At 39.3% G+C, this 72,089-nt stretch overlaps 3 protein-coding genes and 2 pseudogenes across 3 annotated transcripts; 1 reads left to right on the plus strand and 4 right to left on the minus strand.

Annotated features, from left to right (window-relative positions):
* Positions 1–6,996: 6,996 nt before the first annotated feature.
* On the minus strand, positions 6,997–7,935 carry LOC132675562 (olfactory receptor 5B3-like). Its single transcript, XM_060627879.3, has one exon. It carries the CDS (start codon positions 7,933–7,935, stop codon positions 6,997–6,999), a length of 939 nt encoding a protein of 312 aa, XP_060483862.3.
* A 5,260-nt stretch (positions 7,936–13,195) lies between these two features.
* On the plus strand, positions 13,196–13,997 carry LOC132674979 (olfactory receptor 5B3-like; annotated as a pseudogene).
* Positions 13,998–20,567: 6,570 nt separating this feature from the next.
* Positions 20,568–21,518, minus strand: LOC132674978 (olfactory receptor 5B3-like). The gene has a single exon (XM_060627452.1). It carries the CDS (start codon positions 21,516–21,518, stop codon positions 20,568–20,570), a length of 951 nt encoding a protein of 316 aa, XP_060483435.1.
* A 16,132-nt stretch (positions 21,519–37,650) lies between these two features.
* On the minus strand, positions 37,651–38,598 carry LOC132661788 (olfactory receptor 5B2-like). Its single transcript, XM_060606728.2, has one exon. It carries the CDS (start codon positions 38,593–38,595, stop codon positions 37,651–37,653), a length of 945 nt encoding a protein of 314 aa, XP_060462711.2. The 5' UTR covers positions 38,596–38,598.
* Positions 38,599–42,074: 3,476 nt separating this feature from the next.
* Positions 42,075–43,422, minus strand: LOC132661787 (olfactory receptor 5B2-like; annotated as a pseudogene).
* Between the last annotated feature and the right edge of the window lie 28,667 nt (positions 43,423–72,089).

Below are 72,089 nucleotides of genomic sequence, written 5' to 3' on the forward strand. Positions count from 1 at the left end.
ATATGCCTTTTATCTCTTTTTTGTTGTCTGATTGCTGAGGCTAGGACTTCCAGTACTATGTTGAACAACAGGGGTGAGAGTGGACATCCTTGTCATTCTCCTGACCTTAGGGGGAAAGCTTTCAGTTTTTCCCCAACAGGATGATATTAGCTGTGGACCTTTCATATACGGCCTTTATGATGTTGAGGTATGTACCTTTGTCCCTACTTTGTTGAGAGTTTTTATCAAGAATGGATGCTGTATTTTGTCAAATGCTTTTTCTGCATCTATTGAGAGGATCATGTGGTTCTTATCCTTTCTTTTATTAATATGGCGTATCACATTGATTGATTTGCAAATATTGAACCAGACCTGCATCCCAGGCATAAATCCCACTTGATTGTGGAGAATAATTCTTTTAATATACTGTTGAAATTGATTTGCTAGTATCTGGTTGAGAATTTTTGCATCCGTGTTCATCAGAGATATTGGCCTGTAATTCTCCTTTGGTCTTGGAATCAAGGTAATGTTGGCTTTGTAGAATGAGTTTGGAAGCTTTCCTTTCATTTCTATTTTTTGGAACAATTTGAGGAGAATAGGTATTAGCACTTCTTTAAATGTCTAGTTGAATTCCCCTGGGAAGCCATCTAACCCAGGTCTCTAGTTTGTTGGGAGATTTTAGATTACTGATTCAATTTCTTTGCTGGTTATGGGCCTATTCAAAACTTCTATTTCTTACTGTTTCAGTTTTGGTAGTGCATGAATTTCTAGGAATTTGTCCATTTCTTTCAGATTTCCCAGTTTGTCAGCATATAATTTTTCATAGTACTCTCTTATAATTGTTTATATTTCTGTGGTGTTGGTTGTGATATGTTCTCTTTCATTCATAATTTTATCTATTTGGGTCCTCTCCCTTGTCTTTTTGATAAGTCTGACAAAAGGGTTTATCGGTTTTGTTTATTCTTTCAGAGAAGCAGCACTTAGTTTCATCGATCTGTTCTACTGGGTTTTTTGTTTGTTTGTTTCTATATCATTTATTTCTGCTCTAATTCTGATCTAATCTTTATTATTTCCCTTCCCTTATTATTATTTGCTGTTCCTTTTCTAGCTCCTTTAGGTTAGGTTGTACATTTGAGACCTTTCTTACTTCTGGAGATAGGACTGAATTGCAATACACTTTCCTCTTAGGATTGCCTTTGCCGCATCCCAAAGGGTTTGGACTGCCTTTTTTTCTTTCATTTTTCTTTGCTTCCATATATATATTTTTAAGTTTATTTATTTATTTTGGAGAGAAAGATAGACACCTTACAGGAATGGCACAGAGAGAGAGAGAGAGAGAGAGAGAGAGAGAGAGAGAGAGGAGACTGATGTAGGGTAGAACTCCCAAACTGTGAGATCACGACATGAGCTGAAATCAAAAGCTGGACACTTAACTGACTGAGCCACCCAGGCACCCTGACTAGTATTTCTTTGTCTGGGTGTACCAGTTTAATAACCATTCATCCAATGAAGGACATCTTCATCACTTCAAGACTTACCCATTATGAATAAAGCAGCTATAAATATCTATGTGCAGATTTTGAGTAGATGGAAGTTTTCAGCTCTTTTGACTAAAGAACAAAGAGAAATTGCAAGATAATATGGTAAAAGTATGTTTACTGTTTTTTAAAATATTTATTTTTTATTTTTGAGAGACAGAGAGCAAGAGAGTGTGGGAGGTGCGGGGGGCGGGGGGGGGGGAGGGAGGGGACAGAGGATCCAAAGCGGACTCTGTGCTGACAACAGAGAGCCCGATGCAGGGCTCGAATTCACAAATTGTGATATAATGACCTGAGCCGAAGTCGGACACTTAACCGACTGAGCTACCCAGGTGCCTCATATGTTTAGTTTTGTAAGAAACTGACAAACAGTCTTCCAAAGTAGCTGTACCATTTTGCTTTCCCACCAGCAGTGAATAAGAGTTCCTGTTGCTCTATATCCTCTCCAGCATTTGGTATTGTCAAGGTTCCAGATTCGGGCCATTCTGATAGGTGTGCGGTGGTATTTCACTGATTTTTTTTTAATGAGGTATAATTCACATACAACTTTAGCTTTAGGCATAGAACCTAATGATTCGATATCTGCATACATTGTAAAATGAGCATCACTAAAAATCTAGTGAACCTCCATCATTAAACATAGTTACAGATTTTTTTCTTGTTTTAAGTTATATTCCCTCATGACATATGCTGTGGATCATCTTTCCATATGCTTATTTGTCTTCTGTATGTCTTGTTTGGTAAGGTGTTTGTTACGGTCTTTGTCTTTTAATCAGCTTGTGTTTTTTTTGTTTTTTTGTTTTTTTTTTACTTATTGTTAAGTTTTAAAAGTTCTTTGTGTGGGTAACAATCTTTTATCAGATGTGGTTTTTGCCAATATTTCCGCCAGTCTGTGGTTTGCCTTGTCATTCTCTTGAAGATATCTTTCATAAGCAGAAGTTTTTAATTTTTATGAAGTCCAGGTACTCAATTGTTTTCGTTCATGGATCGTGCCTTTGATGTCATCTCTAAAAAGTCATTGCCAAACCCAAGGTCATCTAGGCTTTCTTCTGTTGCCTTTCAGGAGTTTTATAATTTTGTATTTTATATTCAGGTCTATGATCCATTTTGAGTTAATTTTTGTGTAGGAGGTAAGATTTGTGTGTAGATTCACGTTTTTCCATGAGGATGTCCGGTTATTGTAGCATCATTTGTTGAAAACGTTATCTTTGCTCTTCATTGGATTGCCTTTGCTCCTTTATTACAAATTAGTTGAATATATTTATGTAAGTCTATTTCTGGGCTCTCTATTTTGTTCCACTGATCTATTGGTCTATTCTTTTGCCTATACCTCACTGTCTTTTTTTTTTTTTTTTTATTTATCATGATAAGTGTACTCTTAATCCCCATCACCTGTTTCACCCACTCTCCCCCCAACCTCATCTCTGGTAACCATCAGTTTGTTCTCTGTACTTAAGTGTCTGTTTCTTGGTTTGTTTCTCTATCTTTTTTCCCTTTGCTCATTTGTTTTGTTTCTTAAATTGCACATAAGAGTAAAAGCATATATTTGTTTTTCTCTGACTGACTTATTTCACTTAGCATAATACTTTTTAACTCCATACATGTTGTTGCAAGTGGGAAGTTTTCATTCTTTTCTATGGCTGAAAATATATATATATATATACCAGTTTGTTGTTAACCACTCATCAGTCAATGAACATTTGGGTTGTTTCCATAATTTGGCTATTGTAAATAAAGCTGTAATACCTCATCATCTTGATTATTAAAATTTTATAGTAAGTCTTGAGGTTCAGTAGTGTCAATTTCTAATTTTGTTCTTTCCCTTTAATATTGTGTTAGCTCTTCTGGGTCTCTTACCTTTCTCTATAAACATCAGAATCAACTTGTTGATATTCACAAAATAACTTACTGGGATTTTGTTTGAGACTGCAATGAATCTATAGATAATATTGGGAGAAATGACATCTTGACAACGTTGCGTCTTCTTATCCTTGAAAATGGAATATCTCTCCATTTACTTAGTTATTCTTTGGATTTACTCAACAACATCAGAGTTTTGTAGTTTTCTTCATTAGATTATGCATATATTTTCTGAGATTTATAACTAAGTATATCCTTTTTGGGGTGCTAATAGAAAAGGTTTTGTATTTTTTATTTCAACTTCCACTTGTTCCTTGTCAGTATATAGGAAAGTGATAGAATTTTGGGTATTAACCTGGCAGCATACAACCCTGCTATAATCAATTAGTACCAAGAGGGTTTTTTATTTGTCTATTATTTCAGATTTTTCTGCATAGACAATCATATCACCTGTGAACAAAGACAATATTTATTTCTTCCTTCCCAAAGCCTCCATATTGTGTGATTCCATCCATATAACATAGGGTTGGAAAACAAAAAAGCTCAGTGATTTCCAAGGGTTGGAGGAGTAAGAGTGGCTGTCTATAAAAGGAATGGAAATGGAAATTTTAGGATGATAATATATTCTTTAGGGTACTGAGCTGATGAACACATGACTCTGTACTTGTTAAAACCCATAGAACTGTACATAGCAAAGGTAAAATTTAATATATGTAAATCAGGAGAATCAGCCAGGAGCACAGGAGAATCCCAGAAGTGAATATAGACTGTGAAAAAAAAATCTAAATGTACTACAAATGTATGAGTTAACCTCACTGAAGGGAGACAAGGAAAGAAATGCATTAACTTAAGTAATGCTGGAAATCAGTGTGTTGATCAGAAACTGCAAAGCTAAAAATAAAGGAAACTATTTTAAAATGTTGTACTTTACTTACTATTGTATATGTGCATTTAGTAAAGTATATGTTTCTCATGCGGGGGATGGGCTAACAATTATGGAACTGCTCTACTTGTTAATTTGTCACACAAATAAATGGATAAATGAGATTGTTGAGACCCAAGTTTCTCACTATTATAAATGGAAATTATAGATAATACAGGGGAAATGTTAGATAAACAGATTAGAATCAGAGGCATCAGTATGCACTAATGTTCAGTTTAATATAGATACGAATGATAGGTAGGGGAAATAGTATAATTATAAATGGATACAGACTAATATGCTGCCTACTTCTGTCAACAAAAAGACCTAGAAGAAGTGGAACTCCAGTATCAGCAAGCACACTTAGCATCCAAGTCTTGGCTTTTAAATACCATTCTCTAGTAAAATAATTAAGGAGTCTTAATAGAAATCGTCAATTCTGTGTTAGGGGCAGAGAAAATACAAGATGAGCCCAGAGCATCATGTAATACCATAAAGTTAGGACGTGCTCAAAACACAAAAGAATGAACCAATGTCAAAGGGACACAGGAGTTAACTGAAAGAGTCTTGGATGGTGAAAGTGGAACAATTTGAACAAAAATAAGTAACCTTGTATTGGTTGTTATGTAACATATAAAGCCAATAAATGAGAACACATTCAGATAAATAAATGATTGGGCAAGTAAATAATTGAGGGAAAAGAAGCAAATATTGTTTTTTTTTAATTTTTAAAAAATGTTTATTTAGTTTTGAGACAGAGAGAGACAGAGCATGATTGGGGGAGGGCCAGAGAGAGAGGGAAACACAGAATCCGAAACAGGCTCCGGGCTCTGAGCTGTCAGCACAGAGCCTGACGAGGTGCTCAAACTCACAGACCATGAGATCATGACCTGAGCTGAAGTCGGACGCCCAACCGACTGAGCCACCCAGGGACCCCGCAAATATTGTTAACAGAAGAACTTCAAATAAGTTATTTAAATATTGCCCTCTCCAGTATGTGGAGCTTACTGCTCCAACACCTGGAGTGTGAGCTGAACTTTGTGACTTATTTCTTTAAAATAGACCTTAGAAAAAGGGAGGAAAAGTAACTCCACAAAGGAGAAACCTTGCAACCTTCATGGATGACATATGATCAAGGTTAATGTTATCAGGGATAAATCATCTTGATAGCATGCACCCTTGATACGATGTGATGAGAAGAACATTTCACCTTAGTGGTAGTACTCTATGAAAACTATAATCCCAATCTCATCATGAGAAAACATCAGAAAATCACTACTGAAGGACATTTTATGATATACCTGATGAGTACTCTTCAAAGCTGTCAAGACCATCGAAAACAGGGACAGAGAGTTTGTCATAGACCAGAAGAGACTAACGAGGTATGACAGCTAAATATAAGAAGAGGAAAAGGATGCTACTAATGAAATCTGAATTAAAGTCTGAAATTTCAAAAATAATATGGTGTCACGCTTGGTTTCCTAGTTTTACAAATTTGCCAGGTAATATGAGATTACATTGTAGGGGAAACCAGCCAAGAGCTGTATTAGTTGCCTATGGTTGCTATAACAAATGACCGCAAACTTGGAGGCTTAAGTAATATGTATTCATTCTTTCACAGTCTAGAATCCAGAAATCCAAAACCAGTTTTCCTGGACAAAAGTCAGTGTATTAGAAGAGCCATGCTCCCTCCATAGGCTCTAAGACAAAATCTATTTCTTGCGTCTCCCATTTTCTGGGGACCACTGTCATCCACGGTTTGTGGTCACATTACTTCAATCTGTTTTCAAGGTCACATTGTCTACTCCTCTTTTACCTGTGGTCACATCTCTCTGACTCCCTATGTATACATGGCATTTCCTCTATGGTCCACACAGAAAATCTGGGATAAAATCCTTCAGTTAACCACATATGCACAGTCCTTTTAGAGCATATAAGGTAACTTTTGGAAGGTTCTAGGAATTAGGTTGTGAATGTCTTTGCAGGCCATTATCCGGACTGTCACAGAGTTATACTGAACATTCTACACTGTTTTGAAAATTTTCTGTAACTCTGAAATAGTTCTAAAATTAAATAATTATTCAAAATAATAATTAGAAATGTTTTCAATAGGAGAAGCCTCACCATAAACATAGAAGTGAATGTTTGTGTTATACTACACTGCCCTCACATAGTAGCATGAGAATATTAGTATATTCAAGCACAGTCTTACAAATACCAAAATAATAAAGCTTCCTAGGAGTCTTAGAGCATAATTCAAATAAAGAGGTGAAAAATATTGGACATAAATTTCTATTCTAATACATAAATTAAAATTTTAAATCATTATTATTAAAACCTAGCAACATTCCATTTAATTCTGGGAAATTTCCTACTCCAATGTGTGTGTATCCTCATGGGCACATGCATGCACTTCTGTTCACGGTCTCATTTGTGCCCCTATTTTATGTGTTTCTGCATTAATGTGGTAGGGAAAAAATGCATGTAGAGTAAGTGAATAAACCCATATCTTTACTAAGTTTTTGACAAGGAGGCCCCAAGTCATCTTAACCATTCTTGTTCAGTATTGTATTTCGTATATATATTTTCTTTTTTCAGGACAAGAGGTATTGAATAAGTAAGGATACAATTTCAGACTCTTAATTTCACTGTGGTCTTAACAAAACTAGATTCATTTACATTGTACAATGTTAAAAATCACAATCTTAAAGATAATTTTGCCTCTGAAATGACCTTCCTGAGTGCACTCTTAACCTCTTTGTTCCTCAGGCTATAGACCACAGGGTTCAGCATGGGGATGACCATGGTGTAGAACACAGATGCCATTTTGTCTGTGTCCATGGAATGGCTGGAACTGGGCTGTAAGTACATAAAAATGAGTGTCCCATAGAAGATGGAGACTGCAGAGAGGTGAGAAGCACAGGTAGATAAAGCCTTCTGATATCCTGTAGATGAGTGCATCTTTAGGATGGTGATAAATATGAATATGTAGGAAATCAAGATGACCATGAGAGCAAAAAAGCTGTTGAAGCTCACTACATAAACAAGAACCAGCTCACTGACACGTCTATCAGAGCAAGAAAGAACCATGACTGCAGGAACATCACAGAAAAAATGATGAATCACATTGGACATACAAAAGGAGAGACTGAACGTGTCTCCAGTGTGGATAGAGGCATTCAGGAAACCACAGGTGTAGGAACCTATGGCCAGACATGCACACGCACCTGTCGTCATGGTGGTGGTGTAATGGAGGGGTCTGCACACTGCTGCATAGCGGTCATAGGCCATTGAAGCCAACAGGTAACTCTCCACAGTGGCAAAGGCTGCAAAAAAGAACATCTGAGCAGCACATGCATTGTAGGAGATGACCTTGTCTCTTATAAGTAATCCAGCCATGACCTTGGGAGTGACAGCTGTAGAGTAACAAAGGTCCACCAGAGACAGGTTACTGAGGAAAAAGTACATGGGAGTGTGGAGACGAGAGTCCAACAGAATCAACGCTATTATCCCCAGGTTTCCAACCAGAGTGATGAGGTAGATGAGGGTGAACACGATAAAGAGGGGAACCTGCAGTTCTGGATCACTGGTTAGTCCCAGCAAGATGAACTGCGTCACTTCTGTCCTGTTATCCATCAGTGTTGAGAACCACAAACGCTATGGCAATGAGAAGGAAGAAATGGGTGATAAACCAAGAGACTTATATTGAAAAGTGTATACATACAGTATGTGTTATTTCATTAGAGCAGTAGCTTGTATATCAAGTTTCTCCAGATAAAAAAAAATTAGCTTGACAACAAAAGTCAGCGCATTAATGATGTGTAGATTTGCAAACTGTTGAATCTGAAGTATGGAGCATCTCTTCAATTCTGAAGTTTTAGAAATCTGTAAACTGAGACGTAGAGAATTAAATAACTTGATCAAGATGGCTCATCCAGAAGGAATGTCTGGCCGTTCACTTCCCCCAAGCCTAGTGAAAGCAGGTACTTGCCCATGACTCACCCACCAGGAACTGCTGCAGACCCTGTAGAGGTACAGACGGTCCCCAACCTACGATGATTCGATTTAATGATTCTTCCACTTTACGATGGTGCAACAGTGACACACGTGCGATAGAAACCATACTTCAGATGGTTATTTTTCCAGGTTAGCGATACCTGGTACAATCTTCTCTCCTGGCGCAGAGTAGGGGCAGTGAGCCAAGCTCCAGGTCGGCCAGGCAATCATGAGGGTCAACAACTGATGCATTTCCAACCATCCTGTACCGACACAGGCATTCCGTGTTTCACTTTCAGTACCGTATTCAATAAATTACAAGAGATATTCAATGCTTCATTATTAAATAGGCTTTGTGTGAGATCATTTTTGCCCATTGGTGCACTAATGTAAGTGCCAGGAACATGTTTAAGGTAGAAAAGGCTAAGCTATAATGCTCAGTGGGTCATATGTAGTAAATGAATTTTCTCTCTTTTTTTTAAAGGACTAAGTGTTGTGTGATCCCGTCTTTTTAGTTTTATCTATTTAAGTCATCTCCACACCCAACATGGGAACTCACAATCCCGAGATCAGGAATCTCATGGTCTTACAACCGAGCCTTCCAGGAGCCCCAGTGAATTTTCATCTTATGATATTTTCAATGTGCACTGGGTTTATTGGCATATCAGCAATTGGGACATAACGCCATTGTAAGTACAAGAGTTCTGTGTATTCGTTACATCTTCTCAAGAACATTATGAGTTTTATTTGTTATTCCTTGCATTTGACTTATGATACACAGAGGGGTGTCTGGCTGGCTCAGTCAGTAGAGCCTGTGACTCTTTCTCTCAGGGCAGTAAGTTTGAGCCCCTGGGTGTAGAGACTATTTTTTTAAAAATCTTAAAACAAGTGGAAAGAAAGTAAATTATGATGCACAGAGGTTGAGTAACTTTTTATATTTAAAATGAGTATTAATTGACAAGCCGTGCTTTGGACCCCAGCCAACTTTTGAACCCACACTATTCTTGAGGTGATAGTCTAAATCATGTTTAAATCAAGTTGAATTGAACTCAGTGCAATTGCTCATTGTCTCCATTCGTCCAAATGCATTGTTTGAGGTTCCCCAGTGAAGTATCAAGAGACACATGCATAGTGCATGAGGTGGTCTACCTGCAGCCCGAAGGGCCAGGACAGCCAGCAGAGGCAACCTGAGGGGAAGGCACAGAATCGCATGGACCTTGGGCTCTAGGATGAGGTGCATATCAGCCCTTGTAACACTTACTGACTCACGAATCCCAACTTACCTGAGCCTCCTATTTCCACCTGCAAACAAACAAGACAATAATGAGAACACATTATAAGAATTAGGAGCATTAATCCTTAGAATTAAATGAGGTAATGCCTAAAAATACAGTAAAATCAGGCGTGCATGATGTAAGAAGTCTCTTCAATTTGCCTTTTCTCACACATGAGGGCCTCGAAGATTTTCTGCGATCTCCAGGGTTTCTGTCTGTCTTTCCTTCATCCATGTGATTGGCTGCCCCAACAGTTCCATGCGAACCTTCTCGTGCCTCATCTCTTCCTTGAGATCCATACAGTACCTTGGATGAGAGTCCCTGTGGCTGTCACTCCGTCTCTCATGCCTGCCATCTCATAGCAGAATCAGAGATCAAGGGTTAGTGGTTCCTTGTTTGTGGTCTCTCTTCAACCTGCAGCTCTGTTTTGGTGGCAAGTACCACGTTGTAAAATATTTCATTTGAATCTTTTCTTCCATAAGAACAGTACTGTAAATCTGTTCACTTGACTTTGAAGCCTTGAAAGGGCGTCTCTCCTCTGCTAACTATTAACATCTTCCTTCTAAACTTTGGCAATTTCCCTGTACAAGCCTGTGTCATGTGGACATTGTTTGCCAACCTTAACACACGTACTTACTTGGAGCCTGTACTACATTCTATAAGCAATAATAAAGGCTTTATATGTCAAATGTGTGTGCATACAGGAGCTAGTATTATTATGCCTCCTTCACCATTGTGGAGCGTGAGGATTTGAGAAGTTACGCGATGCTCTAAAATACACAGCTAGCATGGGAAAGAGTCAAGATTCAAGAGTTAAATCCACTTTCTGTGTAATCAAAAGGCTCTGCTTTTAGCCATTCGCTGTCAACATCTGTGGTTGTACTGCTGACGATAAGCTTGAAATTATAGGGAAAAGTTATAGGGAAATTATAGGGGATCTTGTTAATTCATATGAGGGATTTTGTAGTTTAAAGGGTATTTCACTCTTGCTCTTGCTTGTTTGTGTCCAATGAGAGGCCAGCATTGAGTGACCAGGATGAAATCACCACTCGATCAGAGAATCATCTGTGGCTCTTTCGTTCATATCTTTAGCAAAGCAGAACGATGTTCCTTAAGTATCAATAAACTCCCTTCTGAAGGAAATTTTGACATGTATACTCCAGTCTCACCTCCGTAGTTTGGAAAAACATTGAAAAGATCGATTTCTGTTCTCGAATAACTCAAAATAAGCAGAGCTGCCCTACTGCTTTGCATGGATTACACTTCTCATTAAAAATGTTTACGGAATATGGATGCTTACCGTGAGCAGGAAGAGCCAATGTTGCGTAGTGGGTCTGAATCAGAATCTCAGCCGTAGAATAATGCATAAATCCTACTACAGGAGCTCTCTCAGGACATGGTCATAAGGCTCCAAGGTCTCCGAGGCAGGGAAAAATGGAGGAAGGAACATTAACGTGGTTAATTTCTGAACCTACCATGCATTCCTTCTGTGTCCTTAGAAAAATCACGGACTTTCTCCTTATTTGTAAAATAAAGATGATATGATTCCCTCTGACATAATTCAGACTTATGTCTGTAAATAACAAGCAGGGAGGGTCTGTAAAGCATCTGAGTAAGAAATTATCATTTTTAAAGTCAATCGATGTGATTTTTCTCTTGGGGTGTTTCCCCTGAATGTGGTTGCAGGCTGACAGAGAATTCCACGATAAGACTTCTGTGCACTAGCAAGTTTAACATTCACATGAATAAATGATCACCAAATGGGTTCAGCATGCAGACTGGTGCCTCTACAATGATGTCATATGGAGTCATCTTGGGATTTCATTGGCTAATGCATGGGGACATGGAAAGAATTATAGAGACACAGGGACTTCTGGGAATTTCCCCTGGGAGAACATTTCTGGCACCTCATCCCACTTTCCCAGGACAGAAGTAATTAAACTGCCTGTGGGGGCCATGCTGGTAATTTTCACTGAACACACATATTTTTGTATTACTTGTTAGTCCTTATTATTTTTGTCAGTTTATAATTATGTATTATTTTTCATGCAATAATATCCATAATCCCAGTGGGTAGTTGTAAGATTCTGTCAAATTTACGACAAGTGAGCACTAGCACCTAAAGAAATTCATGGGAACTGCTTTTGGTAAACCCATTCTCCTACCCACTGTCCCAGGCAACCTATAAACTGTTTTGTCTAAATAAATTTGCCTTGGCAAGCGTATCCTAACTGTAATTCTAAACTATGTACTCTTTGAGTCTATAATCTTTCACTTAGCATTTGAGACCCATCTCTGTTGCTACCTGTGACAAAGGGCAATATTTTTTACTGTAGAGTAGTATTTAACTGTATGGTCATTACCGATTGTTTATCCCTCTCTTCAACTGAGGTACATCTGTGTTGGTTCTAGTGTTTGGTGATTATGAATAAAGATGATCTATGAGTAGGCATTTTTCCAAAGAAGACCCATAGATGGCCAACAGACACAAGAAAAGATGTTCAACATCACTTTTCATCTGGGAAACGCAAGTCAAAACCACAATGAGCTACCACCTCACACCTGTCAGAATGGCTAAAAGTGACGACACAGAAAACAACAGGTGTTAGAGAGGATGCAGAGAAAGGGAAACCCTCTTACACTGTTGGTGGGAGGCAAACTGGCGCAGCCGCTCTGCAAAACAGTAGGGAGTTTCCTCGAAAAGTTAAAAAATAGAACTACCTTATGATTCAGCAATTGTACTACTAGTCATTTACCCAAAGATTACACAAATACGGACTCGAAGGGCCACAGGCACACCAATGTTTACAGCAGCCTTATCAACAATAGCCAAATTATGAAAAGAGCCCAAATGTCCATCGACTGGTGAATGGATAAAGAAGATGTGGCACATATATACAATAGGACATTACTCAGCCGCGTCAAAAAGAATGAAATCTTGCCATTTTCAATGATGTGGATGGAGCTAGAACGTATTAGGCTAAGCAAAATAAGTCAGAGAAAGACAAATACCATATGATTTCATTTATATGTGGAACTTAAGAAACAAAATATATGAACATAGGGGAAAAAAAGAGAGACGCAAACCATAAAACAGATTCTTAACGATAGAGAACAACCGGGGGCTGCCGGAGGGAGGTGGGTGAGGGATGGGCTGAATGGGTGATGGGTATTAAGGAGGGCACGTGTTGGGATGAGCCCTGGATGTTCTATACAAGTGACGAATCACTAAATTCTACTCCTGAAACTAATATCACACTGTAGGTGAACTAACTGGAATTTAAATAACTACTCAAAACAAAAACAAACAAGAGACATGATCTAAACCTTTACCTAACGTTTTTTCTTTCAATGAAGAAACACTCGTTTTATTTTTTATTGAAGCGTAGGTGGTACCCAATGATACACTGGTTTCAGACCTACAATATTGTGATTTGACTGTGATTTGACATTATGCTCTGCCACAACTCTAGCTCCCATCCATCACCACGCCACCCTTGTAACACTGTTTACAATACCACTGACTGTATTCCCTACGTTGTAGCTTCCTTCTCCTGGTTTATTCATTTCCTAAGTGGAAGTCTGTATCTCCCATTTCCCCTTTGCTCACTTTGCCCTTCCCCCCCATGTGTCCCCGCAGGCAACCACCGGTGTGTTCTCTGGATTTATGGGCCTGTTTCAGCTTTTTGTTTGTATGTAACCTCTCTCTGGTGGACCCCGTTTGCTTCCTAACTGTTACTACCAAGGCTGGGTTTCTCACAGAGGATAAAGTCAACTCCTCTGGTGACTGTGTTGCTCATGTGTTCTTCTGTGTGGCTTTTGCCAGTGTAGACTGTTTCTTGCTAGCGGTCTTGGCTTACCATCGGCCTGCAGCGGTACGTAAGCCCTTACATTATACCACCGCTGTGACCACCAGCTTGTGTGCTCAAATGGCAGTAGGCTGCTATGCCTGGGGTCACCCACCCTGGATTCACCTTCTGCCTCTTCTGCCATTCCAATGTGGTCCATCACTTTTTCTGTGATATCTCCCCAATCTAGGCTCCTTCCTGTTGTGAGGACTACATAAATGAGATCGTGCTTTTTATCTTAGTAGATTTCTAAGTTTGTTTTGCCCTGATAGTAATCTTGACCTCCTATCTGTTCATATTCATTGCCCTCCTGAGGATGCGCTCAGCCGACGGACAGAAGAAAGCCTTCTCCACCTGTGCCTCACACCTCACTGCAGTCACCCTCTTCTATGGAACTGTCACATTCGTGTACTTACAACCCAGTTCTAGTGATTCTACAGACAATGACCAAATGGCACCTGTGTTCTATGTAATTAGAGTCCTCATGTTGAGCCCTACTGTCTACAGTCTAAGGAATAAAGAGGTGAATAATGCTTTCAGGAAATCCACTAAGAAGATGAAGATTCCGTTCAGCCCATAGATTAATTAGAGAGATTATAAAACTGAATAGATAACCAGTTCTCTATTGTTGTGTAGCAAAATATCACAATGCCTAGTGACTTAAAACAACAGTTCATTATTTCTCATAATTCTGTGGTTGGCAGGGCAGTTCCTTTGCTGCTTCCACACAGGCTCACTCACGTCTTCTGCACAGTCAGCTGGGCTGAAAGGTTCAAGATGGCCTTACGTTTCTAACTGTTGATTCTGGTTATGCCCTACCTCTTCTCCACAGAAGGATGGACCTTTCTTTCATCCTCCAGAGGATGGACCAGCTTTCTTACATAATATTCTCATTGTAAAAATAAAACAGAATGGTTCTCAAAACACAGACTCCTAACACACGTTTCCTCTATCATATACTAATTAGTGGTATCAAAAGGTTGGCCCCAATGCAAGCATGAAGAAAGACTCCACCTCTTGAAGAAAACAGCTGCAAAGGATTTGTGCCCAGAGTTAACCTACCACAATTAGAAATTAGGCTAAAGTACTGTAACAAAGAAAGCCAAACTACAGTGGCTTAAATACAAGAGCAACTTATTCTCAACTAGTGGATGTGAATCCAGCAGGATATATATGAATTATCTGGACATGACGTGTCTTGTTCATTCTGGTCTAGGTTCAGTCCACATAGTCTCTATCTACCATCTCCCAGAATATTGAAAGTCTTTCCTCATCATAACTATTCTATCTGCAGGAAAAGAGGAAGAGATGGATTGAAGGAAAAACAATTTCTTTTCAAGAAAGTGATATAGTAGCTGTATGCAATACTTCTGAGTACATTCCATTGACAAGAATTCAGTCATAAGGCCACAAAAATGACCTGGAAAGCTAACTTCAAAATTTAATCTTTAGCTGAAAGTTAATGTACTTAGCTGAAATTCCCATACTTTTGAAGAAGAAAAGAAAGTTTTTTGAGGAAAACCAGCATCCCACCACACAACTTGTACCTGAATCTGAATGGCTAGCCTTGTCTCCAAAATTGGGTCTCTGGCTTGTGTTTGCCCTTAGTGTAAGGTCTTTTCCTAGACCTCACATTGCTTTATTAAGAGCCCTTTTCTTGACCACACCATCTAAGATAGCTTTTTATCTCTTATCGACTCTTACTTTTTTCATAATTTAAAATAAGTCTATGAAATTAATATTTTATTTGTTTGATGGCTTTTTTTGTTTCTTCCAAATCATATAAGGTATTTTATATTGATCTAAGCTGGTCGGGTTGTTTTTATTATGTTTAAAATAATGAGATGACATGATATGATGGTGTACTGGATGTGGAGTGGGAGGAAAATGGTAACCTAGCTACCTAAGCACTAGAAGGACTACTATGTGAGGTGTGACAGGCATGAAAGCAAGAAGTTTGGGTGAGAAGAGGGCATGAATTTCACTTGGGGCATACAAGACTTGAGATGCCTTTCAGATACCACAGGGAAGGTTTAGGACTGGAATCGTATAAATTTAGAGTTTTCAGCATGAGAATGAGAACATAGGTAAGAGAATGTAGGTAGAGAGAAGCTAAATGTTTTCAAGGACTGGCATCTGGAACTTTCTTAATAAAATATCACCAAGATGAGGAGCCAGTGAAGGTGTCCTGGGAACCTAGTGGTGAGAAAAGCATCAAGAGGGAACGGCTGTGTCAAAGCTGTTGGTAGGTCAAGCAATATCAACACTTAGAACTGGCAATATGTCATAGTGATATGAAGTTGGTGGATGACTTTGAGTGGTTTTGGTGGGATGGTGGGGTTACAAATCTCATAAATGTTTACTCAACAATCTATTCCATGATTATTCTTTGCTTTACATAGTTTCTAAGTATTTTCCCAACCTGAATGATGGAGGAAATGCATGTTGTCTTTTCCCAGAGCATCTAGAAAGACAGGGTCTTGAGACTTTAAACTTTGAGAAGAGAGAAGATGGGTGGAACCTAACAACATGGTGGGAACAGAGGGTTTTAGGAGAGAGCTGGCTGGGCAGAGATGTTTGACAGTAGATGATGCTTCATGAACCTGAGGATAAGTTATATCAAATTCTTACTTTGCATCAATTCATCATTCTGGGCTTCACTTCCTGTCCATTTTGTCTGAGTACCAGGTTACTGTGTATTTTGTTCTCTGGAAGAATTAAGGAGAGTGGGTGGTTTATGTCACCCTGGGAAAAACAGTGTAGAGACAGGGAGAGAGGAGGCACAAGAAGTGGTGTGGTGCTTGAAGTGAGGAACAAGTGAGACAAAGGCAAGGACTTGGAACAGGAACTGAGAGACTAAAAGAGAAGTTATGTGCACACAGTCTCTACTCACAGATGCTTCAAAAACCATTTAGGAAGGTCCTCAGCCTCCTGTTATTTCATTTACCAGTTATAGGAAAGAAGGCTGGAGGGTTTGGGGTCATTTGAGTTCCAATGGAGAGTGAACTGGGCTCTTTGGAGAAAGGACTGATGACTGGGTTGGGACCAGAATAGCACAACAGGAGCCCAGAGTGCCTTACAGTTCCAGAAAGTAAGGAGGAGTTCAGAAAACAGAAAGATTGAGCATCTCACAAGGAACCAAGAGTAAAACTGGAAGTGCCCTCAATGACCAAAGATGGAGCGATCTGAACAATAAAATAAATAATAAAGTACAAATTGTACCCCAAAGCACAAAGCACGTATATGTAACTCCACATAGATGTAAATAATAAACAAACAAAAAAATTTTTTTCCTGTAGAAAAATTCTAAATTACATGTTGAGACTTCCCCTAAGAGGTGGACAATCCACATTGATTGTGGCCTGAACTTAGTGACATGATTCTAAAGTATAGAATTTGCTGGTGGAAAACGATAGCATTATACTGAAGAACCTGGAAAACATATCTTGTTTTGGTGATTAAGGTTACTATCCCCAGTGACAAGTCACGGTAATATGTGTCCCCTGATAAGGTGTGATGACAATGGCAATTCTTATTTTTCTGAAAACCTATAATCCTGACCACACACACGAAAAAATCAGACAAACACCGATTGGAAAACCTTCTAAAAAACAAAAATTGGAAGACCTTCTACTTCTGAGCTGTTAAGGTCGTGAAAATCCAAGAAGGACTGAGACACTGTCACCAATCAAAGGAGATTAAGGAAATGGGACAATATATTCAGTGCTGCATTCTGAATCTGTAAGAGCAAAATGACATGAGTTGAAAAATAATAATCTCAATGAATTTTTTAAGTTTAGATAACAGAACTGTATCAATGTTGGTTTCTTAGTTTTGACTAATGTATTATGATAAAATAAGATGTTAACAACAGGGGAAACTGGGTGAGAGGTATAAAGGACATGTATTATATAATACCCCAGCTAATATTTTGAAAATCTAAAATCGTTTTCAAATTTCAGATATATTTAAAGTAATTATTAAGAAATGGTTCCGATGGGGCACCTGGGTGGCTCAGTCGGTTGAGCGTCCGACTTCGGCTCAGGTCATGATCTCGCGATTTGTGAGTTGGGGCCCCGCGTGGGGCTCTGTGCTGACAGCTCAGAGCCTGCAGCCTGCTTGAAATTCTTTGTCTCCCTCTCTCTCTGCCCCTCCCCTGCTCATACTCTGTCTCTGTCTCTCAAAATTAAATAAATGTTTAAAAAAAAATTTTTTAAAGAAATGGTTCCAGAAGAGAAACTATTTTCATAGACTTCAGAGCAGATACTTGTGTTGCCCCGCACAGACCCCACTAATGTCAACATATCCCTCTTAGGACATTTATGCACCGTTTTGCAAATCTTGAGAAGTTGGATGCTTTTAAAATTATAGAGATGGGAAAGGAAGATGGGTAAAAATTCCTTTGGAAGGCTTTGTTATAAAATTCAGCTCACTTCTAATTCAAATAAAATATGCACTGACCATAGATTATATTAGCATATTGAGGTAGGTTATGTTAATTGTAAAATATTGTCATGCTTACATTTTCTATGGATGTTTAGAATCATTGGGGTTGATTGAATAATCATTATTTATGAAGAAATTTTGCAAATTGAACAGTTAGGAAACTTTGCAGACTCATATTATTATGTGTTATTATAATTTATTAAAAACAATTTATTTCATGCATTTTCATTTAATGAGAAATTCCTAATAAAAAAGAATTAAAATAGTTTTATATGATCTACTTGATAATGTGGTTTTCAAAAGGTTATTTGTGCAAAAGAGTGAAATGCAAATAGTGAGTGAGAGAATATAGAAAAAAAAAAAGCAAGCACATATCCTAAAATGCCCTCAAATTCTTTTTTAAAGAATTACATAATGTATTACCAAGCTTAAATTAACAATTCAGTAAACAACAGATGCTGGCAAGGGTGTGGAGAAATGGGAACCCTCTTGCACTGCTGGTGGGAATGCAAACTGGTGCAGCCCTCTGGAAAACAGTGTGGAGGTTCCTCAAAAAATTAAAAATAGAACTACCCTATGACCCAGCAATTGTACAACTAAGAAATTATCCAAAAGACATAGGAGTGCTGATTCATAGAGGCACTTGTACCCCAATGTTTATAGCAGCACTTTCAACAATAGCCAAATTATGGAAAGAGCCTAAACGTCCATCAACTGATGAATGGATAAAGAAGATGTGGGACGTATATACAATGGAATACTACTTGGCAATGAGAAAGAATGAAATCTGGCCATTTGTAGCAACGTGGATGGAACTGGAAGGTATTATGCTAAGTGAAATAAGTCAGAGAAAGACAGATAACATATGTTTTCACTCATATGTGGAACTTGAGAAACTTAACAGAAGACCATGGGGGAAGGGAAAGGGAAAAAAATAGTTACAAACAGAGAGGGAGTGAGGCAAACTATGAGACTCTTAAATACAGAGAATAAACTGAGGGTTGATGGCGTGGGAGGAGGAAAGGGGAAAAAGGATGATGGACACTGAGGGCGCTTGGAATGAGCACTGGGTGTTGTATGTAAGTGATATATCATGGGAATCTACCCTCCAAAACCAAGAGCACACTGTATACACTGTATTTTAGCCAACTTGACAATAAATTATATTTAAAAAAGAATTACATAATGAATTATTATCTATAATTATCAGTGGCTCAAATATATTGACTTCTGGGCTCAAAGCTTAATTAATTTATTCATTAATTTAACAAATGTTTATTGAGAAATTATTATGAACAATTTAAGTATTGGGGATAACGTTGTTAATAAAGAAGATTCGCTGTCTTGTGTGGTGTATGTCCTAGCTGGACCAGTAAACAAGTAAACAAGCTAACAAACAAATAAATAGAAATTGTTGTATGGAAACCAATTTGACAATAAATTTCATATATTTCAAAAAAAAAAGAAATTGTTGAGTACTGATCAGGACTATGAAGAATAGAGCAAGTTGAGAACAGTGTCCATAGGAGGTGGGAGGGCTGTGATATGCTAATATTTAAACAAAGACCTGAGGGAAGTGAGGAAGCTTTTTGAACATCAGCAAGTATAGCAAGTACAAAGGCCCTGAGGCAGGAGGGAGGTTGGATTGTCCAGGAACAGCAGGGAACTCAGTGTGAGGGGAGAGGAGGCAGGGTATAGGAGAGGGGCAAGACATGACGTAGCTCATCTGAAACTAAAGTATCCCTGCCTGAGTGTCATTAGCCATCTCGTAGTATTTTCAGCAGGAAGATAGATAACATTATCCTTACTCAGTGCCTTTATTGTTTTACAAAACATAAGAAGAGATAAACAGAAAAATTGGAAAAATCTCTTGTAATATACAGACCGACTTTCCTTTTTCTGGCCTTTTTGCTTTTGAAAATTGCCCTGTGACAAATCTGTTTCTAACAAACACTAAAGACAGAAGTATTGATTCCTTTAAAATATTGTATGCATGTAGCTCTGAATAAAATGTGCCACAAACGTATATATTTTTATTTAAAAATTTATGTCACGTCTTACTTCATTTGGGACCTTTGTTTTGCCACCTTCAGTCATTTTTCTTCTTATTCAAGTATAATTAACATACAGTGTTATATTAGTTTCAAGTGTACAATGTAATGATTTGACAATTTTATACATTTCTCAGTGCTCCTCAAGGTAAGTGTACTCTTAATCCCCATTTTGGACTCTTGAAAAAATTTCAACTACAGAAATAAATAACGTCAGACATAAATTCATATTCTAATATTTAAATTGACTATTTTAACTTTTCTATTAAAAACTAGCCACACTACATTTAACTCCTTTAACTAATTCCCCACTCCTGTGTGCATCTGCACATATGGGATTCTTCCATATGCTTCTATTCATGGATTTTTGTGTGCCATGGTTTACATATAGAGATGCATTGTTATATGGTAAGGAAAATAATGAACATATAATTAATAAGTTTTACTACAAGCAGGGCCCCCAAATTTTAAGTTTCCCATTGGCCATCCTCATTTGGATATCATGTATTTGGACATATACTTCTTTTTCCAGATGATAGACTTTTGAACAAGAGATCGTATTGCCTCAGTAATTTAGGTGGAGTGGGGGGCATTAAAATGTGACTAACTGCATGTTGGAAATCTGAGAGGATTTACACAGATCATTGTGCATGCTATGACTTTAGTAGAAAGCCTAGAGACAGTTTTGCCTTCTCACCCACCTTCTTGAAAGCGGTTTTAACCTCCTTGTTTCTTAAGCTATAGACCAGGGGGTTCAGCATGGGAATAACCATAGTGTAGAACATGGATGCGATTTTGTCTGAGTCCATGGAATGGCTGGAGGTGGGCTGGGCGTACATAAAGATGGCTGTCCCATAGAAGATGGAGACTGTAGTGAGGTGGGAAGTGCACGTGGATAAAGCCTTCTGATAACCCTGAGTTGAGTGCATCTTCAGGATGGTGATAAATATGAGCAGGTAGGAAATCAAGATAACAAAGACAGCAAAAAAGATGTTGAAGCTTACTACCACAATAAGAATCAGTTCACTGACATGTCTATCAGAGCAAGATAGAGCCATGACAGCTGGAACATCACAGAAAAAGTGATGGATCAGATTGGACTTGCAAAATGAGAGACTGAACGTGTCCCGAATGTGGATGGAGGCATTCAAGAAACCATAGATGTAGGAACCTATCGCCAGACATGCACACACCCTTGTCGTCATGGTGGTGGTGTAATGGAGGGGTTTGCACACTGCTGCATAGCGGTCATAGGCCATTGAAGCCAACAGGTAACTCTCCACAGTGGCAAAGGCTGCAAAAAAGAACATCTGGGCAGCACATGCATTGTAGGAGATGACTTTGTCTCCCATAAGGAGCCCAGCCATAACTTTGGGAGTGACAGCTGTAGAGTAACCGAAGTCCACCAGAGACAGGTTACTGAGGAAAAAGTACATGGGAGTGTGGAGATGAGAGTCTAAGAGAATCAAAACAATCATCCCCATGTTTCCAAACAGCGTGATGAGGTAAATGAGGGTGAACATGATAAATAGAAGGATCTGTAGCTTTGGATCATTGGTTAGTCCCAGCAGGATGAATTCAGCCCCTTCTGTGTTGTTCTTCATAATGTTGTTTGGGAACCACAATATGCCCTGTAGTGATGAAAATAAAGGAAGAGAGTCATAAACAAAAAAGCAAGTGAAGTGAAATTGAAACAGATACATAGAAAGATAGATACACAGAAAGATAGATGATGGATGATAGATAGATAATCTAGATAGATATCTCAATGGTAGATTGGTAGGTAGATAGATGATAGATGTGCATTATTTCTTTACAGCAGTAATTCTTCATATTATTCAGATCTCAAGTGTGAGCTTGACAATGAAATGTAATGCATGAATTCTCTATACAGTCACACATTGCTAAAACTGAAGGAGCTTCATGGATCGAGTCTCACTTTCTAAATTTTGTAAATTTGTAAACTGAGATGTGAAGAGTAATGTCTTGATCAAGATGGCAAGTCTGAAATCAAATATATGTCATTTCAGTTCCATGGATCATTGAATGTTTATACCTGTATGTTGCTCTAGACAGAAACTACTCTAGACACTTTGTGTGTATTCATTCATTTTTTTCAACAACCCTATGGGATTGGCTAGTTCTTTATTACCCCCATTTAACTTGTGAAGCACAGAGATTAAATCATGTATTTAAGTTTACAAAATTATTACTGCCAAAGCCAAGTTTTGCACCCAAGATTGGTTCTTCAGTCCACTGGTCTTAATTTAAGTAAAATTGAACTTAACTCAATTTACACATACTCATTGACTTCATTATTCCAAACTCAGTGTTCGAGGCTTTCTACTTAAGTAACCGAGATACAAGCATAATGGATGTAGTGGGGTAACTTGAGCAGTAGGGCATGTATAGCCAGAAGAGGCAATTCTGAGGGCAAGGCACAATGTCAGGTGTAGAGCTGAGGCTCTAGGAAGTGGTGCCTATCAATCCTATCATTTACCACCCAAGAAACATTGATTCCAACGTCAGTACCAGGACCTGATTTCTTCCATACACACAGTGCAGATTGTAACGAGATCTACTCCAAGATATTGTTGAGTGATACAAATGAGATAATGCATTATAAACAAGGGGTAAAATGTTGGATGTTTAGCATGGCCTGACCAATGTTACTGTAGTATTATTTCTAGGACGGAATGATAACCTTTTTGTTTGGGAAAGGTGGGTGGTGATTTGAGGGATTCAGGTGTGGATGAGTTCTGAGGCCTTGTAGCCTCTCCTTGGTTTCCTTTTTCTCACACACTTGGTCCGCTGATTATTTTGTTCCTTCCAGTGTTCCTCAGTCTGTCCTCTGCCAGCTCAAGTTCTGTTCTAGTCATTCCAAATGAGCCATTCTTTTGCTTAATTTCTTTCTTAAAATCCATATTTTAGCAAGAGTCAAAAGAGTGTCTTTTCTTAAACTCACTCTTTCTTCCATTACTATCATCTCATAGTTGAATCACCAAGATCAAGGGTTGAAAGGTCCCAGTTTTTGACTGCCTTGAGCCTGCAGGTCTGTTTTGGTGGGGCGCTCCACGTTTTTAATTTATGTGATATGTTCTTATGTAGGAACAGTGTCTTAAATCTTTTAACTTTGAATTTGAAGCCTTTAGAAAGACATCTGTCCTCAACTAATCACTCTCTACCATGCTCTCCTGATTCTGTCACATCCTCACTCACCAAACCTAGACCCTGAGGTCATTGTGTCTGTCAAGCTTTGACAATCATAACATCTCAGAATAGGACATGTTCTACAAACAGTAAGAGCTATATGCATATACATTTCTATTCGTGCATGTGGACATATATTTATGCATGTGTTTGTATATATGTGTAAAAATGTATCATTTCATTTAAATTCACTGAGATGTTGTGAGGTCAGTGTAATTGTTATTCCCCCTTTATCTTTTGAGAGGTTATGTAAAGCTCTACAATTACATAGCTTGAATGAGGAAGATTCAAGATTCAAATGACCCTGTGACCAAGTCAAAAGCCTGTGCTTTTAGTGACCTTATCATTGGCCTCTGTAGATGTGCTAGCAATATTAATAAGGACCAGATAATGCTGGAGAGATTACAGCGGAGTACTAATCTTGTTAATTGAATTATAACACTTTGTAGTTTATAGAGAGGTTATTTCACTGTCTTCTGTTTTTTTTAACCTCCATTGACAGGACAGAGATAGTAAATAAGATGAATTTAAAAGTTACTGAATCAGGGCATCACTTAACTTTTTTGTTTGGCTGATCTTTTTAAAGAAAAGAGTTGATGTTATTCCATAGATATCACTAAACTCCCCATTGATGGAAATTTTGATACTAAAATCCCAGCCTCAGCTCACTGCTTTAGGAATAATGTTCAAATCATCTATTTCGGTGCTCAAATAACTCATAGTAGGTAGAGCACCCCATGGATTTTGCATGAATTATACTTCTTACTAAAAAAAAATATACACACAACATAGAAGCTTACTTCGCTGGCGGAAAAGAAGGGACAGGCAATCCTGAATAGTGAGTCTGAAATCAGACTTTTTGCTATGAAATAATGCATATATACTACTGGAGATGTTCTCTATCAGGTACTAGTGAAAATTCCAAGACTTCTAAGACAGGTAAAATTGGAGGAAAAATCCCAACATGGAGTCACAAACATGATCCAAGTCCTAAACCCACCCTTAGTTCTGACTACGCTTTTGGAGCAGCCGCTTGTTCTCTCCCTATTTGTAAAATAAAGGATAAAATCACCTCTCCTACATAATTCACAGAATTGTGTGGTGATGAGCAAAGGAGGGAAGCTCTAGAAAACACCTTGCTGAGGGGTTCTCACCTGGAACTCAATATCATTTCCATGAGGAGATGTTTTCCCTGGCCATGATCGCAGGCTGGAAACAAATTCTCAGGTCCAAGGTCAGGGAGGAAGGTCTGCATGTACCAGCAAGGATAGCAGTCAGCTGCATAAATGATGGCCAGAGGGGCGTGGCACATGGCCTGGTCCCTCTGAAATGATGTCATGTTGAGTCCTACTGGGATTTCAGGGGCTATCTCATGGAATCAGGAGGGAGTGAGATAGACACGGAGTTCTCCGTGCATGTCCCCCAGGAGGGCGTCTGTAGCTCTCATCCGCCTTCTTAGGGAGAAGCAATTGAACAGCCTGTGGGGACCTAATTGGATCTGATCAGGGTGCACACCTGGTTTTGTGTCACATGTTCTTATATTTCACCCCTTCTCCCACCTGCTGCCCCTGGAAACCACGTAACGGCTCGTCCATGTAATTTTGCCTTTGCAATAATGTCCTGTAAGTTGAGTCCTAGTGTGTGTAGCCTTTGTGTCTGGATTCCTTCACGTAAGATGTATCTGAGATTCATCCATATTGTTGCGTATATTAATTTCCTAAGACTGCTCTTAAAAAGTACCACAAAGGAGGCGCCTGGGTGGCTCAGTCGGTTGAGCGTCCGACTTCAGCTCAGGTCACGATCTCGCGGTCCGTGAGTTCGAGCCCCGCGTCGGGCTCTGGGCTGATGGCTCAGAGCCTGGAGCCTGTTTCAGATTCTGTGTCTCCCTCTCTCTCTGCCCCTCCCCTGTTCATGCTCTGTCTTTCTGTCTCAAAAATAAATAAACGTTAAAAAAAAATTAAAAAAAAAAGTACCACAAAGAAGGTGGCATTAACAACAGAAATGTATCGTCTCACATTTCTGGATACTAGAAATCTGAGGTCAATGTGTCAATGGGGTTGGTTCTGTTGGTTACTTGTGAAATCTGTAAGGAAGAATTTGTCTCATATCTGTCCCCGAGCATCAGGGTGATGTCCTGGCGTTCGTTTTCATTCCTTGGTCTGATGACCATTCTGACCACTGTCTTCCTCTTCACTTGGTGTTCCCCCTTTGTGCCTGCATCTGTCTAAATATTCCATTTTTTAAAGGGGCACGAGTCCTATTAGATTTGGGGCCTACTCTACCCCAGTGGGACCTCATCTTAAGTAAGTAAATCTGCAACAATCCTATTTCTATACAAGATCACATTTTGGAGTACTGAAGGTTAGGAATTCAACAGATGAGACACTGAACTGGACTTCGGACTTCTCAGAAGGGTATTTTGTTACTTAAATTGTTAAACCTGTGTTTCTATCAGGGGATGTAGATTTGGACTTTCTATTCCTTCTTCCTACTAATCTTACTCTGCTCATTTATTTTTTGTATTTTATTCATAAATACAGTAAATCCTTGGTTTGTGAGCATAATTCCTTCCAGAAACATGCTTGTAATCCAAAGCACTTGTCTGTCAAAGCAAATTTCCCCATAAGAAATAATGGAAACTCAGATGATTAGTTCTACAACCCCAAAATATTCACATAAAACTGATTGCAATACCATAATATAATACAAAATAATTTTTAAAAATACAAAATATAAGCATAAATAAAGAAATTAACCTGTGCTTACCTTTGAAAACCTTCGTGGCTGAGGGAGACATGAAAGAGGAGGATTATTGTATAGGATGACTTTCACAATCATTAACTGATGTTGACTACAGTACAGTATTAATAAACTCTTGTCATATACTGTATTTAATATAACTGGCAATAAGACAGCAGAGGAAAGGGTCTATACCTTCAAGCAGCCTGACCAAAACGAAGCAAAGCATTCCTAAGCTTAGTCTTGTATGGAAAATCAAAGAACTGTCTATAGGTGCTTTGAAGTGACAAAAATTACACCAGTTTGGGGCACCTTCCAAAGTTCTGAAAAATAAATAATTTTTGCCAAACACCACAGCATGGGACCCAGCATCCAAGCATGAGAGACGATCACCCACAATCTCACAGCGGCGGGCGAGAGAGAGAGAGAGAGAGAGAAGAATCATTGGCTCAGTTGTGTGTGATGTTCGGCATCATGTACTACTCATATTGCAAGACGTTGTTCATTTACCAAGTTAAAATTTATTAGAAAGGTTTGTTCGTCTTGCAGAACACTTGGAGAACAAGTTACTTGCAATCCAAGGTTTTACTGTAGTATACTTTTTTACACCGAACAATAGTTGACACACAATGTTACACTAGTTTCAGGCATGCAACCAAGTGACTAGAAAAGTCTGTATGTTATGTGCTCACCACCAGTGTAGCTACCATCTGACCCCATACAATGCTATCACAACACCTTTGACTATATTCCCTATGCTGTAACTTTATTCCTTATGCTGTACCTTTTATACATTCCATAACTGGAAGCCTGTATCTCCCACTCCCCCTCACCCCTTTTTCCCATCCCTGCCTACCCCTTCCCTCTGGAAACCGTCTATTTGTTTCTTGTATTTATGGGTCTGCTTCTTTTTTTGTTTGTTTGTTCATTTGTTTCTTTAGATTTCACATATAAGTGCAATTGTATGGTATTTGTCTTTCTTTGACTAACTTATTTCACTGAGTGTAATACCCTCTAGGTCAATCCATGTTGTCACAATGGCGAGATCCCATCTTTTTTTATGGATGAATAATATATATATATATATATATATATATATATATATATATATATATCACTTCTTCTTTATCCATTACTCTATCAGTGGACACCTGGATTGCTTCCAGATCTTGGCTATTATAAGCAATGCCACAACAAACATTTTTTTGAGGAAGTGCTATAGTTCTTGGAAGTGGGTGCACTAATTTGCATTCCCACAAATGGTATATGAGGGTCCTTTGTCTCCACATTCTTGCCAATACTTCTTATTTCCAGTCTTTTTTTTTAAATCAAAAATATTATTTATTGAGTTATAATGGACATATAATATATTAGTTTCAGGTGTATAACATAGTGACTTGACATTTGTATATATTGCAAACTGATTACCACAGTAAGGCTAGATATTGTCTGTCACCATACAACGCTAATACAATATTATTGACTATATCCCCCATGCTGTACATTATATTCTTATGACGTATTTATTTTATAACTGGAAATTTGTTTTTCTTGATCCCCTTCACCCTTTCCCCACTGATGCCCTTAAGTCTTCTTTCTCTCTGTCAACCCCAATCTATTCTCTGTATGAGTCTGGGTTTTTTGTTGTTGTTTTACTTGTTTTGTTTTTAAAATTCCACATATAGGAGGATCCTGGGAAGATGGCGGCGTAGGAGGACGCCGGGCTCACCACATCCTGCTGATCACGTAGATCCCACCCACACCTGCCTAAATAACTCAGAAAACCGCTAGAAGACTAGCAGAATGGAGTCTCCGGAGCCAAGCACAGACGAGAGGCTCACGGAAGAGGGTAGGAAGGGCGGAGAGGCAGTGGGTGCTGCACAGACTGGCGGGAGGGAGCCGGGGCGGAGGGGCGGCTCGCCGGCCAAGCAGAGCCCCTGAATCTGGCTTGCAAGAGTGGAGGGGCCAGACAGAATGTGTTCCAACAGCAAGCAGGACTTAGCATCTGGGAGGTCATAAGCTAACCTCTCTGCTCAGAGAGCGGGAGGGCTGGAGGACAATGGGAGGGAGAGCTGTTGAGCCCCAGACGACAGAGCTCAGCTTAGTGGGAAACAAAGGCACTCACCAGCACCATCTCCCTCACCCATCCCCCAGCCAAAGTCCCAAAGGGAACCAGTTCCTGCCAGGGAACTTGCTTGCACCCGCAAACACCCAACGCTGTGCTTCTGCGGACCCATCCCTCCGGTGGGTCTGACTCAATCCCCGTGCTGCAGGGCCCCTCCCCAAGTGGATCACTGAAGGATAAGCGAGCTGAGCCTGCCCCTCCCACCCCCGTGCACCTTGCCGATCCACCCCAGCTAATATGCCAGATCCCCAGCACCACAAGCGTGGCAGTGTGCAAGTAGCCCAGATGGGCCACACCACCCCACAGTGAATCCCGCCCCTAGGAGAGGGGAAGAGAAGGCACACACCAGTCTGACTGTGGCCCCAGCGGTGGGCTGGGGGCAGACATCAGGTCTGACTGCGGGCCCCGCCCACCAACGCAAGTTATTCAAGAGCACAGGGGAAGTGCCCCGCAGTCCTGCACCACTCCAGGGGCTATCCAAAATGATGAAATGGAAGAATTCCTCTCAAAAAAATGTCCAGGAAATAACGACAGCTAACAAACTGATCAAAAACGATTTAAACAATATAACAGAAAGTGAATTTAGAATAATAGTCATAAAATTAATCGCTGGGCTTGAAAACAGTATAAAGGACAGCGAGAATCTATTGCTACAGACATCAAGGGACTAAGGAACAGCCAGGAGGAGCTAAAAAATGCTATCAATGAGGTGCAAAATAAAATGGAGACAACCGCGGCTTGGATTGAAGAGGCAGAGGAGAGAATAGGTGAACTAGAAGATAAAATTAAGGAAAAAGAAGAAGCTGAGAAAAAGAGAGATAAAAAAATCCAGGAGTATGAGGGGAAAATTAGAGAACTAAGTGATGCACTAAAGAGAAATAATATACACATAATTGGTATTCCAGAGGAGGAAGAGAGAGGGAAAGGTGCTGAAGGGGTACTTGAAGAAATAATAGCTGAGAACTTCCCTGATCTGTGGAAGGAAAAAAGCATTGAAATCCAAGAGGCACAGAGAACTCCCTTCAGATGTAACTTGAATCCATCTTCTGCACGACATATCATAGTGAAACTGGCAAAATACAAGGATAAAGAGAAAATTCTGAAAGCAGCTAGAGATAAACGTGCTCTAACATATAAAGGGAGACCTATAAGACTCGTGACCGATCTCTCTACTGAAACTTGGCAGGCCAGAAAGGAATGGCAGGAGATCTTCAATGTGATGAACAGAAAAAATATGCAGCCGAGAATCCTTTATCCAGCAAGTCTGTCATGTAGAATAGAAGGAGAGATAAAGGTCTTCCCAAACAAACAAAAACTGAAGGAATTTGTCACCACGAAACCAGCCCTACAAGAGATCCTAAGGGGGATCCTGTGAGACAAAGTACCAGAGACATCGTTACAAGCATGAAACCTACAGACATCACAATGACTCTAAACCCATATCTTTCTATAATAACACTGAATGTAAATGGATTAAATGCGCCAACCAAAAGACATAGGGTATCAAAATGGATAAAAAAACAAGACCCATCTATTTGCTGTCTACAAGAGACTCATTTTAGACCTGAGGACACCTTCAGATTGAGAGTGAGGGGATGGAGAACTATTTATCATGCCACTGGAAGTCAAAAGAAAGCTGGAGTAGCCATACTTATATCAGACAAACTAGACTTTAAATTAAAGGCTGTAACAAGAGATGAAGAAGGGCATTATATAATAATTACAGGGTCTATCCATCAGGAAGAGCTAACAATTATAAATTCTATGTGCCGAATATGGGAGCCCCCAAATATATAAAACAATTACTCACAAATATAAGCAACCTTATTGATAAGAATGTGGTCATTGCAGGGGACTTTAACACTCCACTTACAGAAATGGATAGATCATCTAGACACACGGTCAATAAAGAAACAAGGGCCCTGAATGATACATTGGATCAGATGGACTTGACAGATATATTTAGAACTCTGCATCCCAAAGCAACAGAATATACTTTCTTCTCGAGTGCACATGGAACATTCTCCAAGATAGATCACATACTGGGTCACAAAACAGCCCTTCATAAGTATACAAGAATTGAAATCATACCATGCATACTTTCAGACCACAATGCTATGAAGCTTGAAATCAACCACAAGAAAAAGTCTGGAAAACCTCCAAAAGCATGGAGGTTAAAGAACACCCTACTAAAGAGTGAATGGGTCAACTAGGCAATTAGAGAAGAAATTAAAAAATATATGGAAACAAATGAAAATGAAAATACAACAGTCCAAAAGCTTTGGGATGCAGCGAAGGCAGTCCTGAGAGGAAAATACATTGCAATCCAGGCCTATCTCAAGAAACAAGAAAAATCCCAAATACAAAATCTAACAGCACACCTAAAGGAAACAGAAGCAGAACAGCAAAGACAGCCTAAACCCAGCAGAAGAAGAGAAATAATAAAGATCAGAGCAGAAATAAACAATATAGAATCTAAAAAAACTGTAGAGCAGATCAACGAAACCAAGAGTTGGTTTTTTGAAAAAATAAACAAAATTGACAAACCTCTAGCCAGGCTTCTCAAAAAGAAAAGGGAGATGACCCAAATAGATAAAATCATGAGTGAAAATGGAATTATTACAATCAATCGCTCAGACATACAAGCAATTATCAGGGAATACTATGAAAAATTATATGCCAACAAACTGGACAACCTGGAAGAAATGGACAAATTCCTAAACACCCACACTCTTCCAAAACTCAATCAGGAGGAAACAGAAAGCTTGAACAGACCCATAACCAGCGAAGAAATTGAATCAGTCATCAAAAATCTCCCGACAAATACCTATCCTTCTCAAGCATTCCAAGAAATAGAAAGGGAAGGAAAACTTCCAGACTCATTCTATGAAGCCAGTATTACTTTGATTCCTAAACCAGACAGAGACCAAGTAAAAAAAGAGAACTACAGGCCAATATCCCTGATGAATATGGATGCAAAAATTCTCAATAAGATACTAGCAAATCGAATTCAAGAGCATATAAAAAGAATTATTCACCATGATCAAATGGGATTCATTCCTGGGATGCAGGGCTGGTTCAACATTCGCAAATCAATCAACGTGATACATCACATTAATAAAAGAAAAGATAAGAACCATATGATCCTGTCAATCGATGCAGAAAAGGCCTTTGACAAAATTCAGCACCCTTTCTTAATAAAAACCCTTGAGAAAGTCAGGATAGAAGGAACATACTTAAAGATCATAAAAGCCATTTATGAAAAGCCCACAGCTAACATCATCCTCAATGGGGAAAAACTGAGAGCTTTTTCCCTGAGATCAGGAACACGACAGGGATGTCCACTCTCACCGCTGCTGTTTAACATAGTGTTGGAAGTTCTAGCATCAGCAATCAGACAACAAAAGGAAATCAAAGGCAACAAAATTGGCAAAGATGAAGTCAAGCTTTCACTTTTTGCAGATGACATATTATACATGGAAAATCCGATAGACTCGACCAGAAGTCTGCTAGAACTGATATATGAATTTAGCAAAGTTGCAGGATACAAAATCAATGTACAGAAATCAGTTGCATTCTTATATACTAATAATGAAGCAACAGAAAGACAAATAAAGAAACTTATCCCATTCACAATTGCACCAAGAAACATAAAATACCTAGGAATAAATCTAACCAAAGATGTAAAAGATCTGTATGCTGAAAACTATAGAAAGCTTATGAAGGAAATTGAAGAAGATATAAAGAAATGGAAAGACATTCCCTGCTCATGGATTGGAAGAATAAATATTGTCAAAATGTCAATACTACCCAAAGCTATCTACACATTCAATGCAATCCCAATCAGGGGCGCCTGGGTGGCGCAGTCGGTTAGGCGTCCGACTTCAGCCAGGTCACGATCTCGCGGTCTGTGAGTTCGAGCCCCGCGTCAGGCTCTGGGTTGATGGCTGGGAGCCTGGAGCCTGTTTCCGATTCTGTGTCTCCCTCTCTCTCTGCCCCTCCCCCGTTCCTGCTCTGTCTCTCTCTGTCCCAAAAATAAAAATAAAAAAAGTTGAAAAAAAAAATGTTAAAGTTCAATGCAATCCCAATCAAAATTGCACCAGCATTCTTCTCGAAACTAGAACAAGCAATCCTAAAATTCATATGGAACCACAAAAGGCCCTGAATAGCCAAAGTAATTTTGAAGAAGAAGACCAAAGCAGGAGGCATCACAATCCCAGACTTTAGCCTCTACTACAAAGCTGTCATCATCAAGACAGCATGGTATTGGCACAAAAACAGACACATAGACCAATGGAATAGAATAGAAACCCCAGAACTAGACCCACAAACGTATGGCCAACTAATGTTTGACGAATCAGGAAAGAACATCCAATGGAAAAAAGACAGTCTCTTTAACAAATGGTGCTGGGAGAACTGGACATCAACATGCAGAAAGTTGAAACTAGACCACTTTCTCACACCATTCACAAAAAATAAACTCAAAATGGATAAAGGACCTGAATCTGAGATAGGAAACCATCAAAACCCTAGAGGAGAAAGCAGGAAAAGACCTCTCTGACCTCAGCCGTAGCAATTTCTTACTTGACACATCCCCAAAGGCAAGGGAATTAAAAGCAAAAATGAACTACTGGGACCTTCTGAAGATAAAAAGCTTCTGCACAGCAAAGGAAACAACCAACAAAACTAAAAGGCAACCAACGGAATGGGAAAAGATATTTGCAAATGACATATCGGACAAAGGGCTAGTATCCAAAATCTATAAAGAGCTCACCAAACTCCACACCCAAAAAACAAATAACCCAGTGAAGTAATGGGCAGAAAACATAAATAAACACTTCTCTAAAGAAGACATCCGGATGGCCAACAGGCACATGAAAAGATGCTCAACGTCGCTCCTCATCAGGGAAATACAAATCAAAACCACACTCAGATATCACCTCACGTCAGTCAGAGTGGCCAAAATGAAGAAATCAGGAGACTATAGATGCTGGAGAGGATGTGGAGAAACGGGAACTCTCTTGCACTGTTGGTGGGAATGCAAATTGGTGCAGCCACGCTGGAAAACAGTGTGGAGGTTCCTCAAAAAATTAAAAATAGACCTACCTTATGACCCAGCAATAGCACTGCTAGGAATTTACCCAAGGGATACAGGAGTACTGATGCATAGGGGCACTTGTACCCCAATGTTTATAGCAGCACTCTCAACAATAGCCAAATTATGGAAAGAGCCTAAATGTCCATCAACTGATGAATGGATAAAGAAATTGTGGTTTATATACATAATGGAGTACTACGTGGCGATGAGAAAGAATGAAATCTGGCCCTTTGTAGCAACGTGGATGGAACTGGAGAGTGTGATGCTAAGTGAAATAAGCCATACTGAGAAAGACAGATACCATATGGTTTCACTCTTATGTGGATCCTGAGAAACTTAACAGAAACCCATGGGGGAGGGGAAGGAAAAAAAAAAAGGTTAGAGTGGGAGAAAGCAAAAGCATAAGAGACTCTTAAAATCTGAGAACAAACTGAGGGTTGATGGGGGGTGGGAAGGAGGGGAGGGTGGGTGATGGGTATTGAGGAGGGCACCTTTTGGGATGAGCACTGGGTGTTGTATGGAAACCAATTTGACAATAAACTTCATATATTGGGAAAAAATTCCACATATAAATAAAATCATACAGTATTTGTCTTTATCTGTCTTATTTCACTTAGAATAATACCCGCAAGTTCTATCCATATTGTTGCAAATGGCAAAATTTCATGCTTTTTAATGGCTGAATAGTATTCCATTATATATAAATTACATATTATCCATACACATCCATACACACACACCCCACACACATCTTTACCCATTTATCCATTGGTGAACACTTAGGTTGTTTCCATATCTTGGCTATTGTAAATAACGCTGTTATGAAAAGATTTTTTTCAGGATAGTGTTTTTGTTTTGTTAGGATAAATAACCAGTAGTGGGATTCTGGGATCATATGGTAGTTCTATTTTTAATTTTGTTGAAGAACTTCCATACTGTTTTCCATAGTAGCTGCACCGATTTACGTTCCCGTAAACAATACACAAAACAAAAGTGGTTCACTTTTTTCCATACCCTCACCTACATGTGTTGTTTCTTGTCTTTTTGATAAAGCCAATTTAACAGCTAAAGATGTTATTTAATTATGGTTTGGGTTTGCTTTTCCCTGAAGATTGTGATGTTGAGCATCATTTTATGTGCCTGTTGGCCATCTGTATGTCTTCTTTGGAAAAATGTCTGTTAAGATCTTCTGCCCATTTTTTGATTGAACTGTTTATTTTTTGTCATTGAATTGTATAAGTTCTTTATGTACTTTGGATATTAAGCTTTTTTCAGATATATAATTTGTAAATATCTTCTCTCATTCAGTACATTGGCTTTTTGCTTTGTTGATGGTTTCTTTCACTTTTCAGAGCTTTTTAGTTTGGTATATTTCTGTTTGTTTATTTTTACTTTTGTTCCCCTTCCCTTTGGAGTCAGATCCAAAGGAACATCACTAAGACTGATGTCAAGGAGCTTACTGCTTATGTTTTCTTTCTTTTTTTTTTTTAAAGGATAAAAGCATATTTATTCATAACATTATTTTAAAATATTTTGGGGTTCTTGATATGGGGCCTGATTAATATTTATGATTTAAAAGTTGTATTTTATAGTGGGGAGCAAACCTGGAGTGAGCAGAATGTTCTCCAAGTCAAATTCTTGGATAACTAGAGAATTCTAATATATTGATGTACATGCAAGTATATTTATTGAAAACTAATCATACCGTAGCTCTTGTCTTTGAGGCTCTAGTACATTTCTTTTTTTTAAATTTTATTTCTTATTTTTAAAAATTTACATCCAAATTAGTTAGCATATAGTGAAACAATTATTTCAGGAGTAGATTACTTAGTGCCCCTTACCCATTTAGCCCATCCCCCCTCCACACCCCCTCCAGTAACCCTCAGTTTTTTCTTCATATTTATGAGTCTCTTCTGTTTTGTCCCCCTCCCTGTTTTTATATTCTTTTTGTTTTCCTTCCTTTATGTTCATCTGTTTTGTCTCTTAAAGTCCTCATATGAGTGAAGTCATATGATTTTTGTCTTTCTCTGCCTGACTAATTTCACTTAGCATAATACCCTCCAGTTCCATCCACGTAGTTGCAAATGGCAAGATTTCATTCTTTTTGATTGCTGAGTAATACTCCTTTGTATATATATATATATATATATATATATATATATATATATATATACCACATCATCTTTATCCATTCATCCACTGATGGACAGTTGGGCTCTTTCCATACTTTGGCTATTGTTGATAGTGCTGCTATAAACATGGGGGTGCATGTGCCCCTTCAAAACAGCACACCTGTATCCCGTGGATAAATACCTAGTAGTCCAAATGCTGGGTCATAGGGTAGTTCTATTTTTAGTTTTTTGAGGCACCTCCATACTGTTTTACAGAGTGGCTGCACCAGCTTGCATTCCCATCCTGTCTTTTTTGCTTTGAAAATATAATTTTCAACAAATAGTGCTGGAACAACTTGACAACCACATGCAAAACTGAATCTAGAAACCTACTTTACTTACACCCCACACAAAAATTAAGTCAAAATGGATCACAGGCCAAAATGCAAAATGTGAAACTAAAATTCCTAGAGGATAACATAGGGGAAAAAACCTAGATGTCCTTGGGTATGGTGAGTACTCTGTAGATACAACAATAAAGTCATAATTCATAAAAGAAATAATTAGTGCTCACTTTGGAAACACATATAAGAAAAGAAATAATTAATATACTGGACTTCACCAATGTTAAAAACTTTTGCTCTGTGACGAACAATGTCAAGAGAATGGGAGAACAATCTACAAACTGGGAGAAAATACTTGCAAAGGACACATCTGGTAAAGGACTATTATGCCAAATATAAAAGGGACTCTTAAAACTTAATAAGAAAACAAACAACTGGATTTTTAAATGGGCCAAAGCTTTAACAGACACTTCAACAAAGAAGATATACAGATGGTAAGTAAGCATTTTAAGAGATGATCCACATCATATGTCATCAGAGAAATGCAAATTAAAACACCAATAGATCTCACTATACACCTATTAAAAATGGCCAAAATCCAGAACACCAAAAACATCAGTGGCGGCGGAGCAAAAGGAACTTTCATTCATTGCTGGTCAAAATGAAAAGTGGGACAGCCACTTTGGAGGACAGTGTGGACATTTGTTAAAAACCTAAACATACTCTCACCATATGATGCAGCGATCATCGTTATTGGTATTTACCCAAACGAGTTGAAAACTTATGTTCACACAACAACTTGCACACGAATGTTTACAGCACCTTCATTCATGATTGCCCAAACTGGCAGCAACCAAGATGTCTTTCATTAGGTTAATGGATAAATGAAAGGAAAGACATGGAGGAATTTTAAATGCATACTACCGCATGAAAGAAGCCAATCTGAGAAGGCTGGTTTCCAACTATATGATTCCAACTATATTAAACTCTGGTAAAGGCAGAACCATGGAGACACCTGAAAGATCAGCAGTTGCCAGTGGTTTGGGGGTGGGGGTGGGGAGGATGACTAGGCAGAGAACAGGTGATTTTTAGAGCAGTGAAAACACCCTGTATGATGCTACAATGACAGATTCAATTCTTTATACATTTGCCTAAAGCCATAGCGTATATACCACCAAGACAGAACCCTAAGGTAAGTTATAGAATTTAGGTGATTCTTTTGTCTTTTTGAAAATTATAATGTGAACTTGTTGATTCTGCAAAATGACTCAGTCAAGACAGGGATTCATTTAGATTTGATATGTATGTACCTCCCAATGAAATGTGCCAAAACAGTACATACTTTCATTTAAAAGTACATGATTCTGCTTCTACTCAGAATCTTAAAACAGTTGTTCAATAAAAGAAATAATTACAATTAAATATGACTTTATATTTAATACCTCAATTAACTACTTAAATTATTTTTATTCAAAACTTGTCACACTCCATTTACCTCTGACAAAATTTCTACTCCAATGTGTATGTGCCTATATGGGGCATATACATGTGCTTTGTTCTTGGGCTTGTTTTGAACCCTACTTAACATGTATGTTTGCGTTGGGTAGAAAAAAATATAAGTACAACAAGCGAATAATTCAAATATCATTAGTCAAGTTTGACAAGTGGGTCCCCAAATTTTTAATGTTTTTATTAACATTCCCATTCAGGAATTACATTTCTGAACATGTTTTTTTTAAAGTTTATTTATTTATTTTGAGAGAGAGAGACTGCCTGAGAGAGAGAGAGAGAGAGAGAGCCAGCAGGGGAAGGGCAGAGAGAGAGAAGCAGAAGAGTGAGAAACGCAAACAGGCTCTGTGCTGACAGCAGAGGGCCTGAGACAGGGCTCAAACTCACGAACCGTGAGATGATCACCTGAGCCAAAGTCAAACACTTAACCAACTGAGCCATCTGGCATCCCTGAATATGTTTTCTTTTTGCCAAACAATAGACTTTTGAAGAGAGAAGGATGTCGCTTCAGAAGTTTAAATGCAGCATGGGTCTTAAAAAGTAGCTCATTGCATGGGGAAAGTCTGAGTGGAATTAAACAAGGTTATGCACGCTGTAATGTTAAATTCCCAATCCTGTAGAAAAATTTGCCTTCTCCACCACCTTCTTGAATGCACACTTGACCTCTTTGTTTCTCAGGCTATAGACCACAGGATTCAGCATGGGGATGACCATAGAATAGAACACGGAAGCCATTTTGTCTGTGTCCATGGAATGGCTGGAACTGGGCTGTAAGTACATAAAGATGACTGTCCCGTAGAAGATGGAGACTGTAGTGAGGTGGGAAGCGCAGGTGGACAAAGCCTTTTGGTGCCCCTGAGCTGACTGCATCTTCAAGATGGATATAAATATGAATAGGTAGGAAATCAATATAACCAGAAGAGCAAAAAGGGCATTAAAGCTTGACATAAAAACAAGAACCAGTTCACTAACGTGTTTATCAAAGCAAGAGAGAGCCATGACAGCTGGAACATCACAGAAAAAGTGATGGATCAGATTGGACTTACATAAAGACAGACTGAATATGTCCCCAACATGGAAAGAGGCATTCAGAAAACCACAGATGTAGGAGCCTATAGCTAGAGAAGCACACACACCTGTGGTCAAGGTGGTGGTATAATGGAGGGGTCTGCACACTGCTGTGTAGCGGTCATAGGCCATTGAGGCCAAGAGGTAATTTTCCACAGTGGCAAATGCTACAAAAAAGAACATCTGAGCAGCACATGCATTGTAGGAGATGACCTTGTCTCCCATAAGTAATCCAGCCATGACCTTGGGAGTGACAGCTGTAGAGTAACAAAGATCCACCAGAGACAGGTTACTGAGGAAAAAGTACATGGGAGTGTGGAGACGAGAGTCCAAGAGAATCAGCGCCATCATCCCCAGGTTCCCAACCACATTGATGAGGTAGATGAGGGTGAACATGATAAAAAGGGGGATCAGCAGTTCTGGGTCACTGGTTAGTCCCACCAGGATGAATTGTGTCTCTTCTGTCCTGTTATCCATCAATGTGATCAGGGAATTATGAGATGTCCTGTTAAAGAGAAATAAAGGAGAAAACAAAAAGAAATTCTAATGACATTGAAATGTATAAATACCACGTGCATTATTTCATTAATAATTTGTACTTCAGAATGATCCTGGTCTAATGTTAAGGGATTTACATATAAATATGTGTATTAGAGTGTGTGTGTGTGTGTGTGTGTGTGTGTACAATGGATAGTATTATTTTAATTTTACCATTGAAGGAATTAGGGATTTGAGGAATTATGTGATATTTTACAATGATATCACTAGTATGAAAAAGATTCAAGTTTGAAACTCAGTTTTGACCTAACCAGAATCTGTGCACTTTTAACTCCTTCACTTGGAATATTTAAAGGTGGCAATAACAATAAGGATGAGATTAGGGAGAAAAGGTTACACTGCAGTTTGATCTTACTAAATCACTCAATTCCCTTTGTAGCTTAAAGAAGAGTCACTTCACACTTTCTTTCACCTCCAATGAGAGACCATCTGATAGTGAACAAAATGAAATTACCATATACTCAAGTAGAGCATCAACTATCTTATTTTTTTAAGGGAAGCCACAGGGTATTTTATAAGTATCATTAAATCCCCTGCTAATGGAATTTTGAATTTATACTCCAGCTTCAACTTACTATTTTAGAAAAAATGTTTCAAAACATCAATTTCTCTGCTCAAACAACTCATAGCATGTTTAGCTTTCATACTCCTTTTGTGTGAATTACACTTTTCACTAATAATGTATATGGAATATAGTGGCTTACCTTGCTCCTTGAAGAGAAGAGACAGTCAGTCCTCAATAGTGAGTGTGAAATTCATGAGAAAATCATCCAAGAAATAACCCACACAAACTGTAGAGAAGCTATATGTTCGGTAGCGGTCAAAAGTTTCCAAGTTCTCCAAGGCAGCAAAAAATGAACTAAAACACACCAACAAGGACCGAGGAACCTGGGCTCAGATTCTGAATCTACCATTGATTCATGCTGTGCCCTTGGAGAAGTCACTTACCTTCTCCTTATTTGTAAAATAAACATAGTAAAAATACTTCTCCCACATATTTTACAGAATTGTGTCTGTAAATAGCAAATAAGGGAAGGTCTATAAAATAACTCAGTAAGGGGCTACCATTTTAAAGCCACTCAATACAACTTTTGTCTTGAGGTGCGTTCCTTGGTCATGGTTGCAGGCTGACAGCAACTCTTCAGGGAAGGAGAAGGCCTGAGGGCAATGATGCCCACTGACATTCAGATGAATGTAGGATGATCATGGAGCCCAGTGTGCAATCTGATCTCTCTAGAATGATGCTATGTGGACTGTTGTTGCTATTTCAGAGGCTGATATAAGGGCACCAAAAATGAGTTATTAAGATATGGGGCTCAGGGGAAGCTCTTTCAAGAGCATCTATGGCTCTTCATCCCACCTTCCTACGGAAGAAGCAATTAAACTACCTACGGGGACCTCGCCACATGTATTGAGTGGGTATGCACAGTTGTCATTACTTGGTATTTCTTTTTTCCCCTGAATATATGATTTAGCTATTTTCAGCCTACAATGGGTCATATGGGGACATTCCACACCATCTTTGAAGACTTTCTGTAACTCTAAAAAAATTATACATTCAAATAATTAGATTTCAACAAGAGAAACATCCCTATAAAGAAAAAAAGTGAGTCTTGTAATAGGCTACACTGTCCCACAAGTAGTAGCATGACATTTCTGTACATTGAAGAAAAATTTTACAAATATGGAGATGTTGCAGCCTGTAATTAGACAGAGACCAAAAAATGGAGCCATGAGTGCACATTCCCAGAGGTAGCTTCGGTATAGAATGGGGCTCCCTGTGGGACAAATTAAATGCATAAATGTTGCGCATTACTTTGGGACTTTGAAAGTACGTTATGTTTATTACTGACAGTTATTTTCTGGTTTATCTTCTATAAGGATATTTTGAACCATTTCAGTTAGGTGTATGTTCCAGAGTGCATGAAGTAATTTTCCAAATTAAATCATGTAGCAAATTTTATATAATCTCCTCTTAATGTATTTCTGTAATTTACTAAATAGCATTTATCTTGTGCTTCCTTGACACCTTGCAAGCCATACTTCTGTGTAAAAATTATAAAATGGTTTGAGGTCACACAGCTGTTGAGATTTCCAGGCGATCATGCCAAAAGTGACGGCTGCAAGCACTGAGTGAGAACGTAGATGAAAATATTTCAGCAAAGTGGAAAATAAGCTATAATACAGGAAATGCTCTAGGAGCATATCTAGACAGTTGCTACAGAGAATTCCCAAAGACTCAAGGACCTAACATATGGTCCAATTGGACTCAATTTATTCATTTGTTAGATAATTATTTATTGAGAATCTACAACGAGTCACATACTCATTTTGGTATTGGTGATCATGTGGTAAATACAACGGATAAAGTCACTGTTCTTATGGAGTTAGGTTCTAGTTAGGAGAGATAGTTCACAAAGTAAAAGGCCGATAACTATACAACAGGCAAGTGTTTGTAAGGGTGACAAAGAATAACGCAGGGTGAGAAGTTGGTGTATGCGGGAAGGAGAAAGTGACGAATTTTTAAAGGTAGGCAGAGAAGGCCTCTAAGATTAAGGAGACCCTGAATGGACTAAGAGAAGATTTCTTTCAGAAGGAACAGCAAGTACAAAGACCCTGAGGTGGAAGTGTATTTGAGTTGTCCAGAAATACCAAGGAAATCACTGTGGATGAAGTGAGGGAGAAGTCTGGGAGAGGGACAAGAGATGACCTAACAACACTGCAGTATGAAAAATAGGAAACATTAGCCATTTCAAAGCATTTTTAGACAGAAAAGTGTGCATTCTTGATAGTCTCTGTTCATTTTTTTAGCATTATGAGAGTTTGAGGTTACATGTGAATAACGGAAAATGTGTTTATTTCCCTCCATTTTTTGTGTGTGTGGTCTAGATCTTTTGTCCTTTTAAAAAGTGTAATGTGAATATGTTGACTCTACAGAATGACTCAGTCAAGACAGAAATATAACTCTTTTTATTCTTTTAAAATTGTTAACATTTTTATTTGTTTTTGAGAGGCAGAGAGAGACAGAGCATAGGCAGAGGAGGGGCAGAGAGAGAGGGAGACACAGAATCCAAAGCAGGCTCCCGGCTCTGAGCTGTCAGCACAGAACCTGACGCAGGGCTCAAACCCATCAACTGTGAGATCATGACCCGAGCTGAAGTTGGACATTTAACTGACTGAGCCACCCAGGCGCCCCAATACGACTCCATTTAAATGCGATATCTATGTGTCTTTCAATAAAATGTGCCAACAAAGAAAATACTTCTATTTAGAATTACGTACTTTTTCTTCAGTTAAGATTTTACAACAGGAATTCAGCAAAAGAAACAAATATTATTAGACACAAATTTATATTCTAACCCCCAAATTATTTAAAATCATTTTATTCAAAACCACTGACACTTCGTTTACCTCTGCCAAATTTACCACTGTCATGTGTATATGTCCTCAGAGTCATAGAGGATGTGTGTATGTGTCTCTGCTCATAGACTCGTTTTTCCCACTGATTTACATGTATGTTTACACAGGCACGTGGTAAACAAAATGCATGTGGAACAAGCGAATAAAACAAAAGCCATTAGTAAGTGTTTTGAGAAGCAGGACCCCTGGCTTTTCATGGCTTTTTTTGAGCCATACTAGTTCAAGTATTATATGTTAGACATACTTTATTTTTACAAGACAGCAGGCTTTTCAAGTGTTAGGGATATAACATGAGGAATTAAATGCAGGGTAAGTCTTAAAAATATGAATGGGATAAACCGAGAGAAATGAAACTAGATTATTGTGCATAATATAATATTAAAATCCCAGTATGAGAGATGATTTTGCCTTTTCCAAAACTTTCTTGAAAGCATTCTTGACCTCTTTGTTCCTCAGGCTGTAGACCACAGGGTTCAGCATGGGGATGAGCACAGTGTAGAACACGGATGCCATTTTGTCTGTGTCCACGGGATGGCCGGAACTGGGCTGTAAATACATAAAGATGACTGTCCCATAAAAGATGGAGACTGTAGTGAGGTGGGAAGCCCAGGTGGACAAAGCCTTTTGGTGCCCCTGAGCTGACTGCATCTTCAAGCTGGTTATAAATATGAATAGGTAGGATAGGATTATAACGAGAAGAGCAAAAAGACATTAAAGCTTGACACATACACAAGAACGACCTTACTAATGTGTTTATCAAAGCAAGAGAGAGCCATGACTGCTGGAATATCACAGGAAAAAGTGATGGACCACATTGGACTTACAGAAAGAAAGACTGAACGTATTCCCAACCTGAATGGATGCATTCAGGAGACTACAGATGTAGCAACCCATGGCCAGAAGAGCACACACGCTCATCGTCATGGTGGTGGTGGGATGGAGGGGCTTCACACTGCTGCATAGAGGTCACGGGCCGCTGAGGATAAGAGATAACGTTCCACAGTTGCAAAGGCTGCAGAAGAGAACGTTTGAGCAGCACACGCATTATAGGAGATGACCTGGTCTCCTATAAGGAATCCAGCCATGACCCTGGGAGTGACAGCTGTAGAGTAACCAAAGTCCACCAGAGACAGGTTACTGAGGAAAAAGTACATGACAGAGTGGCAATGGGAGTCCAGTAGGATCAGTATGATCATCCCCAGGTTCCCCCAAACACTGATGAAGTAAATGAGGGGTGAACACAATAAAAAGTGGAATCTGAAGTTTTGGAGTATTGGTCAGATCCATCAGGATAAAATCTGTCACTTCTGTATTAGTGTCCATGGGAATTACTAAATTTTTTGTAGTAATGAGAAAGAAAGGAATATTTGGTAAACAGAAAATAGATGGCACTGAAATTTATTTATTTATTTATTTATTTATTTATTTATTCATAAGTATGTTTATTTATTTGAGAGAGACAGAAACAGCACAAGCAGGGAAAGAGGCAGAGAGACAAGGAAAGAGAATCCCAAGCAGGCTGTAAGCTGCCAGCACAGAGCCCTACACAGGGCTCAAACTCAGAGAACTGTGAGAGCATGACCTGAGCTGAAACCAAGTCAGATGCTTAACCAACTGAGCCACCCGGCCCCCCGCACTGAAATTTAAATATATAAATACACCATTTATTTCACCATTTAATTATGGCAATAATTTATTCTTCATGATTCTCTGATATAAAGCATAGATTTGAACAAAAAACTTAGGACTCAGATAAATGATCTATATGGTTACATACTGTTGAAGCCAAAAGATCCTTACAAGTCCCATAGCCAACTTCTTACTTGTGCAAATGCACAAAGAGAGGCGCAGAAAGAGGTTATGATTTATCCAAGGTCACATATTTGCTGTACCAACATTTCCTAATTCAGATTTCCTGAGTTTATTGACAGCTAACATTTATACAGTGCTCACATCAAGTACACGCTTATGTCTAATGTTGAAATATGCTTAATCCTCTCAACAAACTCACAAATGACTAAGTGTTTGTGCAAGTCTACATCAGTATCAACCAATAGAGTCAAGCCTTGGACCCAAGCAAAGTGATTTCCTAGACCCAGGCTCTTAACTGAAGTTTAATTGAATTTATTTTAACTGAGTTCACATTTATTCATTGTGTCCATTAGGCCAAACTCAGTACTTGTAGGTGTTCAGTAGAATAGCTATGTATATACAAACTAGATGTACTGGGATAACAGCACAACTACAGTAGAGGCATGTACAACCAGGAATTCCAGTTCAATTCAATTCTGAAGAAGGTATGGCATTGGGTGTTAGAGCTTGGGCTCTGAGAAGAGGTTCATAAGCATTCAGAAAGCAGCCCTACCATTTTCAACCAAGGAGACATTGGTCCTAACATAACTTCCTTGAGCCTCATTTTCTTTATAAAATGAAGATGGTGGGGCACCTGCATGGTTCAGTTGGTTAAGCCTCCAGCTCTTGATCTCAGCTCAGGTCTTGATCTCAGGATGGTGAGTGCAAGCCACGCTGGGCGTGGAGTCCCTTTAAAAAAAAAATAAATATGGTAGTGGGATGATTCAAAAGGGATTTTTTTACAAAATCTAAATGAGGTAATTCATTTTTAAAAAGCACAATGTGGGCATTCATCACAATCCTGATGAATTACTACATTATTATTAGGATGGAACGATGGTCTCCATGTTGGTTAAGGACAGGTGGGGGTGGGATGCAGGGCTTCAAGATGTGGAGGCAGTATGAAGTCTGGCAGCCTCCAGCCTCTTGTACAGTCACAGAGATGGAGAGCTGAAGAGTCATGGACCAGGAATTTCATTCTAGTCTGCAGATCTGTTATGTGGTCAGCTCCATGGTTTTGCTTTTTAATTTTTAATTTGACCTTGGAGCTTTTGGTAGCATGTCCATTCTCTGGTAACTACTTTTCTCTATCTCCTCTCTACCTTCTATTTCCTCCTGGCCATTTTGCAACTTCACTTTACATTCCTGTCCCTAAAGGCACTTGTGTGTTTATAAATTTCTAACATACATGATAATATAACCTACAACTTTTAAAGCAAATAGAATGTGCTGCATTCTATGACCACTAATAAGGGAATGACATATTCAGATATAGATATGTTTCACTTTAATCTTCATGATAACATTAAACGTCAGTCGGCACTAGTATCCCTATTTTACAAATAAGAAAAGAGGATTTGAGAAGTTACTTCCTAAAATTACGTGTCTAAGAGGAAGCAGCTCTGAGAATCAAATGTATCTATGATCTATTTTACAACCTACGCACTGAATGACTGCTCTGTCGACTTTTCTAGACGTCAGGAAAAGGGTGAGCTTCGGGGGTAAAGAATATTAAAGTGGAGTACAGATCTAAATAATCTCATGAAGATCCGTCTGGCATCTAAAGAACTGTCCAATCAAACTTTGCTTGTGAACCTCCCCTACAATGACAGGAAAAGATAGAAAATGGGAGGAAATTACCTCCTGCTCAATCAGAGCATCATCCACCTTCCATCTTTGCCCATCCTCTTTAGGAACATAACAACGTTTCATAAGTGCCACTGAGCTTCCTACTAACGGAAGTGGTCTTTAATTGGACATAAAGTCCCAAGCGTTTCAGAAAATATGTTCATGGCCTTCTATTTTGAGCTCAAATAACTCATAACATCAGCTTCACTACTACTTTTACATGCATTACACTTCTCACTAAAAATGTGTGTGAAATACAAAAGGTTACTTACCTGGTCCTTGAAGACAGGCGATGGAAATCCTGAATGTTTAGTCATTGATCTGAAACTCTGCAGGGGAAGAATGTAGCAATCCCATCAACAAAGCTCCCTCCAGGAAGCTAATCAAAAGGTGCCCTTAGAGTTGTCCCTTACCTGATGTCAAACTTAATTTCTTTATTTGTGAAATAGAGTGTTATTAACACATGGGCATGATTCGCAGGACTGTGGCTGTGAATAGCAAATAAAAAGGCTATAAAACAACTCAGTAAAGGGTTATCGCTTGGACTGCATTCAATACAATTTTCATGCTAGGGGTTTTCCTGACTATGGTTGCAGACTCACAGAAATTCCACAATTTGGGGGAAGATCAGCATGTGTACTAACAACCATTCGCATTCACACGAGTAAATAAATTACCCAGATGCCTTGGTATATAGTCTGTTCCTTTCAAAATGATGTCAGGCAGAAGAACCATGTTGGGATTCTAAAAGATAATAATGAATAAGAACCAGAAACCTGGAGATCTCAGGGGAACAGGCCCTTGTGAGGGCAGCTCTAGGACTTTCTCCTACTATTTAAGGGAGAGGCAATTAACCATCTGTGAATACCTAGCTTAATGTGTTGAGTGAACACACAGATGCATTTACATTTTTTTTTTTTTTTGCCATTTCTTCCTCGTTTTCAGTTTAGGCATAATTCACTTACAGCAAATTTCATGTATTTTTGTGTATAGTCCTGAAAGTTGGTTAAATGCGTATGATCGTGAGCCACCAACACAATAAAAATAAAGACTAGTACCGTCTGTCCTCGAAGGTCCCTGTGTTCCTTTGTGGTGAAGCCCTCCTGCCACCCTCAGATCCTGAAACTGATTTTGTTCTTGAGACTTTTCCTCTGGAAGAAATGTCATATAAATGAGGTCGTACACTATCTAATTTGTTGAGTCTGGCTTGTTTCACTCAGCATAAGGTGTATATGAGATTCTTCCATTTCTTGCACGTATCAGTGGTTTGTTCCTTTTTATTGTCGAGTAGTATTCTATTATGTGGACCTAACCACACCATTTATTTCTAGATTGTATTGATTACAGTTACATCAGCTATAAACATTTGCATACAGAACTGTTGTATAAACATAGGTTTGAGTAAATACCTTGAAGTGAGATTGTTAGCAGATATGGTAGATTTATGTTTAACCTTATAAGACATTGCCAAATGATTTTTTAAAGTTTATTTTTATTTTTGACAGAGAGAGAAAGTGGGGGGAGGGAGGGAGAGCACACAAGTGGGGGAGGGGCAGAGAGCAAAAGAGAGAGACAGAGAATCTGAAGCAGGGTCCAGGCTCTGAGCAGTCAGCACAAAGTCTAGCATGGGGCTCAAGCCCATGAACCATGAGATCATGCCTGAGCAGAACTCAGACACTTAATCTGCTGAGCCATCCAGGCGCCCAGGAGAACAATTTTTTTGAGTAATGCGCCATTTTGTATTTCCATTGGTAGTCCATGATAATCTCAATTTCCTCATGTCATTGCCAAACCTTAGTACTGTCTACCCCAGGGCAGAGTATTGCTGACAGAACAAAGAGCCTGAATGAAAATTCTAAGGCTGTGAGAAATTATGTTGGTTATGGAGCAGGAGAAGTCCATTAGCCTCACAACAGCATGTGGCAGAACTGTGGCAGAACTATTGCAGAAGGGAAAATCACAGCTGCCAAGAGCTGTGATACTGTTTGGGGAAAATAAGGGACAAGTCAAACATTAAAAAGGGATATTCAGGAAATGATACAGGGGCTTTGTAAAGCTCTGACATATTTCTGGGTATGCACATGTAGTATGCAGGTAAAAACAGAGCTGATGCCAGTTACTTATTCCTGGCTGATCTTATGGTTCCCCGCCAAGAAGAAAGCAAAAACCAGGGAAGATTTGTCAACTGCCCAAACTTTGAATAAATTACCCAAACCATTCCCAGAACCTTCCTTCAAAATGGGTCTAAGAAAAACTTCCGCTGACCACTGATACAGTGGCTACCCTTAAGAGCACAGGCTTATAAATAAGAACAAGGGTTGAAAAGATTGGGCTGAAACTTCAAAGGCTACACACAGAAGGGAAACAGACTCTAAAATCAGTGTAGTTCGATCAATGAAACAAGAATGAGTATCAAACAACAACTCTGGGGATGGTCAGAATTCAAAGTTTCTATACTATGTGATCTGAAGGGCCCATTTTTTCAGCCAAAAAAAAAAAAATTGTAAGGCATGAAAATAAGGAGAAAAATGTGGTCCAAACAAAGGGGAGAACAGTCAACAGAAACTCTCTGAGGGAGGTCAGATATATTCAAAGAACTGAAGAAAACAAGGAGAGGAAAATATGATGCCAGTGATTCATCTAATAAAGAGTAGCAATAAACAAGATGAAAGTTATAAAAAAGGAAGAAGCTGTAATTTTGGAGTCCAAATTTTAACTGCATCAAAATTCAATTGTTTTTCCATATCAAGCAATGCCATGAATACAAGTTTTAAAAAGACAAATCACAAATTGGAAGAAAGTGTTTGCAAATACAATAGCCAATTTAAAAGTTCATTTTGAGACTGTAGACATCTCGCAACTCAATTATGAGAAAACAAACATTTCGATTAAAAAGCGGGGAAAGGTTTGAAGAGATGTGCTAACAAAGAAAGCGTATGAGTGCTAAGAAGCACATGAAAAGATACAAAATATCAATAACCATAAATACGAAAACCAGAAGGAGACACCAGTTCACACACATTTGTATGGCTGCCATTGAGTAAACAGATAATAACAGATGCTTGTACAGCTGTGGTAAAGGAGAGTCCTCTTACCTCACTGGTAGTATTTGAAGTTGGGGTTACTGGAGAGGCTGGAAAATTGGGACAAACTCTTGGTAGAATAATGAGGTCGAATAAAATCCTCTGCGGTCTCATTATACAAAAAAAGCAAATAACTACTGGAGGAAGGAAGTCTGTTTCAGGCACAAAGACAATACCACTCACAAGATATATCTGTCTTTAGAAGGTAAAGGAGTGAGGTGCTAGGGCACTGCTCTGGAAACTTCTGAAGATATTAAGGACAGAAGACTTTTTATTTTAGTTTTTGTATATTTTTAGTGTTTACTTATTTTGAGGGGGAGAGAGAGAGAGAGAGAGAGCACAAGCAGGAGAAAGGCAGAAAGAGAAGGAGAGAGAGGATCCCAAGCAGGCTCCACACTGTCAGCACAGAGTCTGATGTGGGGCTCAAACTCACTACCCACGAGATCATGACCTAAGCCAAAATCAAGAGTCAGATGCTTAACTGACTGACCCACCCAGGCACCCCCATGAAGACTTTTTAGAGTTCCAATCAAAATTCCTGGGAGGAAGCAGCTGAAATTCTAGTGATTATAACGACTCTAGAAGCTCAGTGTATCTAAGGGATAAATTTATCCTCTCCATCCACTGCAAGTGTGGGTCCTTTCAATCCAATAGCTTATGAACTAAGAAGAAAAGTTAGCTCATCCCGTATACACATCCAATATATAATATTGAACTAGGGTAAAGATAATAAGGAAAAAGCCACCAACTCATTCATAAAAGTGAACAAAGGAAGACAAAGTTAATTCCAGAATTTTGCTGAGTTGACAAAGGCCTTTCCACCATGAGGATGATAGATAATTCTTCATTATATCTTGATTCTTATTTTTGTGACGAACTCTATTTGCCATTCTTTTTCTTAGAACCTCGTTCAGTTTTTTGGAAATTGTTTTCTTACCCATTATTCTTTATTTACAACTTGTGAAGTGATTTTGAAGGGTCTGTTCTCCTTGAGGAACATCATTTGGCAGACTTACTTCCACCCATGCAATTTTTTAATTTCCACAGGTGGTTTAAGACTTTTCAATGAAGGCATAACCTTCTTAGAGATGCAGCTCCTTAAAAAACCTAGATGTTTCTTATCTGTTTGCTCCCATATTCTAGTCACCACACCCCAAATTATTTTCTAGATATAGCTCTCTAGATTATTTTATTTATTTTCCTCCTTACTCCTGTATCTTTCTCTCTTAACTTAATAATGCCTGTGATTTTAAGGGACACATGGATGCTGATGTTTATAGCAGTGCTATCAACAATAGCCAAATTATGGAAAGAGCTCAAATGTCCATTGACTGATGAATGGATAAAGAAGTTGTGGTGTTTATAATACCATGGAATATTATTCAGCCACAAAAAAGAATGAAATTTTGCCATTGGCAATGACATGGATGGAGCTAGAGAGTATTATGCTAAGCAATATAAGTCAGTCAGAGAAAGACAAATACCATATGATTTCTCTCATATGTGGAACTTAAGAAACAAAACATGAACATAATGGGGAAAAAGAGAGAGGCAAACCATAAAACAGACTCTTAACTAAAGAGAACAAGCTGAGGATTGCTGGAGGGGGGGCAGGGAATGGGTTAAATGAGTGATGGGTATTAAGGGAACTTGTTGTGATGAGCACTGGGTGTTATTTAGAAGTGATGAATCTCTAAATTCTACTCCTGAATCTAATATTACGTTATATGTTAACCAACTGGAATGTAAATAAAAACCCAAAACTACTAAAAATACTATAAAGAAAGGAAGAAAGAAGGAAAGACTATGGTTGACATATTGTTGGTGACTAATAGATTGTGGTTTAAAATTACAATGATGGGGGTTCCGGAAGATGGCGGCGTAGGAGGACGCGGGGCTCACAGCGCATCCTGCCGATCACTTAGATTCCACCTACACCTGCCTAAAGAACCCAGAAAACCGCCAGAGGATTAGCAGAAGGGAGTCTCCGGAGTCAAGCGCAGACCAGAGGCCCACGGAAGAGGGTAGGAAGGGCGGCGAGGCGGTGCGCGCTCCACGGACTGGCGGGAGGGAGCCGGGGCGGAGGGGCGGCTCGCCGGCCAAGCGGAGCCCCCGAGTCTGGCTGGCAAAAGCGGAGGGGCCGGACGGAGTGTGTTCTGACAGCAAGCGCGACTTAGCGTCTGGGAGGTCATAAGTTAACAGCTCTGCTCGGAAAGCGGGAAGGCTGGAGGACAAAGGGAGGGAGAGCTGCTGAGCCCCCGGACGGCAGAGCTCAGCTTGGCGGGGAACAAAGGCGCCAGCGCCATCTCCCCCGCCCATCCCCCAGCCAAAATCCCAAAGGGAACCGGTTCCTGCCAGGGAACTTGCTCGCTCCGCGCAAACACCCAACTCTGTGCTTCTGCGGAGCCAAACCTCCGGCAGCGGATCTGACTCCCTCCCGCTGCCACAGGGCCCCTCCTGAAGTGGATCACCTAAGGAGAAGGGAGCTAAGCCTGCCCCTCCACCCCCCGTGCACCTTGCCTACCCACCCCAGCTAATACGCCAGATCCCCAGCAACACAAGCCTGGCAGTGTGCAAGTAGCCCAGACGGGACACGCCACCCCACAGTGAATCCCGCCCCTAGGAGAGGGGAAGAGAAGGCACACACCAGTCTGACTGTGGCCCCAGCAGTGGGCTGGGGGCAGACGTCGGGTCGGACTGCGGCCCCGCCCACTAACTCCAGTTATACACCACAGCACAGGGGAAGTGCACTGCAGGTCCTCACCACGCCAGGGACTCTCCAAAATGACCAAACGGAAGAATTCCCCTCAGAAGAATCTCCAGGAAATAACAACAGCTAATGAACTGATCAAAAAGGATTTAAATAATATAACAGAAAGTGAATTTAGAATAATAGTCATAAAATTAATCGCTGGGCTTGAAAACAGTATACAGGACAGCAGAGAATCTCTTGCCACAAAGATCGAGGGACTAAGGAACAGTCACGAGGAGTTGAAAAACGCTTTAAACGAATTGCAAAACAAAATGGAATCCACGATGGCTCGGCTTGAAGAGGCAGAGGAGAGAATAGGTGAACTAGAAGATAAAGTTATGGAGAAAGAGGAAGCTGAAAGAAAGAGAGATAAAAAAATCCAGGAGTATGAGGGGAAAATTAGAGAACTAAGTGATACACTAAAAAAAAATAATATACGCATAATTGGTATCCCAGAGGAGGAAGAGAGAGGGAAGGGTGCTGAAGGGGTACTTGAACAAATTATAGCTGAGAACTTCCCTGAACTGGGGAAGGAAAAAAGCATTGAAATCCAAGAGGCACAGAGAACTCCCTTCAGACGTAACTTGAATCGATCTTCTGCACGACATATCATAGTGAAACTGGCAAAATACAAGGATAAAGAGAAAATTCTGAAAGCAGCAAGGGATAAACGTGCCCTCACATATAAAGGGAGACCTATAAGACTCGTGACTGATCTCTCCTTTGAAACTTGGCAGGCCAGAAAGGCTTGGCACGATATCTACAGTGTGCTAAACAGAAAAAATATGCAGCCGAGAATCCTTTATCCAGCAAGTCTGTCATTTAGAATAGAAGGAGAGATAAAGGTCTTCCCAAACAAACAAAAACTGAAGGAATTTGTCACCACGAAACCAGCCCTACAAGAGATCCTAAGGGGGATCCTGTGAGACAAAGTACCAGAGACATCACTACAAGCATAAAACATACAGACATCACAATGACTCTAAACCCATATCTTTCTATAATAACACTGAATGTAAATGGATTAAATGCGCCAACCAAAAGACATAGGGTATCAGAATGGATAAAAAAACAAGACCCATCTATTTGCTGTCTACAAGAGACTCATTTTAGATCTGAGGACACCTTTAGATTGAGAGTGAGGGGATGGAGAACTATTTATCATGCCACTGGAAGCCAAAAGAAAGCTGGAGTAGCCATACTTATATCAGACAAACTAGACTTTAAATTAAAGGCTGTAACAAGAGATGAAGAAGGGCATTATATAATAATCACAGGGTCTATCCACCAGGAAGAGCTAACTATTATAAATGTCTATGCGCCAAATACCCGAGCCCCCAGATATATAAAACAATTACTCATAAACATAAGCAACCTCATTGATAAGAATGTGGTCATTGCAGGGGACTTTAACACCCCACTTACAGAAATGGATAGATCATCTAGACACACAGTCAATAAAGAAACAAGGGCCCTGAATGATACATTGGATCAGATGGACTTGACAGATATATTTAGAACTCTGCATCCCAAAGCAACAGAATATACTTTCTTCTCGAGTGCACATGGAACATTCTCCAAGATAGATCATATACTGGGTCACAAAACAGCCCTTCATAAGTTTACAAGAATTGAAATTATACCATGCATACTTTCAGACCACAATGCTATGAAGCTTGAAATCAACCACAGGAAAAAGTCTGGAAAACCTCCAAAAGCATGGAGGTTAAAGAACACCCTACTAACGAATGAGTGGGTCAACCAGGCAATTAGAGAAGAAATTAAAATATACATGGAAACAAACGAAAATGAAAATACAACAATCCAAACGCTTTGGGATGCAGCGAAGGCAGTCCTGAGAGGAAAATACATTGCAATCCAGGCCTATCTCAAGAAACAAGAAAAATCCCAAATACAAAATCTAACAGCACACCTAAAGGAAATAGAAGCAGAACAGCAAAGGCAGCCTAAACCCAGCAGAAGAAGAGAAATAATAAAGATCAGAGCAGAAATAAACAATATAGAATCTAAAAAAACTGTAGAGCAGATCAACGAAACCAAGAGTTGGTTTTTTGAAAAAATAAACAAAATTGACAAACCTCTAGCCAGGCTTCTCAAAAAGAAAAGGGAGATGACCCAAATAGATAAAATCATGAATGAAAATGGAATGATTACAACCAATCCCTCATAGATACAAACAATTATCAGGGAATACTATGAAAAATTATATGCCAACAAACTGGACAACCTGGAAGAAATGGACAAATTCCTAAACACCCACACTCTTCCAAAACTCAATCAGGAGGAAATAGAAAGCTTGAACAGACCCATAACCAGCGAAGAAATTGAATCGGTTATCAAAAATCTCCCAACAAATAAGAGTCCAGGACCAGATGGCTTCCCAGGGGAGTTCTACCAGACATTTAAAGCAGAGATAATACCTATCCTTCTCAAGCTATTCCAAGAAATAGAAAGGGAAGGAAAACTTCCAGACTCATTCTATGAAGCCAGTATTACTTTGATTCCTAAACCAGACAGAGACCCAGTAAAAAAAGAGAACTACAGGCCAATATCCCTGATGAATATGGATGCAAAAATTCTTAATAAGATACTAGCAAATCGAATTCAACAGCATATAAAAAGAATTATTCACCATGATCAAGTGGGATTCATTCCTGGGATGCAGGGCTGGTTCAACATTCGCAAATCGATCAACGTGATACATCACATTAACAAAAAAAAAAGAGAAGAACCATATGATCCTGTCAATCGATGCAGAAAAGGCCTTTGACAAAATCCAGCACCCTTTCTTAATAAAAACCCTTGAGAAAGTCGGGATAGAAGGAACATACTTAAAGATCATAAAGGCCATTTATGAAAAGCCCACAGCTAACATCATCCTCAACGGGGAAAAACTGAGAGCTTTTTCCCTGAGATCAGGAACACGACAGGGATGCCCACTGTCACCGCTGCTGTTTAATATAGTGCTGGAAGTTCTAGCATCAGCAATCAGACAACAAAAGGAAATCAAAGGCATCAAAATTGGCAAAGATGAAGTCAAGCTTTCGCTTTTTGCAGATGACATGATATTATACATGGAAAATCCGATAGACTCCACCAAAAGTCTGCTAGAACTGATACATGAATTCAGCAGAGTTGCAGGATACAAAATCAACGTGCAGAAATCAGTTGCATTCTTATACACTAACAATGAAGCAACAGAAAGACAAATGAGGAAACTGATCCCATTCACAATTGCACCAAGAAGCATAAAATACCTAGGAATAAATCTAACCAAAGATGTAAAAGATCTGTATGCTGAAAACTATAGAAAGCTTATGCAGGTAATTGAAGAAGATATAAAGAAATGGAAAGACATTCCCTGCTCATGGATTGGAAGAATAAATATTGTTAAAATGTCAATACTACCCAAAGCTATCTACACATTCAATGCAATCCCAATCAAAATTGCACCAGCATTCTTCTCAAAACTAGAACAAGCAATCCTAAAATTCATATGGAACCACAAAAGGCCCCGAATAGCCAAAGTAATTTTGAAGAAGAAGACCAAAGCAGGAGGCATCACAATCCCAGACTTTAGCCTCTACTACAAAGCTGTCATCATCAAGACAGCATGGTATTGGCATAAAAACAGACACATAGACCAATGGAATAGAATAGAAACCCCAGAACTAGACCCACAAACGTATGGCCAACTCATCTTTGACAAAGCAGGAAAGAACATCCAATGGAAAAAAGACAGTCTCTTTAACAAATGGTGCTGGGAGAACTGGACAGCAACATGCAGAAGGTTGAAACTAGACCACTTTCTCACACCATTCACAAAAATAAACTCAAAATGGATAAAGGACCTGAATGTGAGACAGGAAACCATCAAAACCTTAGAAGAGAAAGCAGGAAAAGACCTCTCTGACCTCAGCCGTAGCAATCTCTTACTCGGCACATCCCCAAAGGCAAGGGAATTAAAAGCAAAAGTGAATTACTGGGACCTTATGAAGATAAAAAGCTTCTGCACAGCAAAGGAAACAACCAACAAAACTAAAAGGCAACCAACGGAATGGGAAAAGATATTTGCAAATGACACATCGGACAAAGGGCTAGTATCCAAAATCTATAAAGAGCTCATCAAACTCCACACCCGAAAAACAAATAACCCAGTGAAGAAATGGGCAGAAAACATGAATAGACACTTCTCTAAAGAAGACATCCGGATGGCCAACAGGCACATGAAAAGATGTTCAACGTCGCTCCTTATCAGGGAAATACAAATCAAAACCACACTCAGATACCACCTCACGCCAGTCAGAGTGGCCAAAATGAAGAAATCAGGAGACTATAGATGCTGGAGAGGATGTGGAGAAACAGGAACCCTCTTGCACTGTTGGTGGGAATGCAAATTGGTGCAGCCGCTCTGGAAAGCAGTGTGGAGGTTCCTCAGAAAATTAAAAATAGACCTACCCTATGACCCAGCAATAGCACTGCTAGGAATTTATCCAAGGGATACAGGAGTACTGATGCATAGGGGCACCTGTACCCCAATGTTTATAGCGGCACTCTCAACAATAGCCAAATTATGGAAAGAGCCTAAATGTCCATCAACTGATGAATGGATAAAGAAATTGTGGTTTATATACACAATGGAATACTACGTGGCAATGAGAAAAAATGAAATATGGCCTTTTGTAGCAACATGGATGGAACTGGAGAGTGTGATGCTAAGTGAAATAAGCCATACAGAGAAAGACAGATACCATATGGTTTCACTCTTATGTGGATCCTGAGAAACATAACAGAAACCCATGGGGGAGGGGAAGGAAAAAAAAAAAAAAAAAAAAAGAGGTTAGAGTGGGAGAGAGCCAAAGCATTAGAGACTGTTAAAAACTGAGAACAAACTGAGGGTTGATGGGGGGTGGGAGGGAGGGCAGGGTGGGTGATGGGTATTGAGGAGGGCACCTTTTGGGATGAGCACTGGGTGTTGTATGGAAACCAATTTGACAGTAAATTTCATATATTAAAAAAAAAAAATTACAATGATTTTTACTTGCTTATGTGGTATCCAAAATTGGATGCTGACCAAAGGGGAGAAAGAAAAGACGTTATGGGAAAAAGTAGTAAAGTTTGAATAAACTCTGGACTTCACTTACCAGTAAAGTACCAACGTTGGATTCTTTGCCTTGAAAAATGCAACATGATAATGTAAGACAATAAAACTTTAGGTGCAAAGTTTTGAGGGAAACTAGGTGAGTGGATATCCAGGAGTTCTTGGTGCTACCTGTGAAACTTTTGTGTAAATCCAAAACAATTCCAACATTAAAAGTTTATGAGAGCTCTCTCCCCGGTATCTCACCGCTGCGTTGGTGCAGGTAGGGGATTGAGCTCGAGCTAGCTCGAATAAAGGCTCTTTTGCTTTAAAAAAAAAAGCTTATGAGAAATAATTTAAACAGTGGGCTCTCTAGATGGCATACAAAGGGCTCAACAGAACTTCTCTTCAGTGAAACAACATCCTCACTGGTGGAAATTTTTTTTAACCCCAACAATTTGAAATCCTTTGAACTTGTCTTAAGGACATACAGCAAATGGAGAAACATGTGCTTGAGGAGATCTGCTCAGTCTCCTAAGAACAGCATTGTGGCATTTAGGCCATGATCCACTTCCATCACCTTCCCCAGCTCTGTGCGGTAGAAGTTATGTTACAGGCAAATGTGTCCAAGAAGGCAGGGGTACTTTCTAACTCCAGGTTCCATTGTGGGCTACAGTATCATTCTCTGCAGGGTGGGACACAGGCATCTCTCATTCTCTCCACGTCCACATTGCAGAAGCATGATTCCCAATGAGCAAGGCTGGGAGAGGGGGGCAGAGGCTGTCATCTCCCATCCAGTTAATAGGGTAAAAGCTTTGTCCAACATACAGAAGGCTGAGAGTTTAGGGACCCAATGGCCTCTGCCTCAATTTGTTTGTTGGGTAGTGATTTCACATTGGGAAGGACAGGCCAAGAAACCTAGGGCTATGGTCTTCCCCCTAGCACTTGCTTAAAGAAGAAGAGTATCATTCTGGGAGAGCTGGATCCTGTCTCCTCCTCCAGTCCTAGTACAATGGCACAGAGTTTCTATTCAGAGAGTAGGCAGTCAATGAAGACAAGAACTCTGAAGCTTTGCCTGAGGTGAATGACTTTATTTAGAGCAGGTGAGAAGTTCATGCCTAAGAGTATTATGGAAAACCATGGAGCATTTGGTGATAAGCAATTAAAAGAGGGTTGGAAAATTTCATGATACTGGTAGCAAAACATAAAATGGCAGAGCATCCAGTAGATTTCAAGAGAGAACAGGAGCAAGAGATAGTCAAGAAAAGTCCTCCTAAAATCATACTCATGCCTAAGGGTCCTGAGGGCTGAATACATACCTTACATTGCATCCACTTAAGAGTCATAAAAGCAGGATGCAGAGAAAATGCAAAAGCTTTACCAAACCACACAGTGATCCATAAGCAAAGAGCCTTGAACCCTTTGCACACTTAAGCACAACCTTCGACTAAACACTGGATGAAGAATAAACTACTGTAATCCAGGTATAACTCTAAAGGAGTAGTGTCTGAAAAAAGTCATGCTTATCCCTGTTGATCTGGAAGACGTTGTGCATTCCCAAGGTCACACTCCCTGGAGAGTCATAGGAAGGAAAATTTCTAGTCCCTGGATGAACGTAGGGCAAAATTATAATGTCGCTGAACTGTGAAAGCCATATCCAACACACAGAAACATCCAATGGTAAAATGTGAAAATTGGTGTCTACCTGATTCAGGAGATTTAAGAACAATTTTTTATGTGGAAATGGTGCATGAGTCCCAAGAGTAATCCATAGGCAGGCAGGCTAAAAGATAAATAGGGGAAAAGGTAGGGTCAAGGACATCAGAACCCGCATACTTCAGGGGAAATAGATACACTTTGCTGAATTAGTTCTGCAAGTCATTAGCCACATAAATAAATGACTGGAGAGTGAGATTAGCAGGACAGAGGGAAAGGAAATCAATATCCACGTTCCCTGACAGAAAAACAAATTTAACACTATAAGTAACAAAACACCCTTATGAGAAGTGCAAAGTCCAGATCGATGTCTTGTGTGTTGAAATCTCAACCCTGAGTACTTCAAAGTGTGTTCTTATTTGGAAGTAGGATTGTTGCAGATTTACTTATTTAAGATGAGGTTCCACTGGGGTAGGGTGGGCCCCAAATCTTATAGGAGTCTAATAGGACTCCCTTTAAAAAGGGAAAATTTAGACAGATGCAGGCACAAGGGAATAACACCATGTGAAGAGGAAGACAGACGTCAGAATGATCAGCAGACCAAGGAATGCAAACGAACGCCAGCACATAACCCTGATGCTCGGAGACAGATATGAGACAATTTCTCCCTTACAGAATTCTCAAGCAACCAACGGAACCAACCCCATCGACACATTGACCTCAGATTTCTAGCATCCAGAAATGTGAGACGATACATTTCTGTTAATGCCACCTTCTTTGTGGCACTTTTTAAGAGCAGTCTTAGGAAATTAATATAGGCAACAATATGGATGAATCTCAGATACATCTTACGTGAAGGAATCCAGACACAAAGGCTACACACACTAGGACTCAACTTACAGGACATTATTGCAAAGGCAAAATTACACGGACGAGCCGTTACGTGGTTTCCAGGGACAGCAGGTGGGACAAGGGGTGAAATATAAGAACATGTGACACAAAACCAGGTGTGCACCCTGATCAGATCCAGTTAGGTCCCCACAGGCTGTTTAATTGCTTCTCCCTAAGAAGGCGGATGAAAGCTACAGACGCCCTCCTGGGGGACATGCACGGAGAACTCCGTGTCTATCTCACTCCCTCCTGATTCCATGAGATAGCCCCTGAAATCCCAGTAGGACTCAACATGACATCATTTCAGAGGGACCAGGCCATGTGCCACGCCCCTCTGGCCATCATTTATGCAGCTGACTGCTATCCTTGCTGGTACATGCAGACCTTCCTCCCTGACCTTGGACCTGAGAATTTGTTTCCAGCCTGCGATCGTGGCCAGGGAAAACATCTCCTCATGGAAATGATATTGATTGAGTTCCAGGTGAGAACCCCTCAGCAAGGTGTTTTCTAGAGCTTCCCTCCTTTGCTCATCACCACACAATTCTGTGAATTATGTAGGAGAGGTGATTTTATCCTTTATTTTACAAATAGGGAGAGAACAAGCGGCTGCTCCAAAAGCATAGTCAGAACTAAGGGTGGGTTTAGGACTTGGATCATGTTTGTGACTCCATGTTGGGATCTTTCCTCCAATTTTACCTGTCTTAGAAGTCTTGGAATTTTCACTAGTACCTGATAGAGAACATCTCCAGCAGTATATATGCATTATTTCATAGCAAAAAGTCTGATTTCAGACTCACTATTCAGGATTGTCTGTCTCTTCTTTTCCGCCAGCGAGGTAAGCTTCTATGTTGCGTGTATTTTTTTTTTTTTTAGTAAGAAGTATAATTCATGCAAAATCCATGGGGCACTCTACCTACTATGAGTTATTTGAGCACCGAAATAGATGATTTGAACATTATTCCTAAAGCAGTGAGCTGAGGCTGGGATTTTAGTATCAAAATTTCCATCAATGGGGAGTTTAGTGATATCTATGGAATAACATCAACTGCTTTCTTTAAAAAGATCAGCCAAATTATATACCTTCTCATATCCTCAGGTGTCTTAATGGTAAAGTGGGAATAATCAAAATTCTACTTACCTCAGAATGAATTTAAATGAAATGGTATATTTTTATACATGTATATTACACATGCATAAATATATGTACACATGCATACATAGAAATATATATGCATGTAGTTCTTACTCTTTGCAGGACGTTCCATATTCTGAGATGTTATGACTGTCGATGGTTGACAGACCTAATGACTTCAGGGGCTAGGCTTAGAGAATGAGGATGTGAAAGAATCAGGAGAACAATGGTAGATAATGATTTGTGAGGATAGTTGTCTTTCTAAAGGGCCTCAGATTATAATTAAGATTTAAGACACGGTTCCTACACAAGAACATATCACATAAAAATTTTTAAACATGGAGCTCTCCACCAAAACATACCTGAAGACTCAAGCTAGCCAACAAACCAGGACTTTTCAACTCTTGATCTTGGTGATTCAACTATGAGATGATAGTAATGGGAGGAAGAATGAGTTTAAGAAAGGACACTCTTTTGACTCATGCTAAAATAAGGATTTTAATTTCTGTGATGTTGGCTGTGATCTGTCTTCTTTCATTTGTGAGTTTTGTCTGTTTGGGTCCTTTGTCTTTTCTTTTTGATAAGCTGGCTAGGGGTTTATCAATTTTGTTTATTCTTTCAGAGAACCAGATCTTAGTTTCATTCATCTGTTCTGTGATTTTTTTTTTGTTTCCATATTATTTATTTCTGCTCTAATCTTTATTATTTCCCTTCTTCTGCTGGCTTCGGGCTTTGTTTGCTGCTCCTTTCTGCCACCTTTAGGTTTAAGGTTAGGCTGTGTATTTGAGACCTTTCATACTTCTTCATATAGGTCTGAATTGCAATATACTTCCCTCGTAGGACTGTCTTTGCTACATCCCAAAGGTTTTGGACTGTTGTACTTTCATTTTCATTTGCTCCCACGTATTTTTTTAGTTTCTTCTTTAATTTACTCATTAACCCATTCATTATTTAATAGGATGTTCTTTAACCTCCATGTAGGGGCGCCTGGGTGGCGCAGTCGGTTAAGCCTCCGACTTCAGCCAGGTCACGATCTCGCGGTCCGTGAGTTCGAGCCCCGCGTCAGGCTCTGGGCCGATGGCTCAGAGCCTGGAGCCTGTTTCCGATTCTGTGTCTCCCTCTCTCTCTGCCCCTCCCCCGTTCATGCTCTGTCTCTCTCTGTCCCAAAAATAAATAACCTCCATGTATTTGAGGGCTTTCCAATTTTTTTCTTGTGATTGATTTTAAGTTTCATAGCCTTGTGATCTGAAAATATGTATGGCATGATCTCGATCTCTTTGAACTTAGTGGGGCATATTTGTAACCCAGTATGTGATCTGTTCTGGAGAATGTCCCATGTACCCTCAAGAAGAATGTGTAGTCTGCTGCTTTAGGATAAAATGTTCTGAATATATTTGGTAAGTCCATCCAGTCCAGTGTGTCATTCAAAGCCATTGTTTCCCTGTTGATTTTCTGCTTGGATGATCTGCCCATTGATGTAAGGGGGATGTTAAAGTCCCCCACTATTATTGTATTATTATCAATGAGTTTCTTTTTTTATTTTTAAAAGAAGTTTATTTTTTAATGTTTATTTATTTTTGAGAAACAGAGAGAGAGAGACAGACAAGAGTGCGAGGTGGGAAGGGGCAGAGAGAGAGAGAGAGAGAGAGAATCCAAAGCAGACTCCAGGCTTTGAGCTGTCAGCAAAGAGCCCAACACAGGGCTCGAACTCACAGACTGTGAGATCATGACTGAGCTGGTGTTGGGTGCTTAACCGACTGAGCCACCCAGGCACCCCATCAATGAGTTTCTTTATGTTTGTTATTAATTGATTTATATACTTTGGTGGTTGAAGATGTGGGGATATTTACAATAGTTAGGTCTTCTCGATGGATAGATCCCTTAATTATGATACATTGCCCTTCTTCATCTTTTATTACAGTCTGTTTTAAAGTCTGGTTTGTCTGACATAAGTATGGCTACTCCAGCTTTCTTTTGGCATCCATTAGTATGATAGATAGTTTTCCATCCCCTCACTTTCAATCTGCAGGTGTCTTTAGGTCTAAAAGGAGTCTCCTGCAGACAGCATATAGATGGATCTTGGTTTTTTTTTTATCCATTCTGATACCATATGTCTTTTGATTAGAACATTCAGTCCATTTACATTCAGAGTTATTATTGAAAGATATGGATTTAGTGCACATCCTGAAGATGTGCTCAGGTGAGGGATATCAGAAGGCTTTGTCCACCTGCACTTCCCACCTCACTACAGTCTCCATCTTCTATGGGACAGTCCTCTTCATGTACGCCCAGCCCAGCTCCAGCCATTCCACGGACTCAGATAAAATTGCGTCCGTGTTCTACACTGTGGTAATTCCCATGCTAACCCCCCTGGTGTATAGCCTAAGGAACAAAGAGGTGAAAAACGCATTCAAGAAGGTGGTTGAGAAGGCAAAATTGTCTCTAAGCGTTGCCTCTTAAAGTTATAAGATCCACAGTGACCTGTGTTGTTCTTCTCAGATCCCCAATAGGCAATGATTCGCATTTTTAAAAATCAAAGTATAATTAACATATAATGTTATATTAGTGCTGGTGTACAACATAATGATTCAACAATTATATGCTACTTAGTGCTCACCACAATAATTGTAGCCACCATCTGTCACCAAACAACATTATTACCATCTTATTGGCTGACTATATTCCCTATGCGGTAGTTTTCGTTTCCATGACTTACTTATTTTGTAAGTTTATTTTGAAAGTTATTTATTTATTTTGGAAGTTTATTTATTTTGGAAGTTTAACTCTTTTTTTAAACGTTTGTTTATTTTTGAGAGAGAGGTAGAGTGCAAGTGGGGGAGGGGCAGAGAGAGAGGGAGACGCAGAATCCGAAGCAGGCTCCAGGCTCTGAGCTGTCAGAGCAGAGCCCGACGCGAGACTAGAACTCACAAGCTGTGAGATCCTGACCAGAGCCGAAGTCGGAGGCCCAACCAACTGAGCCACCGAGGTGCCCCTGGAAGCTTAACTCTTAATCTCCTTTATCCCTTCCATCCATCCTCCTATCCACCTCCTCTCTTGGCAACCACCAGATCCCTACATTTGAGTCAGCTTTTTTTTTGTCACTTCTTGTCTCTTTTTTTTTATCATTTGTTTTGTTTCTCAAATTCCACATATGACTGAATCCACACATGACGTATTATTGGCCATACTGCACCTAGATTACTGGAGTGATGTCATTTCTTATTCAAACGTCTCTCATCTGGAAAAGAAAATGGTATGTTCACATATGTGATACCTGAACAAGGATGGCCAAAGGGGCCTTAAAATTTTGGAGCCCTGTTTTTAATCAACCTTATAACTTTATGTCTTATTTAGTCTACCATGTGGCAATGCATACCTCTATGTAAATCGTGGCACACACAAGCTCATGAAGAGAAGCATACGCAAGAATCCCATATGTGCACAGACAAAAAGGAATAGGGAATTTGTTAAAGGTGTTGGATGCAGTGTTTTCTAGTTTTAAAAAGTTTGAGTAGTAAATTTAGATATCAGAATATAAATTTGTGTCCGACATTATTTTTTTCTCTAGGCGAAAAACTATTGGGGCACCGGGCGGCTCACTTGGTTAAGTTTCCATCTCTTGATTTTGGCTCAAGTCATGATCTTATGGTTGTTGAGCTCAAGCCCTGCATTGGTCTCAGCCTGACAGTGTGCAGTTTTCTTGGGATTCTCTCTCTCTTCCTCACTCTCTTCCCCTCCACTGCTCGTGGGTGCGCACGTTCTCTCTCACAAAGTAAATAAATAAACTGGAAAAGAAAGAAAAACTGTTTCAAGAGACCAAAATGAAGAAAAACATGACAAAAATTTTAATTTAAATCCAAATTAGTTAACATATAGTGTAATAATGATTTCAGGAATAGAATTTAGTGATCCATCATTTACCTATAACACCCCAATGCTCATCCCAACAAGTGCCCATCACCCATTAGCCCATCCCCCCACCCGACACCCTTCCAGCAACCCTGAGTTTGTTCTCTGTATTTAAGAGTTTCTTATGGTTTGTCCCCCTCTCTCTTTTTATCTTATTTTACTTCCCTTCCCCTATGTTAATCTGTTTTATTTCTTAAATTCCGCATATGAATGAAAGCATATGATGTTTGTTTTTCTCTATTTCACTTAGTGTAATACACTAACTCCAGTTCCACCCATGTTGTTGCAAATGGCAAGATTTCATTCTCTTTCATCGCTGAGTAGTATACCACATCTTTTTTTTTTTTTTTATCCATTCATCTGTCGATGGACATTGGCGCTCTTTCCAATTTGGCTATTGTCAACAGTACTGCTATACACATTGGGGTGCAATAACATAATTTTTTAAATAAAGTTATATGCTTTGGGGGGCACGTTTATTCAGATCTATAAACATACAATATATCAAAGGAATTAATTTTTCTATCTTCAGGAGCGTGTGGTAGAAACAGGATGGTCACAGGATCATTTTCAAAAGCAAGAAGACCAAAATACAAGGGAAGAAAATGGTCAGTGGATAGTAAAGACATTTTAAAAAACTTTCCGTGTAGGGCTACCAACTTTTCAACTTTGTAAGATAAATACACTGAGTATGATAGTGTTATCTATTTTTCTGTCTGGAAATACTATGAGATGGCTAGTGCCCCTCCGTTAGTTTCATATGAGCTACATCGTGTCTTCTGCTCCCCTATTCGCTCCCTCCTCTTCACTCACACTGAGCTCTTTACTGTTGTCAACGCTCAGAAAGCCCCCTCGCTTCCCTCGAGTCTTTGCTTAAATGTTACGGTATCATAGTCACCCCACCCCCATGGACACTGTGCCCAATTTACTTTATTCTTCATGGTTGTGATCAACTATTTCTATTTATTTCTTTGTTTATTCATTTCTCTATCTACCTAGAATGTACATTGCACGAGAAGAGTGGATTTGTGTTCCTTGCTACAACTTCATCCCCAATAATTGAGTTATGGCCTGGTTTGTACTAATTTCTCAACAAACATTGGTTAAATTAATGAATAAACTACTCGTTTGAGTCCAGCAGTAACTATGTCTGAACCATGGATAACTATAGTTGATTACTCATTATATAGTTCTTTAGAAAGGAATTTTAGAGCGTTTCATAAGATGCCGTTTTCTTTTTTCTTTTTTTAACATTCTCTCATTCTCTATTTACATTTCCCACTTTTGGACAATAACTTTTTGGAAACCACACTGTCAAACAGATCATATAAAAACCATTATAATTCTTTTGTATGAGGAATTTCTCACTAAATGAAAAATAACACATGAAATACATTACATTTAATGAAGTGTAATAACAAAATCTGATACTGCAAAAAGTTTCCTAACTGACTCAATTTGCAAAATTTCTTGATAAATGATGATTATTCAATCAACTCCAATGATTCTAAACATCCACAGAAAATGTAAGTATGGAAATTCTTTACAACAATATTACATATCCTACCTTAATGTGCTAATATAATAGATAATAATGGTGTATTTTATTGGCTTTTAGGAGAGGTATTTTTATAAGAAACTTACCAAAAGGAATATATACCCACCTTCCTTTTCTATCTCTATAATTTCAGAAACACTCAACTTCTCAAGATTTGTGAAACTGCTTGAATGTCCTAAGATGTCTGTGTGGTGCAACAAAAATATCTGGCTCTGCTCTCACCGCTGTTGTTTCACATAGTGTTGGAAGTTCTCGCATCAGCAATCAGACAACAAAGTGAAATCAAAGGCAACAAATTGGCAAAGATGAAGTCAAACCTTCACTTTTTGCAGACGACATGATACTCTACATGGAAAACCCGGCAAACTCCACCAAAAGTCTGCTAGAACCCATATGTGAATTCAGCAAAGTCGCAGGGTACAAAATTAATGTACAGAAATCAGTTGCATTCTTATACACTAATAATGAAGCAACAGAAAGTCAAAGAAACCGATCCCATTCACAATTGCACCAAGAATCATAAAATACCTAGGAATGAACCTAACCAAAGATTTAAAAGATCTGCATGCTGAAAACTATAGAAAGCTTATGAAGGAAATTGAAGAAGATACAAAGAAATGGAAAAACATTCCGTGCTCATGGACTGGAAGAATAAATATTGTTAAAATGTCAATACTACCCGAAGCAATCTACACTTTCAATGCAACCCCAATCAAAATTGCACCAGCATTCTTCTCGAAGCTAGAACAAGCAATCCTAAAATTTGTATGGAACCACAAAAGACCCCTAATAGCCAAGGTAATATTGAAGAAGAAAACCAAAGCATGAGGCATCACAATCTCAGACTTTAGCCTCTACTACCAAGCTGTAATCATCAAGACAGTATGGTATTGGCACAAAAAACAGGCACATAGACCAATGGAATAGAATAGAGACTCCAGAGTTGAACCCACAAATATATGGCCAACTCATCTTTGACAAAGCAGGAAAGAACATCCAATGGAAAAAAGACAGCGTCTTTAACAAATGGTGCTGGGAGAACTGGGCAGCAATATGCAGAAGAATGAAACTAGATCACTTTCTTACACCATTCACAAAGGTAAACTCAAAATGGATGAAGGACCTGAATGTGAGACAGGAAACCATTAAACCCTAAAGGAGAAAGCAAGAAAAAACCTCTCTGACCTCAGCTGCAGCAATTTCTTACTTGACACATCCCCAAAGGCAAGGGAATTAAAAGCAAAAATGAACTATTGGGACCTCATCAAGATAAAAAGCTTCTTCACTGCAAAGGAAACAATTAACAAAACTAAAAGGCAACCAATGGAATGGGAAAAGATATTTGCAAATGACATATCGGAAAAGGACTAGTATCCAAAATCTATAAAGAACTTACCACACTCCACACCCAAAAACCAAATAATCAGTGAAGAAATGGGCAGAAGACATGAATAGACACTTCGTTAAAGAAGACATCCAGATGGCCAACAGACACATGAAAAGATGCTCAACGTCACTCCTCATCAGGGAAATACAAATCAAAACCACACTGAGATACCACCTCACGCAGGTCAGAGTGGCTAAAATGAACAAATCAGGAGACTATAGATGCTGGCAAGGATGTGGAGAAACGGGAACCCTCTTGCACTGTTGGTGGGAATGCAAACTGGTGCAGCCACTCTGGAAAACAGTGTGGAGGTTCCTCAAAAAATTAAAAATAGACCTACCTTATGACCCAGCAATAGCACTACTAGGAATTTACCCAAGGGATACAGGAGTGAGGATGCATAGGGGCACTTGTACCTCAAAGTTTATAGCAGCATTTTCAACAATAGCCAAATTATGAAAAAGCCTAAAGGTCCATCAAGTGATGAATGGATAAAGAAGACGTGGTTCATATATACAATGGAACACTACTTGGCAATGAGAAAGAATGAAATCTGGCCATTTGTAGCAATGTGGATGGAACTGGAGAGTATTATGCTAATGAAATAAGTCAGGCAGAGAAAGACAGATACCATATGTTTTCACTCTTATGTGGATCTTCAGAAACAACAGAAGATCATGGGAGGGGGAAGGGGGAAAATAAAAGTTACAGAAAGGGAGGGAGGCAAACCATAAGAAACTCAAATACTGAGAAGAAGCTGAGGGTTGATGGGGGGGTGGGGGAGAAGGGAAAGTGGGTGATGGGCATTGAGGAGGACACCTGTTGGGATGAGCACTGGGTGTTGTATGGAAACCAATTTGACAATAAATTATTATATATATATATATATATATATATATATATATATATATACATATGTATACACACACATACATCAGTCAGTGCTACAGAAGCTAAACATGAGAGAGGCATGGTCTGCCTGGGGTCAGGGATCATCTGTAACTTATTTACTAGGTGGCCTTTTTTTTAAAGGACTTTTGTTTAGTAAATAAACTAGGGTTGGCAAATAAATAAATGAATAAATAAATAAATAAATAAATAAACAAAAAAAATTTAAGTTCTCTGAAAGAATACACTCAGATTGGTTTTCTTTCTTTCTTACGTGTTTGTAGAATTTACTGGTAAAGATATCTATACTTAGAATTTTTTTGGAGAAAAAGTTTGAATTTCAGATCCAATTAAAAAAATACAGGGCTACTCAGATTTTCTAAAAAAAAAAAAAAATATATATATATATATATATATATATGTATATGTATATGTATATGTATATGTATATGTATATATGGATATATCTGTGTCTGAAGTCTATAAAAATGGTAGGTCCTTTTCTGGAACCATTTCTTAATAATTACTTTAAATATATCATTACATTGAAAAAGGATTTTAAAGTTTCAAAAAAGTTTCTGAGATATTACAGACAAGTCCCACATACCTCTCACCCAGTTTCCCCTAATGGTAACATCTTCCCTTATCATAATACATTAGTCAAAACTAAGAAGCCATCATTGATACACTACTATTCTCTAAAATTCAAGAATTTACTTAGATTATTATTTTTTAACTAATGTCATTGTGCTCTTACAGGGTCCGACCCTGGATACAACACTGCATATATTGTCCTGTCTCGTTAGTCTCCTCTGATCTGTGACAGTGTCTCAGTTCTTCCTGGATTTTTCACTACATTAATAGCTTTGAGAAGTACTACTCAGGTATTTTGTAGAAAGTCTTTCAATTTGCGTTCACCTGATCTTTTTGTCATGGTTACACAGAGGTTTGGTCTTTGAGAAAGAGTGACAAGTACCATTCTTACCACCTCCGATCAGGGGACATATATTACCTACATGACTTGTCACTGAGGATCTTAATCTTGGTCATCTAAACAAGATATGTTTTCTGGGTGCTTCAGATAATGCTACCTTTCTCCCCCTGCAAATTCTACACTTTAGAAACATGTCACTAAGTTCAGGTCATGGTCATGGTGGAAGGGACTACACTCCACCTCCTAGGGGAAACTTAAATATATTATTTAGGGTTTTTCTATAAGAAAACTTTATTTACTTACTTACTTAATTTCTTACTTACGTCAGTATGTACTTACATTGATCTGCTTTAAAATTTGGGGTACAGTTTGTACTATATTATTTATTTTATTGTTCAGATCACTCCATCTTTGACCATCGGGGGCACTTGCAGTTTTACTCTTGTTTCCTTGTGAGCTGCTCAATCTTTCTGTTTTTTGAATTCCTCCTTACTTTCTGGAACTATAAAACATTCCAGGCTCCTGTTGTGCTATTCCGGTCCCAATCCAGTCATCAGCTCTTTCTCCAAAGAGTCCAGCTCACTCTCCATTGAAACTCAAATGAACCCAAACCCTCCAGCCCTCTTTCCTTTAACTGGAAAATGAAATAACGACTAGCTACAGGAGGCTAAGGACCTTCCTAAATTTTCTGAGGCATCTTGGGGTAGGGATTGTGTGCACATAAGTTCTCTTTTAGTCTCTCGGTTCCTGTTCTAAGTCCCTGCCTTTTTCTTACTTGTTCATCACTTCAAGCACCACACCTCCTCCTGAGCCTTTTTTTCCCCTGTGTCTACACTGCTTTTCCCCAAGGTAACATAAACTACTCATTCTCCTTCATTCTTCCAAAGAAACAAATAAACAGTAACCTTGTACTCAGACAGAATGGAGGGGAAGTGAAGCCCAGATCGATGAACTGCTGCAAAGTAAATATTTGATATAAAACTGACCTTCAGGTTCATGAAGCATCATCTACTGTCAAACATCTCCTCCCAGTCAACTCTCTCCTAAAACCTTGGCTTCCCACCATGTTGTTAGCCTCTGTCCATCTTCTCTCTTCTCAGAGTTGAAAGTCTCAAAGCCCTATCTCTCTCGTTTCTCTGGGAAAAGACAGTATGCATTTACTCCATCATACAGGTTGGGACAATACTTAGAAGCTATGTAAAGCAAATAAAAGTTATGGACTAGATTGTAGAGTACACCGTTATGAGATTTGTCACCCCACCATCCAACCAAAACCACTCAAAGTCATCCACCAACTTCGTATCACTATGATGTATTGCCAGTTCTAAGTCTTGACATTGTTTAACCTACCAGCAGATTTGACACGTCTGTTCCCTACTGATGCATTTCTCATCACTTGGTTTCCAGGACACCACTCACCTTTGTTGGCTCCTCATCTCTTTGACCTTTCATTGAGAAAGTTCCAGGTGTTGGTCCTTGAAACACTTTGCTTCTCTCTACCTACATTCTCTTACCTATGTTCTCATTCTCACGGTTTAAATACCATCTACATGCTGAAAATTCCAAATTTGTACCTCTGCTCCAGTGCTAAACCAAAATAAGCAATTAAACAAATAAAATGTAATTTAAGAGATTTATTTAAATATCTGAAGAAGATAAGAGCAGATAAGAGATAAAAAGCTATTTTAGATGGTGTGATTGAGAAAAGGGCTCTTAATGAAGCAGTGTGAGATCCAGGAAAAGGACTTTCCACTAGGGCAAAACCAAGCCAGAGACACAGTTTTGGAGACAGAGTAGAAGTTCAGATTCAGTTCCTAATTGTGTGGCAGTATACTGGCTTTCCTCAAGGAACATTTTTTTAAAATTCCAGACTATTGAGATTTCAGCTAAGCACATTGCCTTTCAGGCAGAGGTAAAATTTTGTGGTTGGTTTATCATTGATTTTTTTGTGGTCTTATGACTGAACTCTTGCCAGTGGAATGTACTCAGAGGTAATGTGACCAGCTATTATATCACTTTCTTGAAAAGAAATTATATTTCCTTCAACCCATCCCTTTCTCCTTTCCTGCAGGTAGAATAGTGATGATAAGGACAGAATTTCAACACTCTGCAAGATGATAGAGAGAGGCTGTGTGGACTGAACTTGGCCCAGAATGACCGATGGGTGCCATGTCCAGAGAGTTCATATTTATCCTACCCCAGGTATCCACCATTTGAAATGAATTGGTATTGTATTTAAGCCACTGTGTTTTGGCTTTCTTCGTTATAGCAGTTTAATCTAATTTCCAATTGTGATAGATGAACTATGGACACAAATTCTTTGCAGCTGTTTTCCTCAAGAGATGGAGTCTTCCATGCCTTCCATGCTTGCATCGGGGCCAGCCCTTTGACATCATGGATTAGGATTAGGATTAGGATGATTAGGATGATGTGGCAGAGAAAATCTTGTGTGAGTTTGGAGTCGGTTTTACTTTCACACTGAAAATATTATGTAAGAAAGCAGGTCCAACCTCTGGAAGACGAAAGAGCATGTGGAGAAAAGGGAGAGAATAACCAGAATCAACGGTCAGAAACGTGAGTAATGCCATGTTGAGCCTTTGAGCCCGGCTGACTGTGCAGCAGATATGCAACCGCATGAGTAAGCCCACGTGCAAGTAGCAAGTCGCTGTCCCTGTGCTGAGAGCATCCTCAGGATGGCAAGGAATGTGAACAGATAGGAGGTCAAGATAACTATAAGGGCAAAATGGACTTAGAAATCCACTAATTAAAGAGCACAATCTCATTTACGTAGATGGCACAGCAGGAAAGAGCCAGGATCGAGGGGCTATCACAGAAAAAGCAGTGGACCACATCGGAATGGCAGAAAGAGAGGCCGAAGGTGACTCCAGTGTGGATGGCAAATTCAGCAAGCCCCAAACGTACTTGCCTACCGCCATTTGAGCACACACGATGGTGGTCAGAGCGGCGGGTGCCAAGTAAGCGCTGACACTCTACACACGACAGCTACCAGGAAGCCGTCTACGGTGGCAAAAGCCAGAAGGAAGAACCTCTGAGCACCGCATACGTCATAGGAGATGACTTCCTCCTCTGTGAGAAGCCCTCCGTCACCGTAGGAGTGACAGCGGAAGACTTAACACATTCCAGCAGACAGAGGTTACGTATGAACAGAAAGCTAAAAGAGACCCATGTATACAGAGAACAGACTGGTGGTTGCCAGTGCCA

Source organism: Panthera onca, chromosome D1 (genome assembly GCF_046562875.1).
Source record: "Panthera onca isolate mPanOnc1 chromosome D1, mPanOnc1 haplotype 2, whole genome shotgun sequence".
NCBI classification, from domain to species: Eukaryota; Metazoa; Chordata; class Mammalia; order Carnivora; family Felidae; genus Panthera; species Panthera onca.

What these genes read in the sequence shown, in the direction of transcription:
- LOC132661788 (XM_060606728.2), bottom strand. Translation starts at nt 38,595, where the DNA reads ATGGATAACAGGACAGAAGAGACACAATTCATCCTGGTGGGACTAACC.
- LOC132675562 (XM_060627879.3), bottom strand. Translation starts at nt 7,935, where the DNA reads ATGGATAACAGGACAGAAGTGACGCAGTTCATCTTGCTGGGACTAACC.
- LOC132674978 (XM_060627452.1), bottom strand. Translation starts at nt 21,518, where the DNA reads ATGAAGAACAACACAGAAGGGGCTGAATTCATCCTGCTGGGACTAACC.